Here is a 72,089-nt window from a genome sequence, read left to right as displayed (position 1 = left end):
ATAGAGCGAGGGGCTGCAGAGCAAGTGGAACTTAAGAAAGTAGATGATGCAGATTGTGAACTGATTTGGCTTTGAAGGGTAGAAGGTCAGCTCCAAGTTTAATAAGTGCTGAGATACCAGAAAGGCTGCACAATACATCAGGATGGGTAAACATTATTAGGGGGGTACTGGATTCGATAAAAGGTGCCTGATTGCGTACTGCCTTCTCAGAGCTATTCCATTACAAACCAAACAGAGCATGTCACCACAGTGGCAGCCGGCTTAATGTAGGATGTGAAAAGAGGATAGAAATGGTTTGACCGTTTGAAATGACATAGCAACCACGGAGAAGGGGGGAAAAAACACTCTGTGGAGGCAGGGAGTTGATAGTGTGTGTATGTGATGGGGGGGTGGGAGAGAGCACCAGTGAGGAGAGAGCTTGCCCATTTATAGACATATTTACTTATGAGAGGTCTGTCAGCAGTGACCGTCTGACAGAGTGCACCGCTGCACAAAAGTGCCTGGGCGGTCAAGTCCCCCCCCCAAAAAAAAAAAAAAAGTTTCACTGAGAAAACATCCACATTCCTGCTGCAACTGACTCCATAGAAACACACTGCATCAGCCTTATCAGAGACACTTTAAGTAGGCTATGTTTATTCAGCAGGCACATTAGTGTGGAGCCAGAGAGACAGACACTTGCTGCGTATTTGAATCCAAAGAGCAGGCCGGAGACCACTGCACCGACACCCATTTTCCACATGGCCTCCTGTGACTGTCTGAAGAAAAGCGAGGGCGCCGATATCTTCTTCTTTATGAAAGCCACAACTTCCTTAAACTGTACAGCATGAAGTGTACAAGCTGAAATCTTCTCACTTTAGGGGATGCCGTTACAACACAAATAAACCTGTCACCCAGAAAGCACTATGGGGCTATAAATAGCCATGACAAACACTGAGGGATGCAGAACATGTGTGAGTGTGTTGAATGGCAACAGCGCTCTCTCAAGGGTCCTTGCGTATTCGAGTGCTGGTGTGAGTGTTTGCGCGAGGTGCCTGACTGCGCTCGTGAGAGATAGCAGTTTTGAATGCACGCCATGTGTGCGAAGGAGAGCGTGTTTGTTTGCTAATAGTGAGGGAGAGAAAGGGAAGGGGGAAGGCGAAGAGGAGTGCTGCAGTGTTTGATGAAGGGGGGAGGGCAGATCACTCACTTGTTTAGCTCAAGCATTTCTCTTATTTTTTTCCCCTCCATCTCACTTCCTCCTGCTTGTTTTTTTCCTTTTTCTTAGTGTCTCTCCCTTTCACTGCTGCTCCTCAATCCTTTCTGACCTTGACGGATGATGCTCACTGCAGTGGGAAATCAGTCTTGGATAGGAAGTGAAATAAAAAGCAACATCGAAGCCAAAAGCTGCTTCCTGTGGACTTAGAGTGCACATATCTATATCTGTATTAACTTTTGTTTTACTGTCCTCAGCAGTAGAAGGTCACTGCTGCACTTCAGACAGAAACACCTCCTATCAAACAAACCTATTGATTATTGGTCTGCTCTAATGACACTATAACATCCTCCTGGTCTGTGAGGACCCTCTGCTCTCCAGTGGCATGAGAAAACACACAATCCATGCATAATAATAGATGATAACGCAGGTTGAAATCAATAGTGTGGACGGAACTTATAGGAAATCCTCTAGCAGATGAGCAATCCAACTCTTTCAACTCTCACAGGGGGACATCTGCTGTGCATCCTACCCAAGGTCAACACTTGTGGCCCGTGAAAAGTCAGCTGTTATGGTGAAGGGCTGGAGGTCTGACCTTCACGTCAGCCATCCTGCTGGTGCTCAGTTCGGCTTATATGGCAAACATGACTGGAATTCCAGATGCCACCAGTAAAGTATGAGGAAAACAATATCCTCATGTCTATGTTTTAGGCACCTACTGAGGGGTTCATTTAATGAGAGATTGAGTCAATAAGATTTGAGTGTATGTGGAGAATCTCTAGAGTCTTAGCACTGTTAGGTAAGCTTGTGTTGGCCTCGGAGCAAATTAATCAATTACAACAGCTCAGGATATCCCAAGATGTACCCTTACAGCCTGCTGACCTAATGAATCCATTTGTGTCTCTGCAGACTGTGAATAGTTGAGCAGGTGTATTCTGGTGTATCTCAAAGCCAAGGCCAGATTTACACCCTCCTATTTGGAACTACTCCAAAAAGACGCGGCATGGCACGTGTTGGCTGGTCTGTGGCGCCGCCACTGTAGAATGCGGTCGCAGGTTTCATTCGCACCTCTGGGGAAGTGTGTGGATCTGATGGTGCCTTCCTTTCTAAATTGCTTATCTGAGCAGCCATCCAGTTATAATGGGAGCTGCAGGATGAAGCCACTGTGTCATTGGGTCAGCAACAGCTATCTGTCTGGGCATGAAGTGATCTGGAGCCACTCCAGCCTCTTTAAAAATGGAGCTTATAGAGGGTTAGTTATTAGCGGGGTGGGGGGGCAGCAGAAGGAGCGAGGTGATGAAAGTTTGAGTGTGGGGGCAGATAAATGTGGGGTTGGTGTCTGGTAATTAAAATAATGGCTCGTGATTTGTCTGGGTATTTCTGGACACCTAAAAGTCCCATGTGATATAACTGGGTCAGTATATTCTTAGATATTCTTAGAGGCAGTGCGACCCTACTGTAGTCTAAACAAATACTACAGTTCGATGACGCTTTACAGTTCGGTATTAGCCGAACTGCTCCAGAGCTGGTGATGAGGGACGTATGGACTGAGGCTCAGGAGAGCAGCTGTTCAAAAGATGACCTGCATATGACTTCCCCTTTCTTTAAAATAGAAACCGTGCATCCCCTAAATATTCCTCCCGTGATGGGATTACTGTGCTGACATTTCACATCAGTGCTGCAGAAAAATAGCATGCCATTCTGCCCTTCTGTAGTAGCTGTGGTCAGTGTAACATCATCAGCGTGTAGGAGACGAGCTCCAATCCCTCCCACCGTGTCTACAAAGCAGCTTCATATAAGTTCGAAGTTTCCAAATACTCCCCAAACATCTAACCATGGCCTTGACTTCTGTCACATCTTTGAATAGCAGAAAGACCCCTCTCTTTGGGGCTGTTATAAAAAGCAAATGCACATACCACAGAGGGTAATGGTAGCCTTAAAGAATAGACTGAGCTTTTTGTTAAGTAAAAAAAAAAAAAAAACAAAAAACCTCAATTATAGGCAAAGGCCTTACTTCTGGGGGCCTGGTGGCGGTGCCGGGACTAGGGCGAATAGCAGGGTGGAGTATTTATTCTGTCTTTCTTTCTTGCTCCCCTTGTGCCACCCGCAAGCATGGCCAGCACTTGCCAGAGTTATCCTTGGCAGAGATGAGCAGGAAGCCGAATCAAAGCATATGAAACATGAAGGGAATGTCAACACATACTGGCAAAAAAGAAATAGTCCTCTCCCTCCCAGTTTACCCATAAAAACCTCCTCCAAATCCGCTCCCCTCGAGAGATAAAGGCAAAGCCAACTCTGCATTTCAGAGAAACATGCCTTAAGCGTGTAGCCGGACTAAAAATGTCTCTCTTGGAAAGTATGGAGGATATCATGTTGCTCTTAACAGTTCAGCTCTTGTGTTACATCTATGAGAGCTGGACAAACGTTCCTGCACAGGCTTAACTTACCATGCACGCTTTCGCACGTTTTACTGTTACTAAGCAATATCCCATTCTGCTCCAGACATTCACCAAGACTCTGATGAAAAACCTATACACTTACATGACAGCAGGTACACTGCAGCAGCATTACCCCATCTACTAATCCAGATTACTGAACCAAAAGAGTATGAGATAAAACCTGTTCCCGCTCTCACTCACCTCAGATATTCCGATGGGTGGGGGTATCTTGATCCTTCCCAGGTATCGCTGGTGTTTCTCCTGAATGCTGCAGCCTCAGGTTGATGTCTGTGTGTCTGTATGTGTGCGCTCAGTGGCTGCTGTGCTGCTCCTGTGGCTTGTTGACACTGCACTGCCTCCTGTCTCTGCCTCGGGGCTGCACTTCTGTCGACTGGGACGTCTGCCGGACAGCTGTTTTGGAATTGCTCTCCGGCTCCTATTCCCCTCTGAAGCAAGTCAAGTCTCCTCCTACACCTCCCCTCACTCCCCCCTCTTCTTCCTCTCTCTCTCTCTCTCTCTCTCTCTAGTCTCTCTCTCTGTTCTCGCTCCCTTCTCTCTCTCTAGCAGCACCTGTGCATGTCTGTCCTGTTCTCCTACCCAGAGCTCAGATTTTTTAAGCAGCTCTGTGGTGTTTGAGGATCCTCCTTGCTTCCTGTTCCTTGGTGGAGCTGCGGTGATGAGTGATCACAAGCTCCGGGCTTGCAGCCTGATAAAATTAGCGCTGCGCGGAGAGAGGCAGATGCAGATGCCTCATGGGATGTCTGTCTAAAACAATCTTTCACCATATGTACAGTGAGTGTGTGCGCGCTCATTCCCTCCCCTGTCTGACTTTGTGACTGCCCACATCTGATAAGAGCTGTTCTGTAAATGCAGCCGGCAGACACTTGACTGGACTCTCCCTGTGTCTCTTCTGAGCCTCTCCTCTCTGTCCTTATCTATCTATCACACATGCACACCCATACCCTCCCACTGTTTTCCCAAACGAACTCTGAAAAATCGCTTCGTATTCCATCCAGTTTGATTTATTTTGCTTTATTTTTCAAAGCTGCAGCAGGTTGAGGCGACACTGTACGAGTGGACTAATTACTGCAGAACACTGCAGCACTGCAGCATATACTGGGGACATGTACAAATAGGCTAATGGACCGCACATGGGTACCTACAGCCAAAATAGACTTCCTCAGTCTGAATCTTTGTCTCGCTATAATGATTTTAAATGGATGGACAGAGACATGGGACAGTGTGTATTTTAACCCAATGCCCTCGAGTTAAGGACATGGCAAACCTCGCCTGTGCATCTCTTTTTTTTTCCCATTTCTATTCTTGCGTAGAAAAAAAAAATCCCATCACCTTGGCAACCGGTGCAGCTCAGAGGTGATGTCACGTAGTTTTCCCCCCAAAGAGGTTGGTGAAAGCAGAGGAGAGGTGTGTGTTTCTGCTCATACAGTGTGTTACAAAAGGGAGGGAAGGAAGATAAATGTGGGGGGAGGGGCGCTTGTGTCTTAATCAGTGTGTGTGTGTGTGTGCACGTGTCTGCGGTTAAGAAAAGGGGTGAATGCATGTCCTCACAAGCCGTAGCAGTACTTTAACAATAATCCTACCTTGTCCAGCATATGAAGCAGCACATCCTTCTGCAAGCACCACAAATTCTCACCTCGACCTGGGTAAATTTGGCCTGACGATCTCATCCTCCTTAATCCACTTCTCCCTACTTTTGTATGTCATGTGATGGATGCACCACTGTAATAACTACCCATTTATAACGTTTTGCAAAGTCTTACATAAATGTGGGGTTGTGTCTGTTTGTGGATAGCTTACAGTTGCAGAGACACCTTCAATTTAACTTACACAGGCGTTATTTAGCACCAGTTAAACAGCAGTTGTGAATGAAGCCCTTTTAGCATGGTGTTGTCGTGTCGGCCCCGGGGTGATGTCATCGCTGCGTCCATGTGGCCCGCACATGATCTCTAAGTAGAACACACAACACTGTCTTCTCATTTGAGAAGACCATTAAACCTTGGAAAACCCGGGGGCAACCGCTCGAAAAGGAAACTGTAAGTAAATCCCCCCCAGAAGATAAATTGCTCAGTTGTAGAGAGATGGGAAATTCAGGCAGTGATAACGTCTGTAGAAAATCTGGCACCACGTCCTAATAAGGCATAAGGAGTGTAAAGCGTTTGTAAGCTGTAGATAATGACTTTATAAATGGCCGATAAATCATTTCATTTACTTGTTTACAAGGACAAAACACATTAATCAGCTGTAAATGTGCCACTGTTAGCCAGCTATTTTTCTTCAACAGAAGTCCTTTGGCAAACCAGGAGCCTGAAACTGAAGCACCTAAATGGAATTCAGCCAGCATTCATTTTTATTATTTATACCTGTGCTTTTCGTACTTTGATGTCAAAGTATCTTCAGTGAAAAAGTCCTGTAAAGTAACAGGTTCATAAACACAAACACAGGACAGTGACACTAGAAACTGAAGTGACACGAAGCAGCAAAACACTGTGGCAGTAATGTACTAACACCATTCACTGTGCAGTCTGTTGCCATGCAAAGCATTTTGCACCAGCCATGGACATCAGTGTTAAAAACAAAGACGTAGAGTTAAACCTGAATAACTGCAACCACTTAATCTGGATAAAATGCTAATAGAAACACTTAGGGCTAGAGTTATTACAATATAGTTATTTTAAAACATGTAAATAGTAAAAGAAACTGATGCTAAGTGTTTGGAAATTTCTGCTGGCCAATGAGTTAGCTCCCACAAACTGCGACCAAGAATCCAGCATGGACCAAAGCAGCACATGCAGAACAACAATGTCCCTTTTTATTTGCTAAATTGTGAAAACAGCTTTTCTCACTTTTTAATAAGCCATAAAGTCAGAACTTGTAAATGTTAGTGAGTAAATGGGTAACTAAAAGAGTTAGAAAGTGTTACCAAAACTTTACAGCCCAGCGTTAGATTACTGGCCCTGAGTGTTTTTTCAGTTTTCCTTGGTGAGGCCACCTCTGCTGTGTTTTGGAGAGTTTTCTCCTCCTCTATTCTCAAATATTTTTTTATTTTACCAAACCTGAGGCAGCATAAACCTGTGCTGTATGGCTGTATTCTGTTAAATACACACTGTTTGCCAGGGTTATGCTTGTCATCCTATTTTTGTTTTCCATCACAAGTTGTGTTTTGGGGTTGTTGTGTCATGGGAGGAATTAGTCTGTTTTTTTTTTTTTTCTTTCATTCCACTTCAAGACTAATTTGTCTTGGCCTGCTTTGGCTCGTGTCTTTGCCCCGTACACAAGGAGAGCTTTCTAAGTGAGGTTTCTCTAAAATGTTTAGGTGTCCTGTTTGAACTGTTCCACTGAGGTCACTTTTCTCCAACGGACACAGCACACACTGATTTCAGGTCAGGTAAACAAGCCTGTCCTTGTCCACTGAAGAAAAAAGAAAAACAGGAATTAAAGAGGCATACTCAGCCCTTAAAATAAACCTACTGCTTTCATGTACCACGCGTGTTCAGAAAGAGTGGTTGAGGGGTTTCTCCTGTCTCCCAGATTTCATTTTAATCTCATGTTAACACCTCACTGAGTCGGCACATGAAAACGACTCCACCTTCCCTCCTCCAGCTGCTACGACACGTGTTCACACTCATCATGAAGCAAGCTACATCATTATCACTTGGTGTCTGGAGGAGGCTAAGTGATGGAGGTGAGGACTATGAAACACTAACACAAAGCACCACTGTGGATTGTCTTTAAAAAAGGGCTGTTTTCTTGGTCTTTACATACTGTAATACATGTATCATGTAACCAGCATAGATAGGTGGAGAGAAGATATGGAAAAATGCATTGTGGATGCAGTAATAATTGCGGCCATGAGAGATGTGTACTGTATCAGCCATTTTTTCAAGGCCGTGCTGAGTTCTCCTTTTTTTTTGATGAAAGGGCACTGAAGAGGTTAGTTTCCAAATGGAACAAGTCTGGAACAATAAAGATGTATGTAGTTATAACAAGAACACTGGTCCCTACGACTCTCTGGAGAGGGTTTCAGTGGCATTTGTCAACATTTTTTACAACTTTTAAAAACAATAAAATGTTCAACACACATATTCAATATTCGCTGTAAACAGACCTGACGCCGCACGTTGACAGCCTCATCTACAACTGCTCCATTTACATTCTTCTCAGAGTTTTCTCTCAGGGTTGCACTGTTTCACCACAGGTCGTCATGCGCACATGTATTTTCATCCTGACAGTAAACATTTCACAACGTTCTCAGCCCTCCAGGCAGCACACAGGGAGGGACCCGACGCTGAGGGCACTGGCCAATGTTCTGGGTGCGGGAGATGTGCAGCTGAGCGGAGGGGAGGAGGGGATTGTGGGTAGTCTAAACACTGTCTTGCTCTGTAGCCGTATCCCAAAATGTTTTTCTGTGTGCGTGCGTGGGCGATGCACCATCCTGAATTACAGCAGACCACACACACCAGAGCTAGCAACTCGGCTTTTGTGTCTATTTTAGTAAGTGAACAAAGTTGGCAAAAGGTGAAAGGTGGAGTTCAAGAGCAAGGACAGCAACAGGTCCAGATTTAAAACAATGGGATTTCTTTGCAGTGTGATTTACAGTGCAGTTACTGGGCTCAGTAACCTCTTTTCTGAAAAATCTGTCTGAAATATCAATTTTAGTTTCAATTTCTTAGAAACCAGAGGGCAAGAGCTTCTTTCTGGACATTTAAATTAGCACCAATAAATATTTTTGCATTAACAATAGGTCAAATTACTGTGTAATGTGAAAGGGGTCGCTCAATGTGACCATCCCATCAATCATACAGTTATCACTGGACCTCATGATCGAGTGAGATGTCTTCCTCAAGAGTTGGCGAAGACCAGAGCTAAAAGAAGAATGAATGTTAGACTTTTATTCATCAGCTGACCAGAAACATGACCCCAACTAGATGCTAATGTTGCTGTGTGCATAGTTAGGCAACTGTTTGCTGACAAATTTGCCATGACATCTTTAAAAGATCAGTTTTGCTTATAGATTGTTTCACTGCCCCTCAGTGGCCCCAGAATCAATACTGCTTTTAACAGTCAAAACTGGGAGAAATCATCACCATTATGGCACAGATACCAACCTCGCCACTTCACCACAGACAGCCACAAAAGACGAGAATGCAGTGCAGCCACAGTCATGCTGCATTTATTGTAAGTAGCACAACTCTTTCATTTTGTTGATGGAAAAAAACTTGCCAACACTCACTCATTAATGTTATTGCCTCCTGTTATTACGGTTATGCATCTCTATGCTGACTTGATGTCCACGCATGAACCACAACTGATTGCTGCAAATTGAGGCACGTTCTCTGGGAGATGGAAACAGGACAAACTTTGAGGGAAAATGTACAACAAGTAACTTTTTACTTAATGTAACACCTCATCACAAAATAACTCCTGGAATGCACAACATCTCAGACTGATGATAGTGTAAGGGGATCCGAGGGGAGATTTTTCCTTAACCTTGCAGAGGCAAACTCTTCTTCTACGGTTAGTCTGACCACATCCACGCTAGTGTGTCGATGTCTGGCTCACATCCTTGGAAAGAGAGCAAGTGATACATCACTTGGTAAGGAGTGAGTCTTCCCACTGGAATTCCAGTAGCTGCGCCACAGGCCACCCTCTTGCAATCAGCTTGCGGTCGTCCATTTCCACCAGCCTACATCCTGCTCCATCCACAACCAAAGCACTATTATGTCCATGAGAACTGGCAGGCTGCCCTCGCCCATATCATAGATGGGTGAGTAGAGAAGGACACCAGCTAGAGTCAAGCTGAGTTCAGCTGGAGGCCTGAACCTAAGCTGTGTTCACAGCATTGGCTGGGAGGAGGATATTAGCACCAGCACGGGTCATGGATGTCATGTTGTGCTGGTGGAGATCTTTAGATATCCTGAGAGACACAGTGTACTGAATATGCGGTGTCCTTAGCAGATCTTTGATTTATTCTTTGGCCCCTGGCAGGGTCTGTTTCTCATTAGAGACATGTTTCGGGCTCTGGAACATGCTCCACCATGTAGGAATTTGGAGTATATACAGAGAAGTGGTTATATAATGGCTTTTCATGTCAGGGAGATGATGTGAGTAAACTGATGTTTGGATGCAATTATCAAGCAACAACCCAGACAGTAAAGTTTTCAGCGGTGTCTCATATGGGTCACAAGGGGGAAGAGGACAAATATTCAGCATTCCTTGTGAGATATGAGCGAGATGCTGGTTGAATAGCTGCTCAGTTCTATTTTTGAAACTGAACTGTATTATATGGTCATTGCATGACAGCTTTGAAAAGTGGGGGTGAAACCTATCGTTGTCAGGTTACCTCCAATCTGATTGAATGATGACTTCCTGTTTTTCTTCATGCCTACTTGGATGTCCACTGGGAGTCCGTGTGTCACAAAAGTTTGGTTTATGAAAGTCTTATCTGTTTGGTCAGTAAATAACATTCCACGGATGAAAAAAAAAAAAAAAGCTGGCACTTCAAATTTTCTTGTGTCCGTTAAAAAAAAAAAAAAAAAAAACCCACACACTTTGTTTCTACTGGAAGCATCAGCAGAAAAGAGGAGTCCTAAATCACAGACAGAAAATAATGCCTTTGATTCCATTTAGCAGAACTTATAAAGCCAATAATAATAATGAGTATTTATGATCACTGGGAGTGTTTTGCAGCACTGTACAGTATCAGAGTGAGTGCGCATTGGCTGCTTTTCATCAGCTTTAGATACAAGTATGTGTGGTTTTATTTCCAGCAACAGCAGTGTACTTTGTAACATCTGGTGAGATTATCTCCAAAAGCCCAGTTCATTAGAAGCGTTGGAGGTTTCCAGCTGCTGCCGACTTAGAAACACTTTGATTAAGTTGATTGCATTCATACTTCTTATAAAATTGCTTAATTGTGTTATTTGAAATAAGAAACGCATTCTTGAGGATTTCTCTGGCATTGTTGCTCATTTTAGTGGCAGCTCCATGTATGGCACACATCCACCAGTAAAGCATATGATTGGTTCCAAAACAGTGCAGAGCACGGAAAGGCAGAAAGGCATGGGAAGATTTGGGCCAGGATTTTTAAAGATACCCAGACACCATCTGCTCTACTTTTTATCTCAACAGTTTTAATTTGAGAATGTCGTTCTTTCAAACTGTAAATGTAACTCAGCGTGAAACTCCTTTCTCTCCTAAATTGATCCAATTAATCTGTGTCTTTCTCTTTTCTTTTTTCTTTTTTTTCCAGAATATGTTGAATAAAGTCTTGTTATAGTTACTTTATGGTCACTTAAGTGGGAAAAGGTGGAATTTTAAATTCTTATGCAGAATTAGACCCATTGATGCCTATGTTTCTGTATTCAGTATAAAGGTGTTTAACAATGAGATTAGATTTGCTTTGCTTAATTACCTGCCACCTCTTAATAGAAGTTAACATTTTTATTCATCTGGAGTCATGTTTCTGGTCACCTAATAAATAAGTCCAATCTCCTTTTAGCTCTGCTTTGGTTTCCACCAACTCCAGCTGGAAATATCTGACTCTTTAGCTGCTAAATGATCCACTACGTTCTCCAGCTAGTTGCTAATTATGTTTGTCTGCCAGTGTGGCACAGTGGGATAGAACTTTTTAGCTCAAAGCAGCTGCCTGCTGTGACTGGAAACAAAGTTAATTTAACATAAATGTTGAGTTTTGGGCTGTTAAACCAAATCTAGATGATAATTCTCTCTGGCTTCGTAAGTTACAATCCAACCTTTTCACATTACACAGTCATGTTATCCACGGTCACTAAAATATTCATCAGTGCGGCATTCATTTACATATAGTAGTCATTTAAAGTATAGTGAATTAAGCCTATTGGCTGATGGCATGGCGCAGGTGTGTAAAGCAACTTCTCAACTACTATGTGCTGTGACTGTTACATAAAGCTGACACTGTAGTTTAAAAGCTGACAGTGGTAACATGGTGGCAACCTGTCCAAACCTGTCAACAGAGGGGAAAAACAGTGCAGGTATTTTAACTTGACACCTCTTCAGTGGCTCTGTCTAACTAAATTGACCACTGACACTGACATTCCTCTGCTCAGCTTCACAAAATGACCCTTCACTTTATGTAACATCAATACATGCCACACACACAGTATCATACTCTGCATTTCTCATCTCAAACACTGAAATTAGCTCAGAAAGGATTGTGCGGAGGCCTGTAATAATGGCCTGTTCCTCAGAAACTCCAGCATGTGTCAAAGGCAGAGGGAGCTGCTGCGGGGGCTAGACAAATACCAGGGATACCTCAGCCTTTATTGTATTCAGAGCCAGTGAGCGTGTACAGACACCGAGCGTGTGCGGTGAAACTGAGCGTGTGCAAATGGCCGAGGAACTGAGAGGCCACAAAAGAGCTGATCATGTGAAAGGAAGGGCATTTGATAGCTTGGACGCAAACTGTGTGCAGCATCAACACAGGGACAATCAAAGAGGACTGTGATTGGAAGCTGAGCTGATAATTAACTGACAAATGCATCTTTCAAAGATCTTCCCAGTTAACAAATTAGTAGTTTCGGAATCATTGGACTGAGGTTATGATTCAGTGTTGCCTGTAAGCATCCAATTTTCTGGATTAAAGGTTTAGTTAATTAAAGTCATGGGTGATTCAGAAGAATACCTTCACATGAGGTCAAGGTTGGTAGTGATGAGATAAAAGCTTTGATGTTGCTATAATTTAACAACATGGCTTTCACAACCCAAATTTAATACATTAAGTATACATTTATTAATACATTGTACATTTATAATATTATAATATTTTTGTTATATATTATGCTATCTTTAAGGCTTGTGTAAGAAAATTCTCTTGTTTTTTTATCGAATAAAGACTGAACTCCTCAACCTGGTTTCCTGAAATTCAGATCCAGGCTTGTTTTCTGTCTCAGTCATCACTGACACTGGCTTGTTATCCATTATATTTTACTACAAAATAATGGATATAATCTCCTGACCTTTCATTCAACCAGGTCAGACAGAAACACTCACTCTTACATGATAGCATCTGCCTCTGTTCCTGGGCCATCACTCATCGTCTGTACCATGCTCAGCAGTCATTTCTCTGCCTACTCTATTTTACTGCAAAACAATGTAACGCAACCTCCCAACCTTACCAGTCAGCAGGGTTATGGAAAAGCGCCCATCAGCTTTCATCTGTGGCATAATGAGCAGCCATATATTTTATCCACAGCACAGTAAACTGTCCCAGCTTCTCTGCCCCCAGTAGCCGGGTCATACAGACGCTGAGGACAGAGAAACACACCAGCCCTGTCTGGCTATCCTGATTCCCCCACAGGGCAGATCAAACGGTGATCTACACCTCTCCCATGTGGTATGTATTTGACATGGATTGGGGGTGGGGTTGCAAGCTCAGGCACTGGTCCCTTCCACTGTCCCAGACTCAGCGCTAAATCATGTGGGCAGACATATCCGACCTGTCCCATCTGGGCCTGCTTATCTCTTAAGTTGTGGAGCCAAAGCTAGCAGTCAATCAGAGCCTTCAGCCACTGATACAGACAGAAGCGTCTGAGCTGAGATGTGAAGACAAGACCGGGGTGCTTTATGGGGGATGGAAGGCGAGACGATTTCTTTACATCTTGGGGTTGAAATGTGTTGGTTCTGACAGCGCGGGCAATTTAGGTCACTAAACCATAAAGAGTGGGCCTCTACAGTATGTCATGGATGTAATGCACAGTAGAAAAATACAGTAGGCCTGGCTGGCATGTTTCCCGGCCACTGAAGTTCTGCGAGTGTGGGAGACACAGAGGGAGATAGAGGGAGTCAGGGTATTTGAGTGGGAGATACAGCAGCGGTTTGAGTTCTACACAATGTTCAGCGGACGCATTCTTCCACAGTGAGTGTCTGTGTGTTTGTGCTTCACCAGGTGCCTGGAATGCATCTGGACAAACAGGCAATATTTCACTCATATGGTCCTTTGTGCTGCTGAACACTGCACATTTAAGTCAGCAAAGAAAGCTGGAGAATAACAAATGTTAACTTAAGGCCTCCCTAAAACAATACCCCTCTCTGTACGGCTGGAGAATTCCCCAACAGCCTGTCATTACATTGTTTCGAATTTATATTTCCCAGTGGTGCAGTTTGGCGACGCATTCAGATACCAAACAAAAGGAATGTTTCACATTTCTGTCAGATTATACTGCCCTGCCCCGAGGTACCTAAACATTCATTAGCCATTGAATTAGACTTAATCAGCTCCACATAATTGCGTGATCAGCAACAGTAACGCCCCTGGAATGTCAGTGTTATCGTTAAAAGTGCATTTCACACTGATGACCCGCGCTGTGATTAACAGCACCATGGGGTGTGTTTATCCTTTTTCCCCCGTACTGCTTACATTTTGGAATCCAGAAATAGCACAATCCATTCAAATCATTGCACATATTATTTCTTCCATTTACATTTGAGCATTTGAGCAGTTTACGACAAGGTCAAAAATAGATAAATATTCTTGTGTCACCAGTATTATATTACAGCATAGCAGCCAAAAATAAAATGTGCATGGTTCAAAACAGGCAGTATGTGGAACAGAAAAGTCAAACGCCTTGTGCCAAAAAGCTATTTGACTCATAATAAATTATAGAATAGGAACAGTGAGAATGGAGGAGTAGAATAAGATATATTTTCACATTTTTGTTCAGACATGAGCATAATAGAGTGGAAATTAGGGGAGAGGGCAATGAGAATCTAGCCATTTTCCCTCTCAAGCTCAATTTTCTTTCTGCCTTTCATCTTCCTGTTTGCTTCCACAGCATTTCCAAAATACTTAATAACTCTAAAAGGCAGCTGCATGTGAGAAAGGGAGAGAAAGAGGACAAGAAAGAGGAAGAGAGAAAATGAGAAAGAGGACAGAAATAGTTGAGGGTGTGTAGGCCCGGCTCTGACCACTGGCATGCATGAGGAAGCAGCCTCCATTCCACAGGCCGGCGGATGGTTTAGAGACACTACAGAGCTCACAGCTCAGCAGCCCACATGCTAGTCCGCTGGCCTTCCCCACCCTTGGCTATTCTGGGCCTCTCTGCCACTGTGGTGGCTTTCACTCAGCAACCACACAAATAAAGCCTGAGAGAGAAAAACACGAGAAATTGAAGCTTCAGGCGAGGAGGGGAGGAGATGGATTGTTTACTGTTTGTCTTGTTTTTTCATTACCTCTTGCCATCTTACGGTTTTTTAGCTGATTTATGGGACTGCGGCATCGGCATAACAAAGACATCCGGCTGCAGTTTACAATATGTTGGCCATAGCATCACCAGCACCCATGTTTAAAGGATAATTCCAGTTTATTCTAACTTGGATTTCACTGTTGTTGTTTTGGCTGTCGTTTCTATCAGTTATGATGACATTACTCACCACGATAATTGCTAAGATCAGGGATGATATGGCAACATCACAACAATGAAGTCTGACAGGGCAAGATACATGGTGAGATAATCAGACAGGATGTGACTAAATCAGCCACCTAGCCAGAAAATCTAAATCTAAACCACTTTATATGGAGATAACACCAAAAGTCAGTACACCCAAAACGCTGGTACTACTGCACCGGAAAAACTGTGTTCATGTACAGCTGTTTTGTGTATAGAAGGTCTAAGATGGAACCAGGAACCAGGTTTGGTTGACCTGGAGGTTTGTTTAAAACCCGAATGATCGCTGTTTGTGTTTCTTGCACTGTTAGACATCACCACATTCCCAGATCTCAACACTGAATATGGTGAACTGATGGGAATGATGGCCAAACCTGTCAAAGTAAGACTCAAGTTGTAAAAATCCAGAATGATCCTTTAAGCAAACACCGCCCATGTCAAAGCTGGATTATGTAAGTGTGTAAATTTTATTTAACCCCCCCACACACACAGTTGCAGAAGAGTCAGCCTGAAATCATCTGAAATTCTGGTGTGGTCACTTGTCCGCCCACACTGAATGAGGAAATCAGACATTATTATGAATGAGTTATCACGAGTGGAAAGAGTGACTCGTAAACTGCAGTGAGTGATGTAGTATTTAAATCTGTGCACATCCCATTCATTCACATGAACGCTGGTCAATAAGAACGAATATCAAAAAATGTTTGGCTTTTGGTTTAATCAAAAATAATCTACTGATACAACTTTTTATGAGACTTTTTTTTTATTGAAACCAAAGGCTAAAAGTTTGATGATACAGTTATGATGGAGTATCTGTGATGGGGAAAAGTGCATTCATTGTTTTAGTCTCTTTTAATCATGGGAAAAAGTCTTTTGAGACTTCTGGGCATCACATGGCCCAACCAGTGAGTCTAAATCACCAAAAGTCAAAGTTAGGACTCTTATCTGTAGTTAGCGCCAGAGATTTTTCCTTTTTCCTTTACCTTTATTGGTAAGCAATGAAATTTGTGATCCTGTTCTCCTGTAAAAAAAAACAATGAGCCCATTGGTCGTCTGTGCAAGCAGCTTATTATGACCCATGGTTTCGTTTTATTGTAGGTGACCTCTATCAGCTACAGTAATTAAGACAGGATCAAAGGAGGAAGTTAGGTGTCACTGTGTGTAGAGCAGCAAAGTCTAACATTAGCCATTAGAAGGAAGAGAAGGAGGAGGTTGGGGTGGATGGATGGGTCCACAGAACATGACTGTGTGGAACATGACTTTTCCACAACCGTTTGTGTAACTGTTTGTTTATTGTTGTAACCATGATGACGAAGGTCCTGTAACCTTAACGAAGTAATTATTTTAACCCAAACCATGATCTTTCCCCAAACCTAACCAAGAAGTTTTTCTGCCTAAATCTAACCAAACTGTGACTGTTGCATTGTTGTTCCCATGACGATGAAGGCCAGGTATGCCTGCTGCCCTAGGGGTGCTATTTCAGCAAACTCTCCAATGGGTCACATCAGAGGGTCGAGACAAAAGCCCTGGGGTCACTCAGATTGGAGGACTTGTTGGAATTTGTTGTAAATATATAGATAAACAAGTCAGATTCAGAAGTTGGGCAAGTTACGTGAAAACTGTCATGGATTCCATTTCGTGCACTGAAATCGAAATATTCAGCAGAAAAATAACATCAAGTAACTTTACGTCTCTCCTCACTTTTCTAATTTTCTTTCTTTCTGCCTGCTTCCATTTTTTGGTTGTCACTAGTTTTTGGTTCCTCTTGTCGAGGCCATTTGATGATGAAATGATGTTTTGTGTTTTTTCTCATAGTCAAGCATCTGGTAATTTCTTGGTGGGGCTACAGTGGAGATATTGTAGCTCTTGTTCAGGCTGATCATATAATGGCTGGATATCAGTGTACACTGTTTATTGATGTAACATCACTTGACTGAGATCCCTGCTGCCACCGCGCAATGACACCTTATATATACAGTATAGTGTTACAACTAAATTTCACTAAGAGAACGAAAGAAATTTTTACACCTGTAATGTCATGAGGAGCAACGTCAGAAATATGCCATACAACAATAAACAGATTCATGAAATGAGGTCATGAAATTTTATATTGCTAGTTCAAACCCTGACAAGCCCTCACAGCAACTTTTACCATCTCACGTTTTAGAAATAACACAAGTGTTTCCCAGTTTGGTCCGTAAGGCCTCACTGGTCTCAGACAGTACGAGTCTGTGCTGGACGCTGGAGCGGTTCATCGTGTCGTGGCCAATAAACCATCTTCTCAACCTCTTGTTGAACTTTCAGTAACTTCGGTGACACCATCCGTCTGCTGTGTGCTTTATGACAAAGACTTCACCATTGCCTGTTCTAAAGAGAATAATCAGCTCTGCCTAAAGCCGCTTCCACTGTAAATTATCTTCTGAACTGTTCCTGCATTTCCCATCAGGATGGAAAAAAACATATTTCACAACTGACTGATGAGCGTTAAGAGCAGCAAATTCTGTGACACCTTATGGCACTTGTAAAATAGGATCGACATAACCACTCTTATTAGTATTTCTCCTTTTACAAGTGAATTGACTTGTATTTGCTGTACACGTACTGTTCCACCCTTTGAGAAATCATTAAACGTTGATCAAAAGGAAATACAGAGAGAACCAAGAAAATCAGCTTCTCTTTGAAGCTGAATTGTGTTCTACAGCGGCGTCTCCTGGGGCTGCTACAGGCGCTGAATTACTTGTCTCTTCCTCGCTCTATTTTACTTCATGATTGTTGTAAGGTGCAACAGTTTCTGAGAACACAGAGACAAACACTTTTATCAGCCGTGTCAGTGGAATTGCTCCATGGATTTCAATGTGGGTCTGTCAGTCCATCATTTTGGTCCAGCAAGTGATGGATAGACTGCCATAAAACTTTCTACACACTTTGAATATTGAATTGTATTACGTTGTTCTGACAGGTGTTTCTATTATTTTGTCCATCAGGTTTATGTCAGTGAGGGTAAGCTAAATAATTCAAAAGAGGACAAGGGCCTTAGATGATCATTGATGTTTTGGACATACAGTGAATGCAGTCTGGCATTTGGTAATAATGATAATAATTATCATGTTACGGTCTACATGAGGAGAGCAGACATAATGTAACTACCCAAATAGACATGACTCAGGCTTTCCTCACCTTCACATACAGCGATGCAGCCTGGGTAACGAGTCTGGAGCTGCCAACATAAAGCACAGGCCGTGTTTAAGAGCAGATTATCTTGATCTTTGGCTCGTTCCACCCTGAACCACAAAGACCTGTTGTGTCTGGACCAGTGCAGACTGGTGATGAAACTCATTTGGTTTCTAGCACAGAACAGAATATGCTGAGGATGATAATACAACATCTCTGTTTGTGATCCGTCCTGTTAACAGGTCCTACCTGTGCTCCTCACCCACACCTAATCCCCACAGGAGGATCTCAATAGTAGTTCTTTAGGCGCCACCTGCTGGCCATGTTCTGCTTTCAACTAAGAAGTGACTATTTCTTCATATGCTCCGCCAGTGACTTATGTACTACATCAGTGCTGAAGAATTATGATGAGAGAGGTCATTAATACGTGACATTTATCCACTTCAGTTAGGATTACCTTTAAAATTAAATACTGTTTTTCAAACTAACTTTTATGGGAACATTCATACAAATCTTAGAAGAGCTAAATGTTATTATTGAGTAAGCTAATGTGTTTACTTAGTAGTGGGAGAGGACAAGGAGGGTTGATGAAAGTTCAAGGCCAGGAATGTGTTAGTGTTGTTTTTGAATGATTTGTTAGGGAACGATGTGTTCTTACCAAAAAAAAAAAAAAAAAGAAAAAGAAAGAAAAAACCCAAACAAAAAAAAACTTTCATTTTTATTCTAATGGGCAAAGATTTGTTTAAAAAAATCTGCCACAAAGTTGTGTGAGTGATGTGTATCTGCTCTTGGAGGAATGCATCATGTCAGATGGCATGACTAATTATATGTGCAGAGGAGGACAGACAGGAAGGAAGAACTCATTAAAACACAAAGTCAAAAGTCACTGAGAGGTCCCTGATGTAATCTGCCTGCCTTACATTTTCCCAGTATTCATCAGCTATCACCACTTCTTAATCACCTCAGTCATTCTTTTAGCTACTGTAGGTTGCAGTTTACTTAAAATCTATGTTCTCGTTTTACCAAAATACCCAGCAAATCATACTAATAACATAAACTCATGCCCAAATGGTCATCTCACCCATTTTTAAAGGTGTTGCTATACATAATCTTTCCAGCTTTTATTTCTTATAATTTGCTTATGTTTTATTTTCATTTTTTCACATTTCATAAGGAAAGAAAACAGTAAACAAATATATATATATACAAAATGACTGCAGTGCTGAAATTTACCACCAAATGCATCTCATGAACATCAGCTAAAAAGAAAAAATGGATTATACACTTGCACATATCTATATAATGTGGCATTTTAAATGTTAGTACTGTCAAATTCATAATTAATAGAGGCCTTGAAGCAACAGCCTGACAAACACAGTTGAGGCTCATTCCCACCTGATTTAAACAATAGAGATAACTAGACATTTAAACCACAAAGTTTAGTTTTTTGTTATTCATACAATCTATCACTTGAAATAATACGCTGCACCTCTTTTGTGAAAAAACAGTAGTGTATGCTCTGGCTTTTGACATAGGTATACACTAGGTTATCACTGGTCATTGATGATGTTCTAAGGCTTATATTTAGGCAGTGTCAGGTATGGTGATAGCAGACATGCAGGTGGGTAGCCTCAGTCCCCGGGGAGAGCTCAGAGCCATTACAAGGGAGAAGATATGACAAGGAAGGAAAAATGTGGTGAAACTGATCTTTTTCACAACACAGAGATTTTGACTCTTCACAAATACGTGTAATCGATAATATTATTGATTACTGCATTCCACCACAACAATGGCTGGAAATATCCACCATTTATGTTATTCTACCTGTAAAATAGTGTGAATCATGCAGGTAAAGAAACATGTTGTTGTTTTTGAATTATATTTCAGTCAAAAATTTCTTCCTTCCAATACCAGTTTACTCTGTACTGTTCTCACTTAATAAAATTGCTCTCTATTTAGATGTGAATGGTGTGGCATTCACATCTACCCACAAAATCCAACTTATGGCTGTAATGTAATGAAAAGAAGAACTGATGGGTTTCAGTCTGCCCAGACACTGGTAACACAGGTCGACCTCTATGGTTGAGAGTTGAAGCCTGAAAAACAGGCATTAAGATTAACCTAACCTGGCATTCAGCACCTTAGTGTTGGGGTGTTAGTAGCCACTCCACCAACAGACCCAGACTTTCAATAAAACTGGTTTGTAGAGGAGGGGAATTTCTGTGAGCCCTGTTTGGGAAACCAGCCTCTCCTGAATTTCAGTTCAATAGATCAACCTAACTTTCCCCCTCTGATGCCCCCCCGCCCCGGAAAAGACTGAGCATAGGTCTCTGTCTTTCTGCCACAGCTAAGGAAGTGAATCCTCAAGGCAGTGCCTGATAATAAATTCAAAATAGAAATAAATGTGTCTTCAGTAATAGCTGTTGCTGTCAAGGGGTTTTTTCACAATTTTATGTTGATTTTTGTTACAGTTTCAGTTTTCTCGATATTCACCCAAATACAACAACCGTATCTGAGTTTCATGGTAGGCCTAAGGCTAAGAACGGTGAGTGCCTGTAGCTGAGATAGATATCAATAGAGCAAGTGTAGGCCTATGGGTTGGACTTCCCCAATTCCTGAAACACTATAGTTGAGTGATATTGTGCCTTCTGTTACACAACACTCACCACATCTTTATGGCTGAATGAATCTTTAAACTATCTGTAAACACGGCACACAACTGATACAGAAGTTAGTTTTCCTCCCACTGAGGCAAGCGCCTCATGCACATGAGCAGAAAACTCTCCTACAGTACTGACAGGGAACAACTGGGCTTCACACTCTGTGGTCTGTCAGTAGAGCCCTGATAGCGATGCCTTATTTCACCCTGATTTTTCTCCCATGTCTTGTTTGACAGCTGTAATGGGCTTCTTTCTGTGCACAAAGGCAAATATGAGGCTGCTTTTATTTCTTCCCCTGTGGTTTGAGAGCATGGGCAGATGTGTGGTGGGTGGATAAAATGACAGTGTTGACAATATCTTCTTATCTGCTGGCTTTGACCCGATGGGAGCAAGGCCATGGCTGGATGCGTCTCCCTTATCACCATATCTACGTCTGCGGGACCAACCCAGAGCCGCTGGCCAAACTTTCTTTTTTTTTTTTTTACACCGCCATGCCTCCAGGTTTCAGGTGGGCTTTTTGTTCTCTGTGCAGGCAGGATGCAGGCTGTGGGCTAAGGAACAATACTGTGTTCAGAGAGCAGGGAAGAAACTGCACGTAGCATCATATTATGCAAGGCAACTCCCCGTTACCCATGTTTCCAAGCAAGTATGGCCTTCTACCTTTCATTTAGAGAGTTCACATACCTCTGCCAAGGCAAATAAACATAATCACCCCAGAAAGAGACCATTCATGTAACGAACTAACTCTTAAGGTCATCAAAGTCACTGCTGTTGTTTGTTTGTTTTTTTTTCTGATGGAAATTTTCCCAAAACGTTAATCATGAACTTGCTTCTATGTGCAGATGAGGAGATAAAAAGAGCGAGAGAGAAAAAAACACAAGCAACTGAAAAAAAATCAAGAAATCAGTAAAAATGAGTGATAAAATTATTAAACATCACAAATGTAGACAGGTAATGTGGCATTACATCTATTATTTTAAGGCTCCTCCACAGCAAATGCCGTTTGTAAGACTTGAATAAAACCCAGTAAGGGCAGCTAATCGTTCACTGACTACAGGTCCAAGGTTGATGTGATAATACATGTGTTTAGTAACTTTTTAAATCCTGGACCACATTCTGTCGAGAAGTTCACTGCAGGGACACACTTGTGAGAGGAGCAAGTCATAGAGGTGAGTCAGTGTTTCTTAGAATAATGATTATGAGAATAACATGAATTTGTAGTTTATAATATGCAAGATCATAACATGTTCCAGACAGAGGTAGGTAATTGCAAATGGCAAAATAATGCCACAAATGTCACACAGCAAGGTTATTAACAAGTAGTGCAGGTCAAACATTAATGTGTACAATGATTAAATGCTTTAAAAATGCTTCTTATGGTACAGTGTGCATGGACGATGATGAATAGAAACAAATTATTTTTATTGTGCACTGAAAATTAACTTTGCAACTTAAATGCACAGTGCCTGTTTATAATTTCATTTTAGAGACAATGCAATTTTCTGAGATGTAATGAAGTGTAAGCAGAAAACAACATGTTGTTGTTTAATCAGTGTAATGAGACAGGATTTGTTTTAGTTGCCATAAGGCCAACACATGCTACCAGTTTATATTGATCAGTATATGTGAGGGCACACATCCTGAGGAACATGTGCAAACAATAGTTGGACTGTGAACCAGTTGGCCTCAAGGCCTCATAAAGTGTGATTCTGTTGTAAGGACACTCATGGGCCATAATATACACAGGTTAAGACAGAGGTTGTCCAAGGTCAAACCATATAGGAAACACAAGCTCAGACATGGGCTTTCATATTTCAAGATGGATTAGACTGAATGCAGATTCTCTGTCCTACAACAGAAGGCTTAGGAGCAACAGGAACAATATAAATGCTGCAATGTTGCTTATAACAAACAATCAATTCAGAAAAGAAACTGCAGTTATTGAGTTCACGAGGAAGAAACAATGCCCCATTTCCACCCACGGTAGACAAAATTAAGCAACGTGGCATTGCCACAACAACAGAAGGTCATTGTGCTAAAGAATAAGAGAGAAATGTGAAACAAATTTTCTAAAACAAAAATTGGAATATTAATTAATTTGCTGTATTTTCCATAACCAAAATACACTTTCAGGGACGTGGAATCTTAATGGAGGAAACATCCTCTGTTTCCACTCAGAAAGCACCTATATAACCAGTATAAACTGGTTGTGACTTCGGGATGTAACTGAACCAAACTTGCAAAGTAAGTACTTTTTTTATTGTGAGCTCGTCGCACACGAAGCCCGGAACGCTTTATTGTAGGGCACGAGCGCGCACGGAATGTTTTGATGGTTACACCGGAGAGCTGTCAAACAGAGGTGCCTCCTTCTTTACCTGTACAGTAAGGTCTCTGCTCTTGTTCGTTTTGTTAATATTTAAGAAGATCACTCTCGTGTAAATGGTTGCTGTGGTTATGTATAACGTATGAGCGCTTTAATGAGTTTTAACCATCTAAACTCGGCGCGTAACTTTGTTTTTGAGTGTTAGCACAACGTTTGTGAAGTGGCGACCCTTAGCTAGCAGCAGGACTTTGTCATTAGCAGCTAATTAAAGTAGTTCGCTCATCATGTTAATGAAACCGAGACTGCGCACACGGTCAGGCACGATTCAAACGCCGTCAGATATTGAATTTCTCAGCGTATTCAAGCTGTAAAAAAAAAAAGCTGCTGTCTGACTGCAGGCTAACACGCCTTCTTAGTGATTATGTGTTGATCCAATTATCTAAGCTAGCTGACCAGCCACTCTTAACGTAGTTCCTTGTAAACAGACTGCTACAGATAAATGAGCTACCTTCAGCTCATTTGTCTGATAGAGCTTTTCTTTCCCGTGCTGTTTGCTTAAGTAACAGGGACTCAGAGCTCGAAGCAGGACAGAGATAAAATGTTGAGTTAAAGAGTATGATCACTGTTGTATGATCACAGCTTAAAGGAAAAACGTTTAAAAAGGCGTCATTCACCTTCTGTTGTGTACCAGTATTAACTGTTGTGTATATGTTTTTGGATCGACTTAAACGACAGCAAGTACACTTCGAGGACACACACACACACACACACACACACACACACACACACACACACACACACACACACACACACACACACACACACACACGAGGAGCACGATGTCCCAACACAGTTAAGAGATGAGTGTTTTCTTCTCACAGAGGCCACACGTTGTTGTGTCCCTGTGCTTCTCCCTGAGTTACCAGGCTCTTTACAAAGTTGTTTCTGCTGGGGGTAAGGTTTGAAACCAGTGTGAAGAGTGAAGTTAATAACTGTGTGTGTAACCATGTACTGCTCTAGTCAGCCATAAACTCAGTGGAGATCAATGCCCTTTCTCTGGGTTAAAGGTGAAAGGTCACTATCTGAGAAATATGTTGCTGTTTTTGTTACTACCAGCGTACCTGTAATGAAACCTAAAACATGCACGCTTGGTATGTGTGGACTGTCTTATATTAATGCCCATCACCTGACTTTGGCTACTTAGCAGTCACAGTCACAGCGCTATTATTCTATATAACTATAGCACACAATGTTAAAAGTTGTTAAAGTAACTGATAAATGATTATCTGTTGATACTTAGTTCAATATTAACATCAGATGGTCCAAATCAAATGAAACCAGTGGACTCTGTTTTACAGTATGTCCTTATCTGGACGACCCGGCCATAAGCTGAACATGTTATTTGCACTATAAAGTGGTTCTCTGTACTACAAGTGTTGCTGACCTCTTCAGATTATTGTATGTACTTCAGAAAATAATCAGAAAAATTATATATTAAGTGTTAAATATTAGTTTTATAACTGAGGAGTTGACGGTTCAAGAAATTAACAGACAACAATTCTGATGATAACTGAAGTGTTTAAGTTATTTATCAAGCACAAATTTTACAAATGTTACTTTTGGACATTTGGTTGAACAGAACGAGATGTTATCTTGGGCTCTAGGAAATTCTCATGGGCATTTCAATAATCAATGATCGGAGTAACCCAGTCACATGTAGCAGCAGGTTGGAAATTGCTGTCCTTGATTTTTATCTTTAATCACATCATTGGCAACTACCAAAGGTAGTTGGACCTCTGGACCCAGACCAAAGGACCCAGACGTAGATCTGACATGTCTCAGCTTAATATCTAAACCAGAAAGTGTCACTGTGAGGCAGATGTATGTGTTCTTTCCACTTTTTGTTTATACAATTTCAGAAAAATGTTTGTGAAGTCAATGACCTAAAACTTTTTATGCATTGTTTGCAGACCTGCAGGATGGCCCAGGCAGACAGCAAGGTTCTGGTTCTGGGAGCATTGGCCGGGGTGGCTGGTATCAGTTTGGCTGTGGTGTGTTACCGGGGCTTTAGGTCAAGACGAAGAGGCTCGTGGCCGGGGTTCTACGTCAACCGCACTAATGAACAGGGGACTGGTCTCATGTTGGTGGATGGACCGGGTCTGCCCAGCGGTCAGGCTGAGGTGCTGGAGCGCCTTGAGGCGCTGATCCAGTGTGTGTCCGAGCTGAAGGATGAGATGAAGGCGTTGAAGAATGCTCTGCCGACACTGCAGGACCAAGTCAGGGAAGAACTAAGGGGACGTGATGAGGCGCGTCGAGCCAGTCCTCTACACAGGACCACACCAACACGGAGGAAAAGAGCTGCAGGCACCATCACTGGCAGTAGAGCTGGGGGTCGGAGCTCGGAGGAGGCTGAGAGTGAGGGAGGGTGAGTAAAAGGCTCTATATCAGGGCGAACTTATCGAAACTTATGCATTTGTATTAATATTGACCAGTATATGAGAACCGGTATCAAAATCAACCCCAAACCTTCATCAAGCTCTAGCCATTTCTTGATATAAATCATTCCAGAAGGTGAACACAGGATAAAGGAACAACCGATAAATATCTCAAAAGGCAAACTGTAATTTTATTTCAGCTTAATTTCCACGTTAACAATCTTACTTATTGATCAGTATGCGGAACAGAAATCCTGTGGCCTCCTACTTTGCCAGTTAAGCTTCCCTGCTTGTTTTATGCACTAAATTATAGTTTTGACAGTATGTACATTTGCCTCAGGTGCTGCAGAGAACAGCAGACTAATCAAGCAACGCATGCCCAGTCATCCACCTCCACTCCCAGCCAAATGCCTTGAACTCTTGCCAGTGGTAGATAACATAAACAACAGATGTGTTCCTTTTGAATGGACTACCATTTAAAATCTCATCTTATAAAAACAAATATCAACAGCTAAATGATGATGATTAATCCAAGGGTTTAATTTTTTCTGCAGTCAGGCAGTTTTTCTTGGATATGATTATCTATATTCTCAACATGCGACTCAGTAATTGTATCAAATCTTGGGAAGAAATCAGAGAATGCTGAGTCTGGCTGTAGCACATGTAGATCTATGCGAGGACCCGGGTGGAGATTTTGTCTGTCATTCGAGTACTTAACCTGGATTGACCGCTACTTCATTTGTGTAGGAAGTAGAGTATGTGAAGTGCCAAGAAGACTTCAAAACACTAAGTGCAGCTGCTTTCACATCCTAACCACCCAGAGTTTAGGTGTGCAGTAAGCCTTAGATTAGAGCTGTACGGCTCCTCCCCATCTCTGTTCCTGTCCTTGCAATGATTGATCAATTGGCTTTGAGCAATTTTTTACAACTGCAACAGCATTAAGTAGGTCACCTAAACATCCAAAGCACCCTGGGTAATTAATCACAAGGCTGCGTTTTACCATCAGTGTCCTTTAAGAATCACATTCAAGGTTGGGTTGAGTGTTTTTTTTTTTTTTTTCTTTTGTCAATGTTTTTCCAGGAAAGGAGCCAATGTCAGTTGTTATATAATCTTTAAGATTCTTGAGATTATTCAGATGCATGTGTAAACGTGTAAACATATCTAATCTGAAAAAGAAAAAAAAGTAAATCACAAACTTTTTTCCAATGCGGGTTTCTTGGTTTTTGTCTCTTGATCATTAGTGTATCATCTGAACAGGAAAAGTTCTTATGTCATTTTCCAGCAGTAAATTTTGTTTGACCTGTGCTGTGTAAACAGTGACCACCTGGCAGGAAAAGTTGTGCTAGAGCCCTAAAAGTACTTCAGGTCGTGTATGTTTGTTGGTATTAACAGGCATGATCACCGTATCGTATGAGTCTTCTTTCACGATGGATGTCGTTTTCATCTTACCCATACTTTACCATCACCCACCTCACTGGCTGGAGGAGCAGATGGAGGTGCAAGACAGCCCTCCAGCAGATGTGGTTGGCAGATTTTGAGTGACAGTCGTTGGCTGCATCAAATGCTCTTAATTACAGCTCATGTTATTATTCTTTAAAAGAAATCACATCACACACACACCTCCAATAATTAAAGAACCTTTCCTGCCGCTCTGTTATTTGTATGAGCAGAGGGTGTGGGTGTTAGAGGGAATAGTGCAGTGAAGAAATTCCAGCCCCTTAGGGAATGAGTAGCGCTCCTCCAGAAGAGCCAGTTACACCCCTAATCCTCACATGGCTTGGAAGTGTTTGGATCACAATATCTCCACTCAATATCCCCATAAGATCTGTGAGTCTAAGGGCTGGGTAACAGTCACTGCATGTTTGCTGAAATCTAAAGCCTTAAGAATACATTTAAAATGAGTAAGATTAGTGTATTTATTACCTGGTGCGCAGTGGAAGTTTACCTCAGAAACGAGTAGATCACATCTCAAGGTGTTGCAGACTCTCAGTTTTAGTAGCAATGAGCAACTGCATTTAATAAATTAGAGTGGAAAATCTTAAATATGAAATTTTACTAAACTAATGCAAATAATGTCATTAGAGGGGCAGTGGATTTCCAACAGGGGGCATCATGCAAGTATGAACAGGACCTTCACCAAATCTTCATGCAGCAAGCTGTGCTGCAGGACATGATAGATGCATCATCATGAATAGGCAGATTTTCATAGCTCTCTGCAGTTGATTACTTTTGCAAGCTTAATTTTTTTTTTTTTGTTGAGCAATTGCAGTGGATTCATTCATAAAGTATAGAAATTATTATTTTTACAGATCTTGGTAGATCAGACTTTGTCCTGTATGTTTACAGAGATATTTCAAGTGTGACCAGTGTTGGCAAATTGTCTGACAATCTGTAAGACAATCTATCTCCTATCTGAGTCTGTGTAATAATAGGACATATCTGCAGAAATGTCCAACAGTAACAGGACAATTAGTGTGACATAATGTCAGATATATGGAGCAGGGCATTGTCGATCCAAACGGGGAACATGCAGACTCAGCCACTGGCAGGTTAAAAGTTCCAGCTGTTTACTCCATTCACTCCTCATATGTCACAGCGGTGTCTTCAGAGCTACCTCTCTGCTGGTAAGGAGACCCATCAATCACCCTGTCTGTGTGCCAAAGCTGTCAGAGGCCTCATTTAAAAGTGTCTTGTAGGAACTTGTAATTCCTTGAACAGTTCCCACTGAGTTTATTATTCACATCACGTCGCTGTAGCTCAAGAACATTACCGCTTCTTTTTTCCTTGTCCAAAAAAATAGCACTTATGACACTGGATAGTTGTTGATTTAAGCAGATTTAAAGCCGCAGTTTTGTTTAGTGAGGGGCAAGCCCGATCAGCACGCACACAAATGTTTAGAAAGAGAAAAAGGAGCTCATTGTCTGCTTTCTGATTAAAAGCTTTAGTCTGCCTTCCCTGTGACGTCATGGTACGTGTTTCTCCCCAGCTGTCTATATCCAGGACACTCACATTTATATCCTCAGATTCATACTTCAATGAAAGACTTTTAGCTCGACAAACACATGTATTGAATTGAGTTTTAGGAGTACAATGTATACAGACGCAGACAGAGCAGACACTTTCAGCCGTCTGTTGTGTCCTCAGTCAACCTGTTCGTTCTCTGAGCTCCATCTGTGGAGTTTGACCCTGACCACCCACATCTCCCATTCATGTTTGCTTTAACCACTGCAAAAGAGTCGTTTATGTACATTTTGGGATCAATGAAATGTTGATCTTGCTCCCTGAATTGTTGGCTCCTATTTTCTGTGACACATTAAAGTGCCTATAATCAATGTTTTTTTGTATTAACAGTATTTTGGGCTGTGAGCCTCCTTTCACATACTGCATGTATGTGAAAGAAGCCACTCATTGTGATGATTACATCTGCGTCTACAGTTCCCTCCAGCTCTGTGAAATGTTTCAGCATGTATCAGCTCATTGCTTTGGCTTTCAGGTCTTCAAATGTAGTGTTTTGATTCACTCTTACTGCTTTCATAGTGTCATATTCACCTGCATCAGGCAGCTGCATGAGTAACATGAACTACTGAGTGTCCTTGGATGCTTGGCTGTCTTTGACAAATCTATTAATACCATTGTTAGAGAAGTAAATATTTCATTAGGTCACTGTCAGCAATCATGACTCTTTTTCTCTCACATTTCCTTTCTGTTTCTCACTCATTTACTGAGTTTCGTTCTCTGTTTGTGGAGCTGTCATCCCGCCTTGTGTTCAGATTTAGTTCTTGCCTGTTTGCCTTTTGGCAAAATTACAAGCCAAAGCATCATTTGTATACAACTGTGCACAAACCTGAGTTTCCAATCTTGTTTCTTCCTCCTACTATTTTAAGAACAAAGTGTTGCAACATCCTAACAGAAGTGCAGCTTATGGTTGCATGAATGCACAAGGTGAACTGTTCATTATTAACTTGTGTAATGTTGTGATGTGTCTGTGAGAAATGAGTGACAGGCTATTTTTCATCCAGCTTTTATTTTCCACCTCTGTTACTTACCACAGCAGAGGAGGGTATGGTTAGAAACCCAGTCATGTTGTCAGGGAAAGTGAAAGTTAAAGTCTAAAGAGTCGGTCCCTGTCCAGCCTTTGGGGGGCATAGAGAACAAATAACTGGGCTGTCTCCAGTCAGTCAGCCGTTGTTGCAGAGCAGGCTTTCATTGGTGCTGTCACCACAGTTACACAGGCTGAATGAGCTGGGCTGCATGTTCCAAGGCCCGGTGATGTTGGGATGGTAACTCTGGTTTGTTTTGAACAGCGTAACCACGGAGACAGCCATTGCTAAGCCCTATTGAGAGATCCCATCATTGCCCCTTGGGGTCTGTATACCGAGAGGCTGACCTCACTGAGTGAACACACAACCTCTTAAAAGTTATAAAGCTTTGTAGTCTTTCCATAGCACTTGTGTGTTTTGAGGTTGGACACAGCATAGGTGGATGGAATTGTGCAGTTTCTTTTTGCTGAATACAAAGTGGAACATGAAACCTAATGTTGCAGTGGGCTGTTTTATACAAGTAACAGGTTTACTGGTCCTGTTACTTACCTGCCGCAGTGAGTTCTGCTTATTTCACATAGGTTTCTTTCAATCAGTAAGTTTTAAAATACAGATGTATGTTAGAATGTGTGTCCATAAAGTTGAACTCTGCATCAAATGATTATATTCAGTTATTATTCAGTGAAACAGTCTATAAAATGCCCCAGCTAAAAAAAAAAAAATGCTATAGTAAGTTACCAGAACCCAGGGTGATTCAAATTAGTGCTGAATCGGTCAGTTGATTAATCGATTAGTCAGTCAACTGAATATTAATTGCCATCAGTTTTGATAATCAATTTTCATAATCAAGTTATGGTTTATGGACATTTATTATGCAAAAAGACAGTTTGTAAAGTCCACTCCTTTCAATACTAGAAGGTTAATGGTCAAACTCTCCCACTAAATCTGCACCATGAGCATCACTGCCATGTTCATCAATAACCAAAAGTTGTTAACTTGTGACTGTTTTTGTGTATTTTTTTCATTTTTGCATGTGAGAACAGGCATTAATTTTTTTTTCTGCCCTGCCCTTAAATTTGCCTGCAGAAAATAATTTCATTTCTTGTCATGTGTGAGTCATAGGAGGACCTGCTGGTATACTATGTACCCAGATGGTGTTGAAATAAGGATGACAATATTTAGACTTGTTCTTTCAGAGCTTATTATCCTTGCAATGCTAGTAACATTGCAAGGATAATAATGGTTCCTGCACAAACATATATGCATTACATAAACACACGCAGTAATACAAAAAGATCCTTAGCTTCTTTTTTCTTTCAACTCAAGTGATTCATGAGCCGTGGAATGGCGTGACAGGAATGCGCTGATCACTCAGTACTGTGCTGCCTGTCTCTCCAGCTCCACTGAGTAAATAACTGCTGGGAGGGAGGGTAAACCGACTGCTGAATGAATAAAAGAACAAAAGGATGAATGAATTAGGAATGAATGAATGACACAAGTCCAATAGTGTGACTGTCTTGCTACAGTTAAATGACAGGCCTATGTATTGCAAGGCAGTTCTCTATAATATGGAAGAAGCCAGACAAAAAAGGAAGACCACAACAGTCAGAGTAAACACGAAAGCACACCCATTCAGATTTTATAAGCTGGGGCGTATTGGCCAATAAATGGTTTGAGCCTTGCCTGCATGTTTTGGGTTTGCTCAGGGGTTAGCGTAGAGAGCGAGATTGTAGAAAGGCTTTGGAGCACTATCCCAAAATGATGGTATAAAAACAGATGGAGATTAAAATAAAGACACAGTAAAGTCTAGGTTCTTGTGTAGTTATGGTGTTTCTTTGTTTCCTACTAAGATACTGAATGTGAAGTACAGTCCAATGGGTCACAGAGTTTCTCTTTATATCACAGAATTTCTCAAAATATTTCAGCTACTATCTTTTTTTTATCTGTCTAGAACCTCTCTAATATTCCTTTTGCAAAAGTTTAATTAACGAGCAACAAATTGCACCACAGCCTCTCTTTGTCTGGTTTGACAAGTAGCTTATGGTGCTGGTGTTTGCAAACTAAAGATAGATATTGTTGTGTTACTTCAGCTCCTAAACATTGTCACCAATCTCTACTCGTGCTGTTGTTACACCTGATTTTAGCATTTACAGTTATCTTGTTATCATCTGTTCAGTAAAAGTTACATAGGTTTGCTCTAAACCTGCATTAAGTAATGTTTTGGCCACATGGGGGCAGCAAAAACAGATCATTCCATTCATTATTAGATTCCTTATTATTATAGAAATAATGAATATAGTAGCTTTTAAAGTATGCAACACTGACATATTGTGAAATTTAAAGTTGATATGGTGAACTCGTTAGCTAACAGTTGCTTATTTACACAGTGAGAAACAGGGAGCCACATTAGCCTTCATTTAGACCCGTGTTTCTGGCCATCTAGCGAGCGCAACTGACTGCTTCACAGTGAGAGTGAAACAAAACAGTCAGTGGCGAGATGTAAATCCAAAACAATAAGCTGAAATATGCTGAAACACTCTGACAGGTAATAATTCTCTGTGGGTTGGTCACTATGAATGACACTTTTCATTTACATGTAGCCATGTGGTCCATTGTTTTATTTAAAAATATCAGATGTAGCAGCTTTAAAGCAGATGTATTTCCATTTAAATTGGAATGAAACAATAGTACAAATTTGCTGTCATCTCATCACACCATTGCTGCTCCATTTGTGTTGTTGACTTTGTCCGCCGTCGAGCATTATTCTCGACAGTTCCTTTTCTTGATTGACGAAAAACTCTGCCCTCATATTACTCCTGCAATCACAGCACTCAGGGTGGAAGGTGTGTGCTGTGGGGCGGAGCCAGGAAGCAGCCTCCAGCACGAGGCACCTGTTGGGTCTACTGTGTTTCTGTCTGTGGCCCGCTCTGACACATCCCTCCAGAAGCATGGCTCGCAGCCCAAAATATTCCCTTAACCACCAATGACGCACATGCAGCCGCTGCCAACACTCAATAGAGGCTTTTCATATATTCCCCCTTGTCTGTGTCTTTCATTTCTACCTTTACTGTTGATATAGCTATTTATTTTTACTGCTGCTTTTTAATTGTTAGCTTAGGGTGTTAATTCACACAGCTCCAGCAGTTGAAAGGGTACCATAAAACATCTAATGCGAGTGTTGCGTGCCTCACCCTGACAAACAAGTCTCCCTGTGTTCATGTAAAAGCCTTCAGGTATCCACGTTAAGACGTCAAGAGTTTCTTAACAGCTAGTATTTATAAACAATTAAGTGACCCACTTATGTAAACAAACCTGGTGCCATTTGTGTGTAAATAGGCAGCGAAGATTGATCCTGTATAATCAGCACCTGGAAGAAAACAGCTTGTAAAAATGCTCGTTAAGACAGGATTTTGATTGATCTGAAAAATTCCTCAGCCGAGGCGTTTTCGCTCCACCTCACAAGTAGAAGATGGTTTTAGATTGAGTTACCGGGACACAGGCCGCTGTCTTGTAATTTAGGGAAACTGGCAACATTTCGGCTGTTTATTCTTTTTTCTTGAGGCCAAGTTGCACGTCTTGCTGATGGCAGGATGGAGACAGACTGGCCTGGTGATTGGAGCCACCGAGGTATTCAGTTCAGCTTTCTGATCCTCATCAGTAATGGGAAATGGTCACAGAAAACTGAAGCTGCAGCTTTTCTTTTTTCTGAAGCGTTGTTCCTTGTGTTTTGTTTTTTTGCACTTTCAGGTATATGACTGCACTGACAGACTCTGAGGATGAAGAGCTAAGTGATGCAGAACAGAGGGATGAAGAACAGCCTGTGGAAAAGTTGTCTGTCCTCCTCGACAGGATCGATCGTTTGCATCAGGGCACTGAATCGGACAAAAGGGAAAGCCTCGACATCCTTTTGGAGCAGAGAGAGGAGGTATGTTAACACTGCGTATGTTCTCTTTAGAGATTTATGTCCCTACAGCTGAATACAGAACGTGCCTTAACGCTTTGATGTACTTCTGCAGTTTGGACAGAACTCGACGTTTCTTTGGCGGCTAATCCGAGCTTACTGTGATGTTCATGATGTCAGCTCCACTCTGGAGGAGAAGAAGACCCATGCAGAAACTGGTAATTTACTAAACCCTTATTTTGTGACACATTTGCCAAGCATCCCAGTTTGGATGTGAGGTGCTGTAATGTCATAACCACAACTGGACAAACCTCAAATGTCAGCGTGTGATCTGGAAAACCCAAATCCACGCAATCCTGTGTTCCTTCAGTGACCTCAGTCAGTTGGTTTGACCCACAATGAATTGGCATAAACAATGTTTGGCAAGCTTTGACCAAACTGAGAAACTGCCTGAGGTAACAGTCTACCACTGATCAGATAGAATTAACTACAAGTGTGGTTTAGTCATCATTTTAGTAGAAAGACACTCATAAAGTCTGAATTGGTACTAATATATCACACTTACCCGGCAAATGCCTGGTAAATCTGATGTAGCTCAAAATCAATACTGTACGGCCTGACAGATTGTAATCAAGATTTTTTTAAAAGCCATCTCACCCAGTGTAACATACACTGAACTTTTAACATTGTTCATTGTTTTACATTGTTGTTAACACAAGTTTTTTGGTAACCCATTGCACCCTGAACCTTAAGAGTAAACTTGCTATGCAGAAGGTGTCCCACATACTGTAAATAGGTTACACACTCAACAAACAGGACACCAGAAAGTCTTAAAGTCACCTTCATGATGACAAAACATTTTTTTCTCCCACAGGCCCTTTAAAAAGCAGGGTACAATGACTTTCTGTGCTTGTCTTGCGTTACACTCTAAGACTTTGTAGAGTAGATCGTCATGGGTTTTTTTTTTTTTTTTCCACAAACAGAGGCTGTTTTGTGATTCTGCAGTTCCAAAGTTCAGACCGGATTGACCTGTTTCTCTGTGATCCTTCCTCATCAGTGTGCCTCTAATCAGAGCTGGCCAGGTGCCTCCTGCAGAGACACCTTTGTCTTAGCCTTCGACAGTGTTAAACACATAGATATTTAAAGCAACAGCGCATCATATTTGACATTCATTCAGATATTAATAGAGCATATGGAATGAGACACTTTCCACTGAGTGATGAGGGACTTAAAACAGAGCTCTCTTCCTGGATTGCGTTTCATATCACTTCTGTTTCTATTGCTTTAATCCAGCGCCTGGTGACGTTTCTTGATTTATGTATATCCTGTTGTGTTTTCTCAGACAACACACCCCTTGACTCCACTAATCCACGCTCTCTTCTTTTGTCATGTGAACAGGAATGTGTTTCAGTGGAGCATCATTATCTGTTCTCTGTATTTCCTTTCTTCTCAGGGAAGAAAGTTGGTGAGGAGGCGGTGAGCCTGAACCCTACATGTGCTGAAAGTCATCAGTGGTAGGTTTTGTTGTTTAGTTGTTTCCTTCCTCCCACATTTCATCATTTCACAGCTGCTTTTTGTTCTTTTCAATAAAATCTTCCCAGCTGCCATTTCAAAAAGCAGATCTATCAAGCGCACTTAAAGATATAGTTTGATGGCATGTGACTTGTTGTCACTGAGCCCCATTATGGAAATCACCGATGGTTGAATTTGACTGAATGAAAGCATAGAACAGGTACTTTCCCCAGATGAGAAGGTACTTTTGAGTGACGTGTTTGCCTGGAGCAGCTGTTCCTCAGTGTTTGACTGGATGTTTGACTCTGTCATTTCTTTGGGCAGTTTAGCAAATGTAACTTGAATGAATCAAAAGGAAACTCTAAAAAAGCCCACAAGGGGTAGATGACAGGGTGATTTAAACGTGCGTTATGTTCATTTACTTTTTGAGCCAAAACCAAAACAGGCTGGAAAATTCATAGAAAAGTAAATGCACATGCATGTTTGCGAGATAATAGTAGCTTACCTCCCAAACATCTCCTTCCTGAAGATCAGCCCCTCATCCACCTGATAGCATCACATCCACTTTCAGGAATGTAAACACAGCCGAGGCTAACTTCACTCAGATAGACTGATGCTGACACTGGAATAACTCATGTGATTAATGGTCTTCTGTTATTGCAGTTGTTGTACATTGCTGTTCCTGTACATTGGCGGTTGTGTCACAGTGTGAGCTGCACATATTCAGTGCTTGAGGTTATGCTGGTGATACATATGGCGCCAAAGCATTGTGGATTTGTGTCCAGCTCATAAAATTTGTCTGTATTTGATGTACTCTTTAAGGGGTAATTGATAAGTTCATGGCTCAAGGTAGAAGGACACACTTTAAGAAAACCTAGCACACTTATTTTCCAAAATAGTTCCCTCCTACATTTCCTACAACCACATGTCATGGAGCATATGGATCCTTTCCTTGGAGATGGTGGTGTCTTGGATCTCCAGAAAATGGTCTTCAACAGCGATTCCTCAACGTCAAAATGGTGACCTCTGACCTCCTTTTTCATCTTGGGGCAGAGGTAGTAGTCTGAGGGTGCAAAGTCAAGTAAAATCAGGCCCAGGACCTCTTTGGGTTACAACCCTACCCTGAGACCGAGGTAGTGGATGACTGCATGAAGGCCTGTGTTGTCCTCAGACACTGCTGACTTAATTTTCAATTAACCAAAACAGAAGTACTGCAAAAGTTGTTAACTTCAAACCTTCTGCATAATCACTTAAAGAGCTGAACTGCACATGCAGTATCAAAGATAGATATCTATAGATATTTTGATTGCAGCTAGTGGAGATTTCCTAATAGACTGTCTAATAGCTCTCTCTCTGTGTGTGGTCCTTAGTATAAAACTAAGTTTGAGGAAGTGTCACAGCCATAAGTGATTCTCAAAAAAATGAAAGCAAAGGAAATCAGGAGAACCTCCTCTCCCCTTGTATGCCTCCACAGTTGCTCTTTGACTCAGGGGAAACCCCCCCCCCCCCCCCCTTGCTTTTAATTAGCTGGGCAGAGTGGGCCTGATGGCATGAATCCCATTTGAATTTGTGCAGGCCCCAGTGGTGCATTCCCGTTCTGAAACACTGCTCATGTCAAAACTTGACTGCTGATCATAGATGGAATCCCTGGCTGCAATAGGGAGATGAAGATTGCACCAGATGCAGCTCTGAGATCAGCTTGCCTCTGCTGGAGTTTGTAGAACGACAGCAAAGTCTGCTTCGAAAACAGCCTCAGCCCCTTTTATTTAGCTTTGTTTAACTCCTGGATATATGAACTGCAAACATTAAAAAGCGTCGTGCGTTCCTTGTTTACATAATACTAATAGTTTCCAAAGTGTACGTATTTGTTACCTCTAATTACGTTCCCTGAATTAGTGTCCTGTGTAATTGAGATCATGTGGTTACTTTCTGTATACACGCGTGTGAAGATTTCTCCTGGAAAACAGACCCAAACTGCCTGCTGGAGCCAGCTGCCCTGCTCGCTCTGTTCGTTAGGGAATAATTAGCATTAGCTCATGCACATACCGCAGCACCTGAGACGTCAAGTGAAATAGAAGGCCGTGTTTGTTTAGTTAATTAAGGGCAACAGCTTTAAAAAAGCTTAATGCTTAATCCTATATCCACTAATGGAATTTGTAAGATTCTTAAACCGAGCAGAAACGCTGTCTAAGTTGAATGGACAGGGCAAAGTAGGGAAAGCTGCACTTTGAGAAGGGAGGAGGCAGGGACTGGGGACGGTGCCAGGCAGTGTTGCAAGGAAGTTTATGTCTGAGGTAACTGTTTACTTAGTGTACCGATGCCGTGAGAAAACTTGTCACCTGTTTTCCTGAATCCCTCCCAGCTTGTCACAATTTGGCAGATGTTGTTTAGAAGCTCTGCCAGTCAGTTCCTGCTCTGCCACTGAAACTACTTACTGTATAGAAACTTCTTTACGTAGCCTCTGTGAATGAATGGCTTCTCAAACTTTTCCATTTGCCATCTACCCTAATTTAAGTCTGTTAAAGTCCTGCTGCTGCTGCTGAATATATATCCTGTATATGTTTTTAAATGTGAAAAATCCTCAAATGATTTGCGACTTATATTCGCTTTTTCAGACTTGTAAAAATGCATGCACAAATGCACATGCAACATCAGTGACATATAAACAGTTAAGTAGTACAGCTGTAAACAGAGAAAGGCAGGACAGTCACTGTTTCATGTTTGATGACACATTCTCTTAAACAACTGTTAATTAATTGATTACTGTTTGTGACCTTGCAAGTTTTGAGCGAATTATACAGTTACAGTCCCCACCATATGATTTATAAAATTATTTGTATTTATTTTTGATTAGAGGACATTTTCTAAAGTCATTTTCTGGATATGGATACAGTACATTCACAGGCTGTAGCCAGTGAACTCCGGTGACCTAATGCATTTTCATTCAGATATCTTTGAGTGACACCTCAGCTGGTCGGGTGAGGAGGACAGTCTCAACAAACCTGCTCTGTTGTATCTGTACCTTGCACGGCAAGTCACCGATGTTAGTGAACACACAGTGGCTCTAGTTAAGAGGCTGATCTTTCAGAAAGTGTGAGAATCTAGACCAAAATATGTTTTAACGTGCTGACAAAGTCAGATTTCAGTGGCTGTTCCAAATACATCAGAGAAGTGGAGGACACAAGTGGTGTCTCCTGTGTCGTCGTCAGTATCCCAGGTAGTGAAATTAGCTTTGGACTTGATTGTCAAGTTGCTTTGAAAGGAGGAGCATGTCCAGCCTGTCTGTCATGTCGTCTGAAGGACCCTCCTTCATGGACTGTGACCTTAGAGAAACACTGCCTATGAACTGGAACATATCCTCTGTCAACATAGTCATTCCACGCTCCTTCTCTGTGAGTCAAAACAGCCTATAGGTTTAATTTATAATCCGATGTACATTACAAGTACATGTATCCTTTTTGCATGACACTGCAGATATGGTGCAGACGACAGTGTGCTAATTCTTTACATTTGGACTAAATTAGTACAAGCAAGATTGAGAAATTTAGAATATCAAAAACAAGAAGAGGCTAGTATGACAGTTTGCCGTGACTGCCAGCTGTGGGTTGTGTCCACAAGAGCCTGGCTAATATTCGGCCAATAATTAACAAGATCCTAAATTTGTTAAAGTGAATTTTCTGTAAAACACAAAACAGAATAACCACTCACATATTGTTATCAGATTTTTTTAAAACTTCTACCTGGCTGCAGTGTGCACTTTCACAAAAGTTTATATTAAACCACAATCTGAAAACCCATGAAGCTCCCTCTGTGGGTTTGTATTTGCGCCAAGTCAGTGCCCATGGTGAAAGATCTCAGACTGTTATCATAGAACCAGGGATTACACTAAACAACCCAAAGCTTTTACCCATTGATAACTGTTGACGTGCAGCTGGAAGTTGCAAGACGTGTGACTCTTACTCAGTCACAAAGCATGCTGCATCCCTTCTGAACTTGTACACGGGCCGTTTGAAGGCCTGAAGTGATGAATGTGATGTCCGTTTAACAGTTAAGAGATTACACATACTTTCCCACTCTGTCATGCGCCAAATCTCTGTACTTTTCCCAGGTGAGGTGGATGAGAACTCTTTTGAAGTTGGATGCGTAAAGAGGCACTTGACTTATTCAGAGAGCCGCATTGAGATAGATACAATCAGCGTGTCCACAGCTCTCCACACTGTCACCTGCCAAAGTTTTTAATTCCCTGTGCCAGTGGACGCCTCCACCTCCCCTGTCTCAGGTTTCATTCTTCATGAGCTCTCCTGTAGTGCGTATGCAGCTGTTTCTGCCGTAAAACTTTTTAGCAAACCACTTTACAAAAGAGAGCCGATGTGTGGACCACAAGTGGGGTGTACTGTAAGATGTGTTTTTGTCTGTGGGTGTATGAATGTGTGTGAGTGCGGAACACATACAGACATTAGGTTACATGAGGTGCTTTCGTGACAGCGAGCGTGAGGCCTGTTTGTAAAATCTCAGCAGGCTGACGGCCGGGAGATGTGATTCGTTCTTTGGTTATCGCTGATGATCCCACCATGTGAATTCAGCCCATGCAAATCCCTGACTATAGGGCCTCTCTGATGGTACAAAGGCCCATGGATTAAGCAGAGTGCCTGTGGCAGTGCCAGTCAGAGGAGGGGGGAGGATGGGGTCACTTTGGCCTTCGCAAAGACAACTTTAATTTCAAACACGTGCCTCTGTTTGCCGCGGTCATCGTTAGTGTCACCGTGGCAGCATTGTGCTCTGTTCTCAGTAGCTGTGGAAACCGTGTGTGTGTGTGTGTGTGTGTGTGTGTGTGTGTAAACTTCAGACCTCGCTGTACTCTGGCTCATCACTGTGGGAACACTTTACACACAGCCACAAATCCCACCTCCCATGCAAAGAAAACACGATCAGCTCATTCTGTCACGGGCTAAGTATATCAGCGCACATCACACACTCCTTCACATCGTCTCACACAGGTTGTCCTTGAATTCCTTGAGTTCCTCCTCCTGTTTCTGTACAAGTTTTAGCCTGGAGTCTTGCCTGGCACTCTCTGTCTTTGAATGAGCTCTCTCTGTTTGGATTTGAAGGCTGAAATCAATCTGCTCTTTCCACCAAGCAGCTGACACTTAGGCCCTTTTTTTTTTGCCCAGTAGAGTGGGGGATTTCACTGAGCCGGGGTAAACATGCGGACTAACCTTGCGCAATTAAGTGTTCTGTCCTTCTCTCATCTTCCCCCCCCTGTCATGTTTGCCACCGCCCACCTTTCCTTCTCCTCTTGATACTTCCCTTCTCTTGCCGTAGACAGTTGAGGAGATATAGTATTTCAAATCAGATAAGAAAGGAAAGGATTAACAACACCAGGCAGGCCCCCGAGGCAAGACACACCTCTCCACAGCTTCACATCCTTATTCGCTCCTTCCCCTCACTTCTCTCTGCCCTTACCTCTGCCTCTCCGCTGAAGGCCGGGTGCTGTTTCACATAGTGACAATAGATTTGTTGCATAAGACCAAAAACAGCACACACACATTCCATCTCCTGCATGGTACAGAAAAGTTTATCTTGAATCTTTTTGTAAATTGTACTGTAGAATACACAAACCCAGGATGAGGGTTGATGTAATCACAAATGCTAACCCACCCCAGTCTAACTCAGGGGGAAATCCAGGTGCCGTGATGAGCCAACACTGTTATATGCTGGTCCAATCATGAGCAGCTCTGCTATTGACATTCTTGGGTTGACACGCTAGTCAATAAACACTGCCTGACTTGCCACATGCTGAATAATGTTACAGCTAGCCAATCAGAGGCAGGTAAAAATATGTCTTGCGGTAGCCTGGATGTTGAGCAATCTCTCCCACAGCCCTCACCTGGGCAATGTTCAGTCTCAATTATGATTACTATTCCTCTATGGTATGCTGCTCTGGTTGCTTTCCTCATCTCGCCACTGCTAAGATTTATTACATTTAATCACATCAGCTTATGACAACATGCTGGTAGAAGGAGAGGAGTGACTAACTGGTTAGTGTTACTCCTCAAGGAGGGCTGCAGCTAGCTGAACTCATTTGTTCTTTATTTACATCTGGCCAGGTGCCTCCTGCAAAGACACCTTTGTCACAGCCTTTGACAGTATTAGACACATGGTTATGTAAAGCAACAGGGCATCATATTTGACATTCATTCAGAGATTCATAAATAAATAAATTGAATTGTAGCATGCAGCCAGATTGTGGAACCACTGGATACTGTGAGCCACTCTCACTATTTGTGTGTGAGGGGAGCTCAGAATAGGATTAAAATGTAGTGGCCAAGTGCAAACCAACTGTGTCCTGGCTCCATTTCCTCACAGCAGATATTTAGTCACCGGTGATGGATTTGCTCAAAGCCTTTACATCCAGCAGTGTGTTTTGATTTGAAGCCAGGCAGCACAGCACTGCAGACAGATAGCATCTCTGCTCCTGTGATGTTGTGGAGCTCTCCACTCATCGAGCGCCAACCGGCGGCAGAGTGGCCGCACCCTGCGCTAACTTAAGAAAATAAACTCTGATCTTTTTAGTTACAGTTACACACAATTCATCCACCTTTGTTTGCTTTGCAGAGAATATTTAGGGCTCTTAGAAGTGATGTGGTTAGTGCTCGTCTGATCACTACTAATTTTCCACACCACCCACAGTAATGGTGGTTAGCACGAAGATTAATGTTTGCATGATGTTTCGCCCAATTGCAACCCCCTGAATCGTGTGGTTTATTTATTTATTTTTCTTCTCTTATTAGCATTGTCAACTGTAGTCAAATCACAGCTTTTGACTCGAATAAAATATCAAGCCATCTAACATTATCTTAATTCTGTAATTACCCGGTAATAATAATAATAATTTGCACTTGGTCTCACTTCACTACATCTCACCTGTTTTCTCTTTTCTTTTTTTTTTTTTCTCTTCTGTGTTGTAATTTGTGGCGGCATGCGGTGCCTGATCACAATCCAGAGACGGAAAGGTTGAGAGTGACTACAGAGAACAGTAGCCCACCGCCAAATCATGCCCTGTAAAAAAAAAAAAAAAGTCCATTCACACATACCAGACACCTCAGTACACACACGCACAGTTTCAGATTCCATCTACCATCAGCACCACCATGTCAGATGACACTGTCAGATGACCTTTGTACACACTGAGCCTTCAAATAAAAAGGTGTTTATGTCGCTCCGTGGTGTTTGACAGAGTACCAGCAGGATTAAAGCAGGCTTGCGGTGAAAAGACTTTGATCAGCTCTCTCCTCTCCTCTCCAAACCCTCAGTGTCATGCTGACTTACAGATCCCAAAGCTGAAATTGCTCCTTGTTTCCCCTCCACCTGCCCACTGGTCCAAGTCGGTGTATTAATTAGTGAGCGAGAGAATAAAGTGAAGCAGCTTATCTCTGCTGATGTAGTCTAATGAGGAGTTTTGCTATGGAACATTGAATGTTTTTCAGGTTTTTCAGTGCCTCTTCGGTTGGCTCATTGTTAGTGACCCAGAGAAAAGGCGGTGTGGCTGAAAGGTGGTGCCAGAGTTCTCTCCAGTTCTCTCACCTTCGCTTCACTACGTGGCTTATTTACTGTAGTCGGTCAGGAGCGAGAAGCCAATGTGGAGTTTATATTAATTCCATGTTGTCAGAAAAGCTCAAAATGTTAGATCCTCCCAGTTTAATCTTAGATTTTCAGTAATGTACTGATTCATTATCAGCTGAGATTATTCTACTTTCCATCCAGTGACTTACACTGATACTCATTCTGTCTGCATTATAAAGATGTGGCAAAATGAGGACAGACGTGATCTTGTCAAGCAAGGTCAAAGACTCAGGTCTCTGGACCAACTGGGCAGCTTGATAAAGGAATGGTGCTGAGGTGCCCTTGCACAAGACAATGGATCCTCAGCACATGGTGGTCCACATCCTAAGGAGCAAGCGTTTATGGATGTTCCCAACAGCCACAGTTGAAAACAGGGTGAAAAGCCGGCTGTCGTAGAGAGGGGGCAAAATGCAAAAATCGTTTCAAAGCCATTCATAGTGTTGTGCTCATTTGTAAGCGCAGAAAGTGACAGAAGTAAGTGTGTGAGGAATACAAACAGGCAAAGCTCAAACATACAGCGTGTGGCTGTCTGAAGCCGCCGTTCTCACTGGATTCTTTGTTTTGAAAAGGTTGCAGAAGCTGTTGTACACAGCACCCAACCAGATCTGATGTGGGAAAAGTGTTGGCACAGAGGGGTTAAGACACTATTCCATCATCCAATGAACCTGTGATTACAGCACACCGATGCCTTTAATCTGTGTCTCATACTTGTAAATGTATTCATCTGTGTGAATGTGAAGAAAAGTGGTGGTGGAGTATCAGAACCATGTGCCTCTCGGTTTGCCAGAGTAAATAAAAGAAAGGGAAAAAAAGTCTTTGTGTTGAATCCAAGGTTACCAGTGTGCTGTTTTATAAAAAATGTCTGTTTGATGAAAGTAACTTTTAAGAGTTCATCTGTTTTTTAGAAAACTACTATTAACTTTGAAATTTAAATAGCTTTTTCTAACTTACTATCCTTATTTGCATTTTCTCCCAGTTTTCTTTTTTATTTATTATCCACTGTCTTCCTGTCAGTTATGTTGGTCAGTGCCTCTTTGCATCAGGAACAGTAACTTTTTGGGTGTCGGGGACATAAAATCTGTGAAAATTAGTTCAAACTCATTTTCTCTTCTGTTGTTTATGTATTTGTTTGTGTTTTTTCGGGGTCTGAAAAGCTGTAAAACTACAAATGATGAGCCAAACCTGATATCAACATGATACGGTCTGTGCACAGGTACGCCATCATGTGTGGAATCATGGCAGAATATGACACGGTACAGAACAGGATAAAGAACGGATACATCTTTAAGGTAAGCTGTTGTCTGACTGCACTGGGACTGTTTAATAAAATGCTTGCATTATTATATGTGTACATTTTCATATATGTATGTATACTGGACATTGCTCCTCCCATGTACTTGGCAACTCACATCACATAGACCACTCCTATAGCCGTTCAGTTGCATAAGACGGAGTGTGGAACAACAGCACGTAGCAGTTTATCTTCTGTCAGCAGCTTCCCCCAAACACGCCGTCTACCTGCAAACTCTTGACAGGTGAAAGAGAGAGAGATAGAGAGCTGGAGAGGGAAGATATGAAAAAAAAAAAACTGAATCAGAGAGAGGGAGAATGGAAAAGAATGAGGGAGGGAAGGTGCGTGACTAGCAGGAGTGTGTGGTCGCTCAGCCAGATCGCGTGTGTGCGAGGTGTTTGTGAAATACTTGTGGGTTGGTGAAGCAGGACAGATCAGGTCAGAACAGAAGGCAGTGAAACAGCAGCCGTGTCATGAATCAACAGTGAAAATCTTCTGCCTGTCTGTCTGTCTGTCTCTCCTCCCAGGATCATCTGGATAAAGCCATTGAGCTGAAGCCGCAAGACCCCATGTCCTACTACCTGCTGGGCCGCTGGTGCTACGCTGTATGTGACCCTCCCGATACACAGCACATCTGTCTCTCCCATCTCTCCTCACATCGGCAAACAGTGATTTTGTTGAGGGTGTCGTGTCTTGCGTGGCCTCCCGTCTCCCTTTGCTAACCCACCCCTGGTTTCCCCCTATTCATTCCCACTGTTTAGTTTTCCCTGAGGTTTGTTTTTCTTCCCTCTGCGGTAGTTGCAGTGTAATATTGTGCCAGAGAGATGTTTTCATCCTGTTTCTATTCGGTTCATGTTCTTTCAGGTGGTTGTTTTTGATGCAGCTCGTGATTACCTCTGCCGAGGAGGTTATGTTTTCACCTGTTTGTTTGTTTGTTGGTTTCTTCTTTATTTGTCAGCAGGATTGTGCAAAAACGACTGAACCGATTTGCACCAAACTTTTGGCACAGATCTGCTTCAAGGGGCAGATCCAGATTTTTTTTTTCCCATCACTTTCCTTGACATTGTGATATTGGGAATTTTCATCAGTATTTGACCTTGGCAGAGGTACACGCTCTACCGAGGACCATTCTAGTTGTTTCTTTGATCATGATGTTTTATCTGTCCGTCATTTAATCAATACCATGATAGACATAAAGTTTTACAGATGTTCTGCTGCTTAGGGTTCCTTGTAACTTGGTGCCAGTTGTCAAACCAAGTTCCCAAAAGAAAGGAAGCTGTTAGAGAGGTTGCTCTGATAAAATTATATAATACTCACCTATACTGCTGGTACCAGAGGAGGAGTGAGTTACTGTGCTGTTGGTAAGTGTAGTGGAGCAGTAACACCTGATATTTTCAGGTAGTGAGTTTTATGGGCTGTCTGTGGTGCGTTCGTGTTCAACAATGATCTACTGTTTGCATTCAGCCAGCGGTTCTGTTTGAAAGGTCCTGTGATGACGCCAAGGAAACACTACACCTGCAATTAGATGTTGCTCTGATGAATGGTGTGAGGCAGGAACATTACATGTTTGACCCAGGCGTCTCCTGGCCATTATCATCCTCTGCAAAAAAAAAAAAAAGGTGTCAGTAGAAAAGTATCAATGCAGATACTGGTGGTCATGGAAATGCTGGGGAAATCACAATCTTTTCCTGGCAGGGAATAGTTTAGTAAAATGATATGTAATTGGTCCTGCTTTGAAATTCATTAACTTTGTTTTCATTATTTGCTAAAACAATTAATTTTATGGTTTGTTGCCTAGAGACATAATTACTTTCGAGCAACAAAACAAAATAAAACGAAAAAATCTCAACGTTACGTTATATCTCAAGAGGTATTAGCAGCATGCCTCAGCAAGACCTCAGAAATTCAGTCATCAGTTTTATTTTGGAAATCTGACGAGATGTGGACCTTTTTTGGGAGTTTTTAGGAATCATGTTAGGAACGGACTGTTGGCGTTTGGAGCTGATGGACATTCACAACTACTAACTAACGTCTTTAAGAGGAACTTAACACCACTTAAAATCTTGTTTTTACTGACCTCCAGAGGTTTAACTTGTCACCTTTTGCAGGGAAGTGCAGCTTTGTACTGGAGGATCACTGTGACGTCACTGCTGGGTGTGGTCGCAGCTGCAACAGAGCGGATTTCTGACCACACCCGACCACACCCAGTGAAACAGGCTTGAAGCTTTCTACCAGAGAAGGCAGTGAAACACTTCTTTTGAGCCTGGTGTTAATTGACTTTCAAACTAATTTGCAAAGTTGTCTTTTAACTTGATGGGTTTGATTGTTTTGCAGGTAGCTCAGTTATCATGGATTGAGAGGAAAGTTGCAGCAACATTATTTGGAGAACCTCCAAGTGCCACAGTGGAAGATGCACTGAAAAACTTTATTAAGGTACTTTTTCATTACATCAGTCTGGGGACATTCGACTTATTATGCTCAAAACTAACTACTTCTTACCATACAGTATGTCATCTGTCTGAGTTTATAGCTGTTTTGCCCCACATGAAAAATGTAGTGTGACAAACCTAAGAAAGAGGTGAGGCACAACGAGCATAAAGGTGTGGTGCTGCTGGAGAGCACCAGAACGACGCTCTGCCACTTTCTTCTCCAAGTGAGGAAATAGAGTATTTGCAGTTCACGTATCATCTGGTGGAAATTCATTTATATATATATATGTGTGTTTTTATGCGCTTGAAGATCCAGTCATCACTAAATCACTATGTTTTTGGCGAATAAAAACAAATGGAATGGTCCAATCTCTCATTTCTTAATGCCATGCTAATTACAACCTGCTACATCCATGGTGTTGTCTAATGCTAGGTGTTTGGCTGACTGCCACATAATGTTCTTAACATGATGAAACTATTCGTAAGTTCAGTTTATCATTTAATTGTATGATTAGTTATAGTTGAGGAATGTAAGTAAACTTGCCACCTTAGGAACAGTGGTTACATAACTCTCGAAACGAGCCACAACTTAACTCTGCATCTATGCGCGTGTGTCATAGATGCACTCCAAGCACTTAAATAAAGAGTGCTACACCTCTGACATTGAGCCGTACAGTTAGGAATACATCTTGACAATGTTGTTGAGATCCTGTGTATTTTCTCAGCTCCACACACCTGGACAGGCACACTAGCTGGAAATGACTTTCGTTTTTAGAAAGTTACAAAAATTGTCAAACTTCGCCGCCCAGTTCTGAAAGACGCTCAGAGAAAGAGGGTTTTTTAAGGCTGTTTGATGATCCGACAGGAACTTTGTTTGAAGTATATACATGCCTTTAAGAATCACTGAATTTCACTCAGTCTGTTTGCCTGGTATCTTAACTCATAACTACAAAATAAATGCACAAAAATATGGACTGACATACAGACTGGCTGTTTTGATTTTCATACAGTTTGATTGATTTCATGTTCTCCCCTGAGGTGTCCTGATAAATGAAGGATGTAACATAGATTGTCCTGTTTGTCCAGCGTATACTTGCAGCTTGCCTCCAGGTTTCTCCTGCACCCAGTTTTCAAAGACCAAACCCTCCGTGTTTAGAAAGGCTTAATCTTCGTTCCCACATTTCAAATGTTTATATAGTAGAGAAACGAATTTTGCTCCTGGCCAATATTCTTGGGCTTGCTTCCTCCTCACATCTTATGTATCTCACTCATCAATTTGATTTAAGTGGTCCTGTTACGGCATGTTGCCCGTGACACTGGAGGAGAGCCTCCGGAGAGGCTGCTGTCGAGCTTTAACACATACATTCTGCGAGGTTACAGCAGATCCCCGGCTTCTTACCTGTGGTTATCTGTACTTGACTAACTGTGGTGTCGCAAAGAACGAGGAGTCAGGATGAGTCAAGGAGAATTTCTCTTCTCCTTGGTTTTATAACGATACAGATAAAACTTTTATCCATTCATACGTGAAGATGAGTGTCTTCATTTATATACAGACCACTGAAATATAAAAAAATAGTGAAGTTTATACCAGCTGTTACCATTACAACTTTACTGGGCTTTCTTGAACGTATAGTGCTGGAGCATTTTGGATAGTGAACTAAAACCTTTTTATCTGTTTTTTTTTTTTTTTTTCAGGTTGAGGAGATCCGTCCAGGATATTCTAAACTCAACTACGTGTTTCTAGCCAAGGTTAGCACCAGAAACTTTATGTCGCATTTGTCACTGTAAAATGTGGAATATTCTGTGGGATCCAAATAATTAATTGACAGTTTTTGTTCCTCTCTTTGGCAGTGCTACAAAGACCTGGGGCAGAGGGAAAAAGCTAGGAAGATGTATGAAGCTGCTTGTTCAATGAGTGTTGTCTCCAAAGAGGTAGACTTCATCACGGTCATATTGATATCCACCTCACAGGGTGGCTCCTTCTGCCTTTTCTCATTTCTCTTTGCATGAGAAATGAGGAATTTTAGTGCAGATGCAGCAGTTGTTTGTGTGGCTGCCTGATCAGTCGCAGTAGCTGCGTTTTATTGTATTTTAAATAACACTTTTTCCTCAGGATGAAGAGGCACAAAAGGAGCTGGACTTACTCTGCCCAGTGCTTGGAGTGTGACGACACAGAGCAGCAGCACATTCTTTTGGAAGTTTATTTTCCATGTGCTACAGGTGCCGTGTGTGTGTGTATGTGTATGTGTGTGTGTAGTGTGTACTGAGAGACCATCATATTAATTCACTCTGTGAGTGGGGAGAGGTGTGATGTGGCATTATATCACCATTGGGAACAATAGGCCGCCACAGTCAGAACCGTCCCGCGTGCTTTTAAATCAGACTTGAATTCTGATGTTGTGTTGTTCTACAACAACACAACATTTTTAATGGTGGAAAACAAACTTCACACACGTGGCTGTACAAAATCAATGCAATCATTTGTCTCCCATGTCTCAAATAATGACGTCTGTCGCCATCAAATCTTTTAGATTGATTTTTGATGATTTTATTTTTATAGAAATTGGACTAATCATAACTTGTAGTAAATTCTGTGTGATTGTTAGTCTAACTATCTGTTGCTGTCTGTACAGCGTGTAGCAGACATTGTCTCAGAGATCTGATTGCTCCGAGTTTCCTTGACAACAAAGACATGTCACTTTTTTGGAAAGTGACCCGTGGGGACTTGCTGTTCCTTCCTCCTCCGTCCTGTTTTTTGTTGTGTCTCCCACCACACATTGAAGTGGCAATAACAAAAGCACCTCAGACAATGGCGCACCCAAACAAAGATCTAGGAATGCCGTGACCACTGGACGACCTCTTGCCCTCTTCACTCTGCCGTCACTCAGAGCAGCATTAATGCTCACTGGGCACATTTACATGCAGACTTTTATAGAATAATTTGAATCGTGCAGTGAACACATGTAGATGAATATGTTCTTTTATCTTCTCTTTCGTGAGATCTGATGTACTGTGCTTGTTGACTTTGGCATCTGTTCTTTGAAGACATTCATTATTCAGTTACCTCCTGCTATTAATCTCCTGTGACAGTAATGTCACTCCAGTATAACTGCAGTTTATCAAATGATCCAACATGAAGACACAACATCTTAGCCCTGGGTGCAGTAAGTTTTTAATGTTTTTCCTGGACCACTGTTCTACGGATCTGTCAGCAACGCTCACTAAATCATTTTGCCTGGAACTATTAGAAGGACTTTCACACATGAATATATCAGTTTACTGAAACTACATGATATGTCTTTCCTTATATTTTTGGTTAACAATTGGCCCTGGGCATTTGATTTTTCCGAATTTGAGACTGTAGATCTGCACTCTTGTATGGTCGCTAAATCGTTGGAGGGGGGAAAAAAAAAAAAGCATGTCAGAAGGGTTTAGCAAACAACCCATAACTGATTTCAGTGATTTCCTATTAAAGGGTTATATGAAGCACCTGACAGATGTTTTTCAGCAACCCCCCTCCACCCCCCCCCCCCCCCCCCTGCCTCTTTATAATCCAGAGTTCCTGTTGGAACCTCTCAGGAAGGTTTTTCCTTCAGGATGGCTGCTTAAAGTCTTTGATTTCCCCCATGTTCCCCTTTTTTTTTTTGGCTCTGACTCCTTTATACTTTAGTTGTATTTTATTGTTTTTAAATCTGCGTAATCTAAAGTCAATTTTATTGAGACACCTGATTTATTCAGAACTTTTCCAATGTCAAAGAAAGTGGAGAGCCATCCCAAGCACACCACTCGAACTCTGTATGCCAAGTTAAAAAAAAAAAAGGGTTTGATATTTATAGAAGGCTCCTATTACACTGCATATATACAGCACCTAATTAGCCCCAGTTTAGGTTCAATTAAGAATGTAAAAAAAAAAAACCCACCCTGGTTAAGTCTACATGGTGAACAGTCTTTAAGACCCGGAGTGACAAAATCTGATGATAAGGCTTCATTAGTGCGCTGAAGAACTAACATAGATGAAGGTGTTTAAAAAAAAAAGACCTTACTAACGTGCATGTAAATTTAGTCACTGAAGGGAAAATTTAAGGGCAGGTTCTTTTTTTGTCATCTGTACTTCTCTGTGCACTGATGGTTCTCCAGTAAAACTGTAATGAATAAAGCATGGTGTGATGGTGCATTCGATTGCATTCCAGGTTAGATAATGCCACTAAAATCTGAAGGAAGGGTTGAATATTTTATTTTGGTCATTCCTAATTGTTACGTGAATGTTTCTCTTCAATCTTGTTGATGTGTGATACATTTCAGACGTGCATATTGTATGAAACTTTTTACCTTTGTTTACTCTTGAGATTTTGCTTTGGAGGATTTTTATTGATTTATAGTCTGGTTAATCATATTTAATCTTATGTTTTAAGGCTACGTTGAGAAAATTACACAGACAATTGTTTTTGTTTGTCACTTTACAGATTTTTCTACCGGCATCACGAATGTATTTGATTTTTTCAAATGCCAAAGCAAGTAAAAGAATTCATCGAGGTTCTAACAAATCTGATACACTACATAGAAATTTTACTGTACAATATCTTAGACAGTGTGTACTGAATGATTAACAGTACTCAAGTTTATAATTAAATCTGTGCAATCCTGATGGGAATTGTTGGTTTCTCGTTTGTCTTGCGTGTGCATAAGCTTGTTTGGGTGCTTGTTAGTTTTATTGCTGTTTATGAGGGATACATTCTCGAAAATGGTTATGTAACCTGTATCTTCTAATTAAATTTTACAGCGACTTCTGTCATAAACTAAAATGATCTGGATCCAAAATCAACAGGAAAAAAAACGAGCAGGCTCCTGCACGAGTGTAAATGAGTGTGAAGTTTTAAATCATCCCTTCCCCTTTCCCCAGACTGTACGTTTTGTGCCAGGCCAATTGGGAATTAGTTACTGGATCCGATTCAGGCCAATGTCTCGCCAGTCTAGTCATGTTTCAGCATTTTTTTTAAATGGTAGAACCACTCTTCAATAGGTGCCTCCCAAATGAGCACAGGTGTTTGTTTGGTGAAAACTTAACCTTTCCACAACCGGTTTTATTAGTCGTTAATCAAAGACCGCAGCTGACACAGCTGCAGAAAGCACTTACAGCTGTTTTTCTTAAATATGAGGGAAAATTTTGGTGTTTTATTTTATTTCACAGGCATCATAGAGTCTTTCTCTGTGCGTGATTTGATCTAATCTTGATGTCTGTACAAGGCAGGACCTCATGTGTAATAATAATTTACAAACTGCAGCCTTCAGGTTTTCTTTCTTGTCCTATGTCCAGACAGAAGAAACAGGTTGATGCTCACGAAGGACGTGCTGTCTGTCACGAGCAGGTGAAAATCAGCTTTAAAGGATTTTAACATCAGACCAAGTGAAGCTAGCCGTTTGCCATCGTTCTGCTAAAATAATCTGGCTACATTGGTTATCTTCTCATCAAACTCTCAAGAAAGCAAATAAGTGTATTCCCCATGATGCAAATTTATTCCTTTAACCCTATAAAAGGCCCCCATTGACACACTAGTCTCTCCCACTTGTGTACCTCTGTAATAGTCATGGTAACTTCACTGACCCCTCACATTTATCTAGGTCTGTAAGAAGAAGATAAACTAAAATAATCAAGATTTTAACTCTGGGCCTCTCCACAAGACAAGGGCTCAGGATTATGTAATAACGCAGGTATGCGTAGTGTTTCAGCGGTGCATGAGTACAGGATTACTCTGCACAGGAAACTAAGAGCCACACTGTGGACCTGGAGCCACAGGACAGTTTCCTGCTTTGTTTAAAGTTTTTAAACTTGCCTTTACATTAATTCCTCAGATGTAAGAGGTTAATGTTCGGATCTCTGTTCATGTCTTTGTCTTCATCAGTCTGCTCTGACTCAAACCCTTTAGCCAGGGTTGTGTTGCTTAGGATATATGCTTAGTACTCAGCTGAGATAGTGTTGACTTCATCCCCGCTCTGACATTGCAGAGCTATTGTTCTTTCATTCCTGAGCTCGTGTCAGTCGCTCTCCACAGCCAGCGACCTTCCCTCTGAATACCTGATCCTGCTAACATTCATTCAGCTCTTCATGTATCCCTCCATTCACAGCCTGAGCTCAGCTATGTCAAAGTTACAGAACTCATACCCAAACAGCAGAGGGGTCTTGTTGTGTGTATGTACTGCATGTGTTCATGTGTTATCCTCAGCCACTGCAGGATACAGGCTTAAACAGAGAGATTCATGCTAATCTTGTTAATGCAGTCTTGACAGGTCTAAGCTGTAATGACATAGGCTGTGTCTTACCACCTCTTCATGCAATATTTCATCTTTCTCAGCAGCCTTATTCCTCCACAGCGCCTCTTATCATGTGTCTGCCAATCTCATATAATTCACCGGCTTTACTGTGCAACATGTGACGTTTCTCCTGTCATACTGATTTTGAGTTGTGTGTGTGTGTGTGTTTCATTTTCAAAATTAATGTTCAGAATAAAAGCTCTCTTGTTGTACTGCATATTAGAAATATTTGCTTCCTTCTGCAGCTTCCTGCAATGCACGGTGGGAAACACAACAAACGCAACAACCCCCGAAGGCTGATATTGTCTGCAGGTACGACTCAAGTCCACTGAAACAGGTATATTAACCCTGATGTTGTCAGCTTTTCTCTTCTTTTTAGCTCGTTTGTGTTTGATGATCTGTCATCTCAGCCTGACTGTGTTTCACCAAAGAATCACAAAAGCAAACCTGTTGTTTTCCTTCCCATTCATAAAGATTGTGCTTGGAGCGCTGCCACACATGACTTCACTGGCACTATTTGGTCTTCAGTTTTAATTTTGTATTTGTGAAAAGGGAGAAAGGGAGCGTGGAAAGAGCCATATCAGTAATCATCTACTGTAGTTTTATCTGAATTTGTCACGCACTCCTAAAGTTGTCTGGCCGGCTGGCTGCAAGCCTCTCGCTGATCAAGTACAGGATGTTCTGGCAGGGCGAGATAAACTGCTGTGCAGGGAAAGGGATCTCCCAAACACTTCCCCCGTGTTCCCACCTGACCTGGAAAGGTGCCAAGGGTTCCTTGCATTTTGTTTGGGAGTCTCTGGTGAGACTGCTTGAAAATGCAGAGTTAATTAGCTCAGCCTGATTGGTGTCAAATCTCTCGGACAGACCAACATGGATAGACAGCAGCTAACTTTATAAATGTAATATTAGATCCTGCTTTTTCTGCTTAGTCATTTCAAATGTGCTCATCGAGTTTTAGTGCAGCCTTTTTAAGACATACAAAACTGCATCAGAGAAACATAAGGATAGTTAAAGTCTGTTTATTATATATTGTACAATATTTAAAACAACTTTCAGGCAAGTAAGCTGAAGAAATACTTAGAACATCTGCAGTAATGTGTAGTCAAAAGCTTAAAGTACTGTAACGCTAGAGTGAGCAGTTATAAATGTTTTTTTGTTTCACTCATCTAAGTTGTATAAATCAGCACTTGAGGTAAAGATACTGTACTGTTTGGATTTGAGGTATTTCTTGACCCCATCATGTCGACTACATTGAATTTTAGCTGTTGGTGAGTCCCAAAGTACATTTGTATGGCTTTTACTTACAGTATTTTCATTTTCTTCTCTTACCCTGTGCAGTATTTAAATAATAATAATATCTAATAAATAATATCTTCATTCCTCTGTTTCCAAATTAACATTTTACCACAGGTTTACTGAGGAGAAGGGAAAATTGCTCATGCACTGCTTTTCTGATCTTACCAACTCAACCATGTCATCAGGGTACAATACCTACATAGATACATAAATTTGAATTTTTAAGGGGTCCCAAGACGTACGAATATCTTATCTGTTATTTGGAAGATTAACCTGAACGACATTGTTCCAAATTTCTTCAGTTGGAAGCCAAAAAATACTCAAATCCAAAACTTTGCAGTCAGTCCATTAGTCTCCCATGCTGAGACAGCAATTAGACGAGTCTACAGAAACATAAAGATCACCCTCAAGCGCCCCGACACATGAATATTTCTGAAAATACAATAACATGAAGAAATAATTTGGTTAGTGGCATCTTGAGTGACTTGGAAATTAAATGATGGGTTAAAAGGTTTTCCATAGAGCAGCATCCTACAACATTCAGACTTAAACAAAACCTCTGTGAGTAACCAAAAAAAAAAACAAAAAAACAAAAACCAATAACACTGATCTAATATTCATCTTTTCATACGTGCATTGGACAGCAGTTCACAGACACAAACAGTACTTGCAGCAGGTCTGGTGTACCCTTCACAATCCTTCGCCTCGTCCTTTCAAACAGCATCTAAAGCAGGTTTCAGTGTATATTAGATGATGTTAAAAAGCTTTCTACTTAAAATGGTATTTGGAATTTCAAAGGTCTTATTCCTGAGTAACTACGCTTTTATACTATATATTCAAAAGTATGCGTTAGTACTGAGCAGTTTATGTTAGTAGACATCAGGCTTAAGGGATGAAGGACTCCGTGAGCTTATTCGCCTGTTCACGCAGAATCACTTATTGTTCAGGAGTCTGACATTAGATGGCACATCGCTTTTGTCACAGGAAAATCTTGTAACTCCAGTTTTGACTGTTTAACTTCAGATATCACATATATTCGTATGTTTTGAGAAGTTTGGTGTGGCATTAAAAAGGGTTTGGGAAAACATGAATGAAGTGAATAAAAGTGGTTGAAGTGAAGTGATTCCTGAAAAGCTGACATTCTGGAAATACAAGGTTTTCTCTAGCAACCGCATTCACACTAAAGTCTCAGGGTTGTGTTACAGCAGCTATTCAAGCTTGTGACTCCTGTAACCTCAGTGCTGCCTGTGCTGAGGTGTGAGTGAGGCTGTTTGCTGGTGATGTGCAGCGCAGTCCTCCACCTTGATGAATCAAAAAAAAAAAAAAGGATAATTGCTGAGAGGTTTGTCATATTGTGTTTGATGTTCTAAGAGATTCATCCCAGGTGAACTGCTGGTTGCGTGAGATGTGGCATGTACGCACTCCGCCATGTCTACTGCGCAACAAAATGCCACATCTGTTTGTGTCTGTATAATACTTACTAATCAGTGATCACAACTGTTTAATTACTCTCAACTCACTGTCATGTTAAGCATTTAAAACAACAAGTAAAGGATAAGAATGTAGCCTGAGATTTTAGCTTATAAATATAGTTTTCAGCCCACAAACGAGAGCTAGAGTTCATTAGTCTTTTTGTGTTTCAGCCTTCATTTTTTTTTTTTTTTTGTTTATTATAGTTTTATTCATTTTTTTGTTTGTGAGTCTGATGAGGGCTCGCCTTTGACCTCCTCGTCGATGACCTGCCTGTTATCTGCTTCCAGCAGCGTCACATGTTCACGTGGAGACACCGCTATGAAGAAGGAATGAGGTTTCAGAGTCAGGCCGTAGTTATAGTCTAGCTTGGGCGGCCTGGCTGGGTCTGGGGTGATGTGGCACTGGTGGGCGATAAGGGCCGTGAAAAGGAACAGATGCAGCTTGGACAGCTCCTCGCCGATGCAACGTCGCTTGCCCAGGGAGAAGATGAGGACGCTGCTGGTCAGGTCCTTGTTCAGCGCTCCGTTCTGGTCCAGGAAACGCTCGGGGTTAAAGGTCTCCGGCTGGGACCATATGACCGGGTCGTGGTTGATGGACCGCTGGTTGATGAAGATGACCGTGTTCTTTGGTATGATGTAACCCATGATGGAGGTGTCTGTGGTGGTGGAGTGGGGGATGGTCAGAGGGACGAAGCTTGTGAAGCGCATCACCTCGTAGATGAAGGCCATGATGAAAGGCAGCCGCACCTGGTCCTCGATGGAAGGGAGGCGGCTGCGGTCCACCACCTTGTCCACCTCCTTCTGGAGACGTACCTGCATGTCAGGATACCTACAGTGACAGGTGAGTGTTATTTTAGCTGAGTACCTAGAGGATGGAGGTTACATCCATCTCCTCATATTCCTCATTGATCTGAGGTCTTCATTTATAGACATGGCCTCATTTATGGTTCCTTCATCACCCAACTCTTACAGCACTTTCACATTGTTAGTAAAAAGTCCTACAGAAGTCGAATAACCGGACTATCTCTTCCTTTCATACAAGCAGCTGGGGGTGTTGTATTACAGCAGCCTGCTTCATTGTTTAATCCCAGGCACTGATGGGATTAAACAATCAAGCAAGATTAGAAAATGAACTCATGTCAAACCTGGCAACGATCTGGTTACTTGTATGGTGAAATGCTGACTGGGCACTTCATTCACTTTCACTGGTGTGCAGTTTCAGCTCTTTATACCATGCTGCCAGTACCTGCCTGTGCCTCTGCTCCCCCACTAGGCTGTTACATAATACAAATGCTACTGAACTTCCTCAAGTCTGGGCAGCCTTAGCAGCAGGATGAGGGCTCACTCACTGATTTATTATCTTATTTCCCATTATAATTTACACAAGCTATTGTTTAAGCATCTAAAAGGTCAGGGCATTAAAAATTATCTGTGTAAAATAATAGGAATAGTTGCTTACTTGACAAGTATGAGGATGATCCACTGCAGTGCAGTTGACAGTGTGTCTTGACTTGCTCCAAATATATCCCCAACAGTGGAGGACACGTAGTCCTTCCCTACTGAAACTCCTGTTTTATCTCTTAGTTGGTCCAGCGCCACTATAAAAGCATCAGTCATGTCCCTGATGGTGCTTGACTGGATTGTTTTTCTGTGTTCAATGACTTTATCTCGAATGAAACTGCTGAACTCCAAGTTGAGTCTCTTGAAGTTGTCAAATATGGTTTTGATGGGGTTTGGGAAGTACTGAAGCCAGGGCATCACGTCCACTATGCTCCCTGCCCCAACTGTCTGGGTGAACTGGTCGTTCCTGCCCACCACCTGCCGAAACTCCTCGTCTTCATAGGTGTACCTCTTCCCAAAGCACACCGCGCTCATTATGTTCGCCGTGGACACCACGAGATATGTCATGGGCTGGAAAAACTGTTTCTCGTGCGTTTTGCGCATAAATAGCTGCAGCAGCTCTTTGACCTCGCTGAGGACGTGATGCTCAAATGTCTTTTTGGTCTGCGGGTTCCCGGTGGAAAACATGCGCACGGTGGACTGGGCCACTTTGCGGTGCACCTTCCACCAGTCCGTGGTGGTGCCAAACGCGATGCTGTCCCCGTCGGAGATGTACTGGAAGGAGGTGAAGTCCGGTCTGCCTGCAAAATCAGGTCCCTGCTTTACCAGCGCCTGTTTGATGGAGTTCCCGTTGAGCACCACCACGGCCCGACAGCCGAGTTTGATCTGGAAGATGTTGCCGTATTTCTCCGCCATGCGCGCAAAATACAAGTGCGGTGCCTTGCCGAGCTGCGCGGCGTTCCCGATGACCGGCCAAGCGAGAGGACCGGGCGGGCAGGGGATCGAGCGCTGCCGGAGCCAGCGCCACAGGTGGACGGAGAGCAACAGAGTCACACATGCCAGTAACAGAGCTCTTGTAGTCGCAGGGTTAATCCGCTCCAGTGTCACATCCATGATGGAGATCCTGCAGGAGGAATGTGACAATAATATTAAACTTACTTATTATCAAATGTGTCATATGTATATATTCTGTATATTTACTGTATAGGGTGTAGGTTTGTGAAAGTAATTGTAATAAAAAATGTAAATTATTTTGAATCAGGAGGTTAAATACCTAGCTGTGTCCTTGGTTCATCACAAAATAAAAAAGAAAAGAAAAATACCAGCCTTTGCGATTCACTCAAAATATTTAATTGTTTGTTTCTTCTTTCAAGAAAAAAAAACTTCAAATCCCACCTCAAATATGTGTTTACCCGTGAACTGAATGCACCGACTACATATTTGGAAAATTATTTGGCTATTAGTCTAAAAAAAAAAAATTCCCTAAACAGCAGATCCTCCATCTAGTCAGACACAGTCATTCACAGAGTGTGCAGCTTGTTGTGCATCCACAGAAGCCAATGTTTGAAAGCAGTGTGTGTGTGTGTTTCTGTCTGTGTGTGTGTGTGTGTGTGTGTGTGTGTGTGTGTGTGTGTGGGTGTGAGAGAGAGAGCTCCGTGCTCTGTCCGCAGCCTGCCCATGCTGTGAAGCCCCACAGCACCGAGGCAAGTCATTTATCCCCAAACAACGCAGCATCACGGCCCGTCAGCGCCTGTGTGCCGCCCGAGCCTTGTTACAGTGGGCAGGTTTGTTGCAAAGGGTGTCACCCCACACTCCCACCATCAACTCCTCCTCCACCCACCTCTCTGTCTCTCTCTCCCGCTGTCTCCCTCCCTCACTTACTTACAGGCGACAGGCGTTATTGTAAATCGGAGCGTTTGAACTGCAGTTAGTTAACTGAGGTGACTGGATTTTGTCATGACAGCGGAGGACGGTGCTTGTTTTTAATTTTGAATTAACTATTATTATTATTATTATTATTATTACGATTTGTTTGCCATTATTTTTTAAGTCATAGTGATAGTGATATGTTAGCATGCTGTAGAAATGTTAAAACTGTTGAAACATCAATAATAATAATAATAATAATAGTAATAGTAAAACACTATGTGAGTTTGAATATTTCTGTCTGTTTTTATGGCAATAATAATAATAATAATAATAATAATAATAATAATAGTAAAACACTATGTGAGTTTGAATATTTCTGTCTGTTTTTATGGCTTCCTCTGTAAGGCTTGAAGCCTCACAAAGTAAAAACCCCGGAGCTCAGACTTTAGATAATACATCTATTTATAACTGCTGCTCTGACACAGGTGTCGCGTCTTATATTACAGTTTCGAAATCAGGCTTATTGAGCTGTTCATTTAAACGTTAATTTAACATCATATTTTTAAGGGGGGGATGAGCTGTACTGATGTGTGTAGCTTTTAAAACACTTGTGTCTCTACACGCCACGCACACTGCAGATGATGGATGTGTGTGGTCAGAGTAAAAATGCTCTTACTTGGGGAGGCTTCTCTCAGCCTATGGTTTAGTCGTGTTGCAGAGAGAAATCTGCTCACATCCCGCCTCCTAAAAGAGTTTCGTAGCTTTTTATTTTTATTGGGGTGAGAACAGAAGATGTTACAAAGATGTCTTTCATGAAAGAAATGCTGTATTTGCTGTATTTTCCTCTGATGCCACAGTTTGAAGGTGTTTGTGGGTGCGCTTTCCCATCAAACCACCAGGAGGAGGCGAACCCCGTGTTCTAACTGATTGATTCCCCCTAATTAACCTGATCTGTTCTGTCTGTATATTTATATACATGTATACATAGATATATATATTTATATAAACATAACTCCAATTCCCTTTTAATGCTCTTGTAAAAATACTTAATGTGCGAGAGATAATGGAGACACGCCACTAAAGCTTCATCAAGGCTGACTGACAATCATCAGCTTTATTAATTATTTTTTTATTAATTATCAAAGACCCTGTATGATAATAAAGGCTGCCCCTCTCTGCTCTGCTGGATGATCCTCAAATCCTGAATCAGGGCCTCAGACCTGCCTTTTCATTTCGGAGAGCACTTATTTATTCGCTTTTCTAGCCGTTTGTTTGGACGTGTGTTTGGTTCGGTCTGCAGATGGTGTTTGAGCTTCCCGTCCTCTGTTCGGGTCCCCAGGCTCAGGTTTAGTCGGGTCGGATCGGGTCTGGTTGTGATGTGATTCGGGGATCCAGCTTCAGCACCGTGGACAGCGGCTCAGACAAACCCGGTGATGATGCCCCCTGACCCTCCGCTGCTCCTTTTGAGCTGCAGCTCTCTCTGCAGCATCGTTCAGTTTGTACAGAATCCACCTCCACATTTGATTTGATGTCTGTGAAGAGCCTCAGTCATTCAGGTCGTGGTTTTCCCAAAACTGAACCAAGAAAAACCGGACTTGGTTGCAGACGTTTCACCTCTCATCCATCTCAGCTTCTTTCGTTCTGATGTTCTTGGATATTTGATGCGATACTGATCATTTTATGTTTTAGTTTAAAAATGTAATTTAAAAAACGACCGATGGCTCATCACAAATACCCGAGGGGAGGCACTGCAGTGAAAGACGTTTTTTTCATGCGCCCGTCGGTTTTCAGATTTTGAGCTGTTTTGTTTCCGTAGCATGTCTTTGCTCAGACTGGTGGGAAGAAAACGTCTAAAATCTATACATGTTTGTGTTACTAAACTTCTAAACTACTAAACTTTGTCTATCTGCGTCTGTAGATTTCTTTAAATTCACCAAAAGGGATGAGCCCCACGCAACATGCGGCCAAGCTTCGTCTGCACCGTGTCACCACAGGTAAAGTTGTAAAGCTCTGTCTCCTACTTGTCTCTAAATAGTAGTTTACAATAAACATGTAGGAAATTTTACAACATTTCTTTAAAGGTCGTTTGCTCAAAATGAGTTTGTTCTCATACACTGAGCCAGAAATCTCCATTTCAGTAGCACTTACATACCAAACCTTACACCAAATACTTCCACTTTTATTCCTATCTATATTCTGAAGTTTTTACAAAGGGGTTTGTTCATATATTAACCATAGTCTGAATTATATAACACTTTATTCCTAAAAACATGGCACAAATGGATTTTTAATGATGATTAAAAATGATTGAGAGTATTTTCTGATTTATAAAAACAGATAAACAAAGATCCCTAAAAATCTTTGACTCTGTTATCTTAAAAAAATGAAACAAGATATTTGAACCTGGCTTTTTCCAGTGTTCACGTGCCTGCACATGCTGGAAGTTTGTGGAGTCAAGCACATATTTAATCAAATAATGCATCATTTGCATATTTAAACATACATTTTCAGAAAACAATAATAATACAAAAAAGTTGTCATGAAGCTTCATGGTGATTTCTATTAGTTTTTTTTTTTTTTTGTTTTTTTTTGTTTGTTTTTTAATCCTATTCCCTTGTAGTGTCTTAGCTTGAGCACTCTGAGTACCTCAACATATTGAAATATACTGCAATATCCTACTTTACTCAGTACATAAAACACTGACCTCACTGTTCTTAATAGAATATTTGGATTTCTATAACATCATCATAACCTACACAAACTATTACTATATTTTGCCATAGTCTTCTAATGATATTTTGAAACAAATAATAATAAGATTGTCTGCAGGGAACAATATAAAAAAAATACTTTAAAAATGTAGTAATATGAGTGTTTAATCAGCTTATGCTTTGTAAGTTAGACTATCCTGTGTTAGACTATCCTGTGGCCCAACAGCTTCATTACTGCATCCAGATAGCAGTCACATCATTATCCTTTACATTTATTATTGATAGCAGCAGATTATTTATAATGCATTTAAATCACAATCTAAAAAGAACCATATCAGCATAAATATTTATTTCCATCATTTTCAGAGAAAAATTCTTCCCTGTTGAAATTATTGATTAGATAACAAATATATTTAAAGGTAAAGTGAACAAAAAGCACTCAGACACTTACTGAGTCAGGGCCCTCTAGTTGTCCTCCCCTTAATGAACCTCTAACAAGGTGACAGTGTGAGATCTTGCTTTATTCCAGCAGTGAATGGGTCCATGAGGGTGGAGACAAGCTAGTGAATGAACAACTACTCCCAGCCTCCTTCACTGGCAGGACCCAATTATTACACCAAACCCCAGCAGGTCCCCCTGCCTTTTATTCCAGATCGCAAAGAGCAAGTTGGATTTTCTCAAATCCTCTCATCTGGCCTAATAAATGCATTTTTTGAAAACCAGTAATTATTAAAATGAATATTATCTATAGCTGATAATACACTAACTGATGGAAAACTGCAAAAACAATATATTTTATATTTTTTTTATTTTTTTTATTTTTTTTAAAAAATGTATTCATTTTATTATTTATTAATATTTTTAATTATTTATTTATTTATTATTATTAGATAAGGTATCTGTTCTCAGGAAATTATCTGATCCACACACATACACACCATCTCTCTGTCACATGCTTGTGTGTGTGTGTGTGTGTGTGTGTGTGTGTGTGTGTGTGTGTGTGTGTGTGTGTGTGTGTGTGTGTGTGTGTGTGTGTGTGTGTGTGTGTGTGGCCGGTGGTCAGACTAGTAATCCTGAACATCCCGTGATCATAAGACTGACTTTTGTTTCACTAAGTCTTTGGTTCACCAGTTTTGTTGAAGGACCACAAACTCTGTGCTTGAGTGGCGATAATGAATTCAGTGGACAGTTTCAATCCATATAAAAAATAAAATCTCTTCTTATCATCATCTCTGCAAGTTAGTCAATATCCCAAGAACTTTTCTTTTATTACTAAAACACAAAATAGGGAAGATGCTGCTTTGATAAAAGTGGGACCACTTCTTTCTTCTCCTATAGGCAAATAAATAAATAAACTAAAATAAACACAACATCTTCCATTTGTAGTCTTCACTGCGTTTTGTGTTCCCATTCAACAATAATAATTTGATTTGTGTTCTTTTTTTACCCCATAATGTTTTGTGCTGATTTTTTCCTTTTTTTTTCCTTCCACGTTTAATTGCGTGAGGATGCACATATTTGAAATTCACCTTTGTTAGAATACAAACATTTAAAATGTATAGATGTTGGTGCAGTTTCATGCATAGAGCCAATCACCAGTAAACTCAGTCTCTGTGTGAGACTCCTAAATATAACCCTTAAACCCCACATTTGTTTGTGTTTGGATGCTGAACCTTTGAGGTAATCCCCCTCAGAGGTGCAGTGAGGTGACTTTAGCTGCAGAGCAACCTGTAGGGTAGACGGGCCCACACAGTGGCCTCTGCCTTTGGGCCCCCGAAGCTCCTCACTGTGAGCAAGTTCAGTTTCAACACCGGTTTCCCTTCCCGCTTGACTGACAGCTCAATTGCTCATCGCGTGTGAGTGAGCATGGAGGTCAGGGAGGAGCTCAGGAAGGTGTGTACAGGTGATGATTTGCCCAGACAGAAAAGGTACAGTTTCACTGAAATGTTCCAGCCTGGCAGGGCAACGATCATGTCTGATTCCAACAACATTTCTCACATTCAGAGCATAGTTTCGTACGAGAGAAATCAAACTAGACGTATCAGGGAATTACGTCAAATGCAAACGTGAAAGATAAATGAAACAGATCATTGCTTTGATTTATGATCGTAAAAGTGGAAGCACGCACAGGACCTTGGCGGAGCTGCGCGCCTTCTACAGCACTTACGGGGCTTATCTCACTCTTTGAATCAATGCCTTGAACTTCTGTGGAAAACAGAGCCACAGAGGGGACTGCCCAAGGCTATTCTAAAGGTGCGGAGCAGTCACGCACATGTGCTTCATCATAGGGGTGACAACTGAAGGGAAAGCCTCTGACAACTTCACTAAACATAGGTCTGCCATCTGTGTGCTTGTCAGGGTTAGGCACAGAATAGAGCTGCTAACACACTTGGTTCAAATGTTTGGGTAGATCCTGACGTGACAGTGAGGTTTGATCAACCCTGCTGTAATATGTTAGGAAAATATGTTAGAAGTTTGTGATCTGATAAATGAAACTATAAATAAAATCTATTGACAAAACACTATTTTGAAGACAAAAAAAAAAAAAAACTGGAAAAATGGAAAAATTAAACCTTTAATTCAACAACAAACATGAGTCTCTATTAGATTCACATGTTGACATTTAGGATGATAGATGTTTTCATTTCTTGATGAAAAAAAATCCAATCAAAGAACGTGTACAGGGTGTGCATAATTACACTTGTCCAATCATGTAACAGGTAAATGAGATTATCTGTGATTTCAATTATATTTCTTGAGGAGATGCAAAGGTAGCCTGTGCAACAGCAGGTAGTTATTTTATTAACAGCTTTAAAACATAAACACCATTCAGAAACTAAGGTAGCCTATTATTTTAGTGTCCTGAAATAATAGTGAGCTGGAAAACAATAGGGACTGAGAAGTATGGGGAGTACACAACACAATACAGCGCTTCTTAGAAATGGACTCTGAAGTAACTTGATCACAGGTAGAGACACTAGGAGAGTTGTTAGCTACAAAAAACATCTTACAGTCAATTATTTAAAGTTGCACTAATCAATAATTTATACTAACAATGGATCAAAGTGTAATGTGAGAGGGTTTACCTGTAGTGAGAAACCCACAGGGAATTATCACCTGGCTCTACTGTTCCCAGTACCTCTACAAAGCGTTTTGGCATCTTTCAGCTGTGTTTGTTTTGGTTTTACAGTCACACCCTTTCCCGCTGCAGCAGGCAGCTGTTTTTAGCAAAAAATCTCTGCTAAACCATCTGTGCTGTGTCTATCTGGCATCAAATGGCAGCCAGATAAAGTGAGCAACTAGCTTGTGAACCTAGCAATGACGCATTTAGCTGATGATGAGCGCTATTTAGCCAGGTATTTAAAGATTTGGTGCAGACCAAACCAGAGCTAAAAAGAAACTTACTGTACATTTGTTGGGTGTCCTGAAAAATGACTGGAAACAAATGCTAAGTTTGCTTCGTATCCACCGGATGTGTAAGAAATTTTTGCTGGCATGCTCGACATAATGACTTTTTGTGGTGACAACATGTCAGCTCTCCAAGTGGCCAAAAAAACCCCCCAAACAAACAGTTTTGCTTCAAAGTACATTGAAATACTGTAAACTGAACTAGCAAATGTTCACATAGCTTGCTAACTGGGACTTAACTAAACTGATGGTGGCACAAGCAGGTCTTTGATCTGCTGCCCCCAAGTGGCCAAAACACTGATTTAATTTAACAGATAACCATACAAATATGTCCAAAAAAACAAACACACAAAATTTGAAATGAACTATGAAGAATATGACAGGAACGCTACATGTATATAATGAGCTGCTTGGTATTCATCCTCATAGGACCCTTGACTGCCACAATCTGGGCTCCTGTTTGTCCAATTTAACCATCTGTAACATTTAACAGTCAGGAAAGCATACGTCCAAATAGACAAGTGTCTACACACACGTACAGAAACACAGAGAAACACACAGACACACACATCAGGATTGTCTGTATGGCCCCGTCTTGTTAATTACTTGCCATTAGAGATGAATCAACCTGCCGCCGTGTGATTGGTCTGACTACCACCAAACCAAACTGTCATCTGGCTTGGCGATGAGTCAGGGAGAGTTGAGCGCTGGGGCAAACCCTTTTACTTTGGTCCGACCGCGAGCGCCTCATTACGACTGAATGACTGCGGTGACTCCAAATGTCAAACTGTCCCACAGCTCCCCCTCCCCGACTCTCACCCCGATATTTCCCAGAAGTCCACAAATCCTGTGTTTTTTCTTTTCTTTACCAAAACAGCCCTCTTCATCTAAGTTCATGAGAATGATGCTAATGAGTGCTTCAAGTATCCTAATGACCTTGCAGATTAACTGAGCGCTCATTGAGGTACCTCTATCTGTATGGCTTTTTTTTTTTTTTTTTGTCCAGCCAAGTGCTACAGAGGCCCTTGCCAAAGCGTAGTCAGCAGCCCGTGAAGGCATCTCCCCTCCATTCTCACACTAAAAGGGCATTTTCCCCCTGAATTCTGAATCAGCGTGCATGTCGGATTTTTTTGTCTTACTGGAGGAGAACCTTTTCAGGGGTCTGCGGAGTCCAGTTGAACTGTTGGTACTCCTTTGGAAAGAATGGGAGGCTTATTACGTGTTCAGCCGCATGACTGCGCTTTTCAAATCCAGCTAAAAAAGCCTTGCCCGCTTCTATCCTTGTAACTGTTGTCGTCAGTCATTGTTTTTATTGGCCTAATTGAAGAGACTGACAAGAAGGCCATGGAAAATAACCAGTGAATAGAATGTGAATAGCTTTTAATGAAGGCGGAGGTGTTTTGTTTTTGTGGATTACTGTGTGAAAGGAATGAACCGAGGATTATGTGAAAATGAATGTTGATGACAAGTTTGATCAGGACCTCAGATCTAGAAATTGGTGAAGACACATTTTTACTCTTTGTGAGTGTTGTTCCAAACTGCATCTAGCAAATGCTGCTCCAAGCAGTGGTGTGCTTATAAATGGTTGTGAACCAAATAACCTTGGAGGCACTATTCAGATCTGACGTTAGTGCATAGTGTGTCTGTGTAAATGCAAATTCCACCTCACACAGAAAACACACATCTGTGCTCGCACAAACAGATGAATACAGAGGGAAACCCAGCACCAGAGGCTGCTACTCCTCCTTCCCTAGCCTGATGAAGCCTAATCTTATCTAGTCTCTGCATGATGACAGCGTTGCTATTCTAACCCAAACCAGGTCTGTCATTAAAAGTCACTGAAGCTTAGTTGTCTCCCCCCTTGTGTTTATCTCTTTCCTCCTGTGAGAGGTCAGAGGTGAAGCAGCGCTCAAAGGGAGGCTAAGCCTCTCCTCGACAACCCCCTCTCCGGGCCTGTCTTTGGTGTTTTTACAAGAAAGTAATGATGACGGACAGTCATGCACGATAGGCTGCGGCCTGCAGAGGTGGAAGTCACGCAAGGTGCTGCGTCTTGTCCCAGGCAGAGCTGTTATCTGCTATATGAACCGAAGCAGCAACATTTGAAGAAGTGATGATCGATAATTAACCCAGCAGAGAGCTCAGAGACCTCAGGGGCAAAACTTCAGATTATACAACCTGTCTTTAAACATCCAAACAGTCTCACAATGGACTAATTTGGAAAAAAAAATTCCCACTTCCCATAATACAACCCAAAAGCATCTTTTCATTACAGCTTCCCTGCCTCGTTAAGTGCCCAGTTCTTTCAAACTCCACTCCACATTTGTAGCAGAGTCTTTTTGTATTAAATATGTAGTATCAAAGCCAAATCAAAGACAACCCTGACAACATCATTAGGGATTATTTTGTCACACTGTGGGAAGCTTCCTCAGGAGCCATAATACAACTGTTCTTACAGGCCGGGTAAAACAGCTCCTGACAAGCAAACTGACAGTGTCAGTGGAGTTCACCTTTAAGTTCAAATGCAAGCAGCACCAAAACTGGACTTACAGTGACAGCGCCAATGATAATTAGTAGTTTTGGCAGAATCGCTTTATATGACGACAACAGTACAAACATAAAAGCAAGTAAATGACCAGTTATTCAAAAGCTCTGACAGTCTTTGTATCGCATTACAAATTGTTGTCTTATGTTTGTGTCTTCATGGCTGGAGAAGCCCAAACAAATCCAGCATCAGTCCTCTGAAGCATTAAACTGTGACTTATTTTGCCAGTCATGTGAAAACAAAGGGTGTATAAAATGCTCAGCCACAACTGTGGGATGATCTGATCTGGGTGCCCAAGAAAGTGAATGTTGCCGGCAGCGTGTTTGTTTACGTGGAGGTAACTTTATGGACTGTTATTTTTATTCTTTAACGCTGGATGCTGAATCTCAGTGTCACACAAACAGGGATCCTGTGTTGGACTGTGCTTTTAGACGGAGATCATCACGAAGGGTGTGATTAGATAGTCGACTCGCAGGTCCTCTACTCTACTGTATTCTGGGCTGTTTTCTCCAGATAACAGTCATGGCTCCATCCCTGTCAACGGAGGTGCTCTCCAGCTGTTCTTAGGTCTCCAGTGGTTCATTGGACTGTGTGCTTACACTCACCCTGAGGTGTCTTTGTGATGATTCTTATCACAGACATCCTAGATAACAGCAGCGGAAAAACAGACGCAGTCAATCTGCTTCATCTTGGATGTTTTGGTTGAACAAAGCTCCAAAGAGTGGTGATGAAGATACAGGAAATTGTTACAACTGACAGTAAACTTTAGCTGCTAATTGCTGGCAAAGCTGTTTTCTCACCTTTGATGCATTTCTCTGGACGTCTGGTAGTAAGTAGTAAGACTGGGTTCACCTGACTACATTTGTTAAGCTTTGGATTTTGTGATTAAATAAATGTGCTTCATCCTGTCATCAGAATTCAGATCATATTTATCCTTGGATGGATACTTCATGAACATGTGTTTTACCTTGTACATTAGAATACTTTGGGTGAGGAGGCTGATCAGAGAAGCACAGATTAAATTTCCTTAGACTTGTTTTTGCATGTTTCACCTCCCTAAGTACAAAGTACTGTATCTACTGTATAATTTACATTACTTAGACCTTTCATACACATGCTGTATAGTTCTAAACTGTATGCTATATTCACACTGCAGATTCAGGCAGCCGTCAGTTTCCAGTCATTTTCATATGACATGCAAATCAAATGAACTCAAGAACTCTTGAAACTTGCGTGAGTTGTCTAATCTGTCCCAGTGAACATCAAATCGCATCACTGCTGCAGAGTGAAGCAGTGCAGACAGTTCAAATCAGTGTGCAGTTAAACTGCAATGCCAAGCACAAATAATGCAGTATTGAGAAAAATTAATTATCCAATAGATTGGATAATTAATAGATTTTCATATGGAAGTCTGGAATGGTAAAAAGTAAAAGGGGTAAAACATGGAAAACCACTTATACAGTCCCCTGACCCGCTTATTTTACGGCTGATCCTGTCTTTTTTTTTTGCAAAGTGCAGTTGTGTACAGTTCATGGAGGGCGTCATGTGGCCATGGGTCTTGCAGGAGGAAGCCACATGAGATCCTTCCCCTATAGCCCCATATGAGAGCCTATTCAGCCTCTGAACCGTATGTTCTTGGCTTATTGTTTCACTGGGGGATTGGTATTTCCTCTGGGCCTGTGGTTGCTGCTGAAATGCTATTACCCTCTATCAGATAGAGTCATATGGAGGCAGGCTAAGTCATGCTGGTGAGGTTTTTGTTTTACTAGTTATTTCTGTCATTTATATTATATTTATATTCTGTCAGTTTAATCTCTTTTCATTTATCTGCTCTATTGATTTATTAAAGGCTCAGAAAGACAGAATGAACTGTGGGTTGAGAAAAATGGGGGAATTTGTGATTTACAAATTGGGCTTCAGTGCAAAAGCATCATGAACTAAAAATACATGTTTAGACATGATGGAGATGATGTTTTACAATGTTTTATTTGATATTATTATTATTATTATTATTATTATTATTATTATTATTATTATTATTATTATTATTATTATTATTATCACATGATGGTGCACAATTGAGGAATATAAAATGCCTCTCTGTGTTTTCCCTCCTTGTGATTATGTCAGAGCTACAGGTCTCAGTACATTCTAAAAAAAAAAAGGAAAAAGAAAGAATGAAAGAAAGAAAGAAAGAAAAAAGAAAAGAAAAAATGCAAGAAAACAGATTAGGAAAAGATAAAAAGGAGATTAAACCCAGACTCCTCTCTCTCCAGCCTGCACAGCATGAGAACTCTTTTTGAACCTTTCCCTCATGGGACACTTCCAGTCTCAAACTTTGCTTTCTAAATAGTCTGGAAAATTATAATTATAGATAAACAGAGCTTTTCATCATCGGGGTATCATGCAGATATTACCGGGGTTACTGTTCATTTGAAAAAATATTAGCAAATTGTTTGCATTGTATGTTAATGTTTTTATGAACACACCATTGAAAAGAGTCAAAGTAAATGACTCACGCTGCTGTGCAGGTATGTTGTTGCTGCACTGAGAGCTCCCACTGACAGTGTCCACAGTGTTTGGTGAAGATGAGTCAGAGTCTGTTAAGATGAGGCAAAAAGCATTTGAACATCCTCAAACAGTCGAGAAAATTCAAAGATTAGTTGTTTTTTTAAGTAACAGGCAGACATATGCATGTGTTTGAGGTTGTGTGTGTGTGTCTCTATAGATGTATATCCTGTATTTATTGTATAAAATTTGCTTGTTTGATTTTATATCCTCCCCTTTGCAAAGCACTTTGTAACTGCTGATTTTGATAAGTGTGATATTAGTAATATATTCAATAATAATGATATTAGTTATAGAAATAAGAAATTAGAAATGAGTCTGCAGCTGCTGGAAAATACTTTAAACCTTCAATTTAAAGCTAATTCTTCAATTTAATTTTGGTGTTGTAAATCTTTTATTTAAACCAAAGCAGGTATGTTTTTTATAATCTTTAGTATGGTCTGTGATTAATTAGTAAAATACATCTAAAATATATAGAGAATCAAGAGAAAAATTGTTACTTAATTAGAAATAGCAGCACGTTGAGAACAGAAAGAGAGATATGGGTGGTCCTTTATACTAACAAAAGAAGACCTACCAAGAGAAATAAATATCACTGCGTAATATGTTTCTATAACCTACTGTGGAAACAAACTACTTCCTCTCCACCCACATCCCTCTTCCCCCACCAATGACTAAAAACCCCTGACAGAAATAAAATACAGTCCCAGCGGATCTGATTCTATTGAGAGAAGGAAGGGTGGAGGAATACAGAAAGAGCAACACAGCAAAACATACCTTATCATCTGAGCTAAAAACCAACTGCAGTGATGCACTCGCGCACACACACACACACACACACACACACAGGTCACAGAGTTCTCTGTTTTTTTGCTTAATTTGATTAAAAATAACGACTGCAGGAGGGAAACATTTAATTATCAGACATTAAACAGTATGTGTTTAAATTTAATTCAGTTCATTAATTCAAGATGCATTTGGACTAAAAAAAACATCACTTTATATTCACCATACAATGCTGTTAAAGTATGACAAGGAACTTTCCTTCTTCTGCTTCAGGTGTTCAGATCTCAGGATAAGATTTATCACTATCGCTGGTTAAAGAGGGTGTGTGCTGTGTGATCAGGGTTTAGTTCAACTGACGAGTGTGAAGCAGCTGTGTCTGTAAAGTTGTCTTTATTTTTATCACACCAGGAGAGGAACCAACGTCACGCAAATACATGCATGTTTACTTTGGATGGCACACTTCCTCTAATGAATAGTTAAATATAATCACTTGCACTAAAATAACAGGTGCAAGGTGCAGCTTTCAAACTTGTTAGACGTATGCTTGATCCTGCCCTGGTTATCTTTAGATTCAAGTTGACAATTTGCGGCATCAATTGTGACGGAAATGAATGTTAATTATCAACAGCAATGATTGATGTGATTTTTTTTTTTTTATCCCCTAGTACTTAGTGGTAAAACCTGGCAATTCATTATCTGAGACTTAAATAATTTAAGCTTGAGGCCAAAATCCAATTCACATTAAAGCAGAGTTCAAACTCAGACTCTGGGCCCCAGACGGCTGTGGGAGAAGAATAGTGGGGATTTGGCCCCTATACAACAAAAGAACCGTCACCAAGTAAATAACCGTAAAGCGTGGAGGTCCCCTGTTGTGTTGGGAGGAAACAGTCTCTCTCTCTCTCTCTCTCTCTCTCTCTCTCTCTCTCTCTCTCTCTCTCTCTCTCTCACACACACACACACACACACAAAGACTCCAAACTGGCTGAGACCGTGGCGACAGATCTCTGAAGCATGACGTTCTCATCATGTTGCCATAACATTGTCAGAATGTCACAGCTCCCCAACATGTTGCAGATAAAGGTGACAGCGGAGGTCTGGGCACACTTGGACAATCAATCTGAAAAGCGGCAAAGGATTTTAGGGACATGGGAGAGTGAGCAGAGAACCATTTTGCCAACGGTGGTGCTGTGGTGCAACAATGGTCACCTTTCAAAGTCTCTCTGCACTCTGAGACTTGTTTACTTTGAAATGAAGAACAGAAACATTTTAAACATTTAATAATTTGATCAAATGATCGTGTGCATTGTGAAAGGAGTCGGTGGTAGTGACAA

The 72,089-nt window shown here is 41.4% G+C and overlaps 3 protein-coding genes across 10 annotated transcripts in view; 1 reads left to right on the top strand and 2 right to left on the bottom strand.

Annotated features, from left to right (window-relative positions):
• cdc42ep3 (CDC42 effector protein (Rho GTPase binding) 3) overlaps positions 1–4,396 on the bottom strand; it is a 6,980-nt gene extending 2,584 nt beyond the window's left edge. The window contains exon 1 of the mRNA XM_041050711.1: positions 3,832–4,396. The gene's annotated coding sequence lies outside the window, so the exon portion shown is untranslated. The remainder of the gene's footprint in view (positions 1–3,831) is intronic.
• Positions 4,397–22,022: 17,626 nt separating this feature from the next.
• On the top strand, positions 22,023–62,479 carry LOC121189229 (regulator of microtubule dynamics protein 2). 7 transcript variants are annotated; one of them, XR_005894852.1, is made up of 12 exons: positions 22,023–22,071; positions 25,196–25,650; positions 33,448–33,625; positions 33,717–33,819; positions 35,055–35,115; positions 43,950–44,025; positions 44,555–44,632; positions 46,362–46,460; positions 48,152–48,205; positions 48,308–48,388; positions 48,570–48,692; positions 62,412–62,479. XR_005894852.1 is itself a non-coding variant. In XM_041049149.1 (11 exons), the coding sequence occupies exons 2-11, from the start codon at positions 25,205–25,207 to the stop codon at positions 48,621–48,623; spliced, it is 1,230 nt and encodes a 409-aa protein (XP_040905083.1). In that variant the 5' UTR covers positions 22,023–22,071; positions 25,196–25,204; the 3' UTR covers positions 48,624–51,101. The 7 variants fall into 7 exon arrangements, 5 of the variants coding, with proteins under 5 accessions (XP_040905083.1, XP_040905087.1, XP_040905084.1 ...); XR_005894853.1 differs by lacking the exon at positions 62,412–62,479 and adding an exon at positions 53,011–53,029 and having other exon boundaries at positions 48,570–48,676; XM_041049149.1 differs by lacking the exon at positions 62,412–62,479 and having other exon boundaries at positions 48,570–51,101.
• On the bottom strand, positions 55,645–61,931 carry LOC121189227 (cytochrome P450 1B1). 2 transcript variants are annotated; one of them, XM_041049148.1, is made up of 3 exons: positions 61,906–61,931; positions 56,993–57,997; positions 55,645–56,362 (listed from the first exon to the last, which is right to left on the bottom strand). In XM_041049148.1, the coding sequence occupies exons 2-3, from the start codon at positions 57,985–57,987 to the stop codon at positions 55,744–55,746; spliced, it is 1,614 nt and encodes a 537-aa protein (XP_040905082.1). In that variant the 5' UTR covers positions 57,988–57,997; positions 61,906–61,931; the 3' UTR covers positions 55,645–55,743. The 2 variants fall into 2 exon arrangements, with proteins under 2 accessions (XP_040905082.1, XP_040905081.1); XM_041049147.1 differs by lacking the exon at positions 61,906–61,931 and adding an exon at positions 58,148–58,570.
• Positions 62,480–72,089: the final 9,610 nt, after the last annotated feature.

This window comes from Toxotes jaculatrix, chromosome 11 (genome assembly GCF_017976425.1).
Source record: "Toxotes jaculatrix isolate fToxJac2 chromosome 11, fToxJac2.pri, whole genome shotgun sequence".
In the NCBI taxonomy this organism is placed as follows: domain Eukaryota; kingdom Metazoa; phylum Chordata; class Actinopteri; family Toxotidae; genus Toxotes; species Toxotes jaculatrix.
The sequence above is the reverse complement of the archived record's forward strand: the minus strand, read 5'-3'. Positions and strand labels throughout refer to the sequence as shown.

Bases quoted from the DNA above. Each gene is read 5' to 3' on its own strand.
- LOC121189229 (XM_041049149.1), top strand. From the start codon at position 25,205: ATGGCCCAGGCAGACAGCAAGGTTCTGGTTCTGGGAGCATTGGCCGGG. The intron at 35,116-43,949 runs GTAGGTTTTGTT...GTCTGTGCACAG, and splicing joins TGTGCTGAAAGTCATCAGTG to GTACGCCATCATGTGTGGAA. The intron at 44,026-44,554 runs GTAAGCTGTTGT...CTCTCCTCCCAG, and splicing joins AGAACGGATACATCTTTAAG to GATCATCTGGATAAAGCCAT.
- LOC121189227 (XM_041049148.1), bottom strand. From the start codon at position 57,987: ATGGATGTGACACTGGAGCGGATTAACCCTGCGACTACAAGAGCTCTG. The intron at 56,363-56,992 runs GTAAGCAACTAT...CTGTCACTGTAG, and splicing joins ATCATCCTCATACTTGTCAA to GTATCCTGACATGCAGGTAC.